The sequence below is a fragment of the Primulina eburnea genome, chromosome 3 (genome assembly GCF_022965805.1).
Source record: "Primulina eburnea isolate SZY01 chromosome 3, ASM2296580v1, whole genome shotgun sequence".
Lineage (NCBI taxonomy): Eukaryota > Viridiplantae > Streptophyta > Magnoliopsida > Lamiales > Gesneriaceae > Primulina > Primulina eburnea.
The window spans coordinates 18410830-18482918 of record NC_133103.1 but is presented as its reverse complement, the minus strand read 5'-3'; the positions used below and the strand labels follow the sequence as shown (position 1 = coordinate 18482918).

The 72089-nt window shown below is 35.7% G+C and overlaps 4 protein-coding genes and 1 long non-coding RNA gene across 7 annotated transcripts; 4 read left to right on the top strand and 1 right to left on the bottom strand.

The window, feature by feature from the left end:
* Positions 1-5730: 5730 nt before the first annotated feature.
* Positions 5731-8121, top strand: LOC140827170 (DNA-directed RNA polymerase V subunit 5A-like). Its single transcript, XM_073189790.1, has 4 exons — positions 5731-6063; positions 6623-6799; positions 7221-7334; positions 7874-8121. Exons 1-4 carry the CDS (start codon positions 5815-5817, stop codon positions 7997-7999), a joined length of 666 nt encoding a protein of 221 aa, XP_073045891.1. The 5' UTR covers positions 5731-5814; the 3' UTR covers positions 8000-8121.
* Positions 8122-8843: 722 nt separating this feature from the next.
* On the bottom strand, positions 8844-10819 carry LOC140827169 (lycopene beta cyclase, chloroplastic/chromoplastic-like). Of its 2 annotated transcripts, none has more exons than XM_073189787.1 (2): positions 10663-10819; positions 8844-10534 (listed from the first exon to the last, which is right to left on the bottom strand). In XM_073189787.1, the coding sequence occupies exon 2, from the start codon at positions 10427-10429 to the stop codon at positions 8915-8917; it is 1515 nt and encodes a 504-aa protein (XP_073045888.1). In that variant the 5' UTR covers positions 10430-10534; positions 10663-10819; the 3' UTR covers positions 8844-8914. The 2 variants fall into 2 exon arrangements, with proteins under 2 accessions (XP_073045888.1, XP_073045889.1); XM_073189788.1 differs by having other exon boundaries at positions 8844-10529.
* A 30884-nt stretch (positions 10820-41703) lies between these two features.
* Positions 41704-44897, top strand: LOC140828383 (uncharacterized). The gene is made up of 3 exons (XR_012117170.1): positions 41704-42106; positions 43007-43063; positions 43637-44897. It is a non-coding gene; the product is annotated as an uncharacterized lncRNA (long non-coding RNA).
* Positions 44898-44941: 44 nt separating this feature from the next.
* Positions 44942-45826, top strand: LOC140826985 (uncharacterized). The gene has a single exon (XM_073189551.1). The coding sequence runs from the start codon at positions 44942-44944 to the stop codon at positions 45824-45826; it is 885 nt and encodes a 294-aa protein (XP_073045652.1).
* Positions 45827-48460: 2634 nt separating this feature from the next.
* LOC140827168 (L-galactono-1,4-lactone dehydrogenase, mitochondrial-like) lies at positions 48461-56103 on the top strand. Of its 2 annotated transcripts, none has more exons than XR_012116921.1 (6): positions 48461-49171; positions 49734-49984; positions 54064-54249; positions 54471-54888; positions 55061-55211; positions 55563-56103. XR_012116921.1 is itself a non-coding variant. In XM_073189786.1 (6 exons), the coding sequence occupies exons 1-6, from the start codon at positions 48530-48532 to the stop codon at positions 55722-55724; spliced, it is 1800 nt and encodes a 599-aa protein (XP_073045887.1). In that variant the 5' UTR covers positions 48464-48529; the 3' UTR covers positions 55725-56103. The 2 variants fall into 2 exon arrangements, 1 of the variants encoding a protein (XP_073045887.1); XM_073189786.1 differs by having other exon boundaries at positions 48464-49171; positions 55071-55211.
* Positions 56104-72089: the final 15986 nt, after the last annotated feature.

The following is a 72089-nucleotide window of genomic DNA, read 5'->3' as shown; positions in this document are numbered from 1 at the left end:
CAATCCACCATCAATGAAGTGGTTGGATCACATGTCTTCTTTACTTTTGTCGGAGAATCTTTTTCTTTTGTAAGGTTCCCAGGGAAAACGTGACTTGTGTGACTCTTCACCACTTGGACTTGTCTCTGCATTATGTTTTCGTCAGATCCGGGCCAAAAACCTTCTTAGAATTCTGGCTCTTTCCACATAAGAGTTATTTTCTTTTCAAATATTTCTTTGGAAAAGTTTGTAATATTTCATGTCATGGTATTTAACAGAAAATATCTCTTTATAAAATTTTGATAAAACTTAAATGCAAACTTGCCTTTAACCATCTCTATGAGACATACACATAACCCTCATGCTCGTTTATTGGAGATGTCGTCTTCAATGAGTGATGAAACAAGAGGTGTTTCATTACGTGAAGAATCCTTGATGAACTTCTGAATGTTCATGTCTGGTGTTCTCAAATTGATAAAGTGATATGATTCATGTGAATCTTTCTATGCTAGTTTTGGTATTGTGCTAAAAATTTAAAGCTCCAAGAATATTTCTTCTTGACAAATAATCATTATTTGTCCAAGTTTCATGATCAGTTTCCTGGATCTATTTTGGTAGTGCTGAAATTTCTGGCAAGCTGAATGATGTAGTATAAACTGAGGCAAAGCTCCAATTTCATACCATGTTTTTACGTCCTTATGATAGAAATTTGGTTTCATCCTAGGATACTTTCCTGCTACAACAACTAGGATTGTGGTTGAGTTTATGCTTATTCTTGTTTTCAATCTATCTAACTTCAGTTGATGTACCTGAAATGGAGAAATTATAAGTTCGTTAGTACCAACCTTAGATTTTTCCTTTTCAGTTTCAGGTCTAAGGTTGATCTTTTCCTCTTTAATCTCCGAGGTGAAATGTTGATTTGAAGGCTCGAGATAAGGATCCAGAGCTTCTATTTTTTTTACCGACTCATTTATAGATTATCCTGACTTAGCACTTGTGCTAAAGTTACTTGAATCCTCTGCTCCATGTATAGAGCCATGTACTTGAAAATCTCCATTTGGGAAATCATTGGCTTCTCAATAGCCTGTATTATCAACTTTTGTAATTCAAACCATAGTTGAGTATAAGTTTGTAAACAACATGTTATTCAACCAGAGAGTTCTCTTATAAAATTGTTGTTGCCTACCCGCAACTTATGCATTTAGGGCAAACTTATGGAACTCCGTTTGAAGCATTTTATGGTGTTACCTCAAATGCCTCTGCATTTTCATGATATCATCGACATTAGCGTTGCTCAGCTCTTGTGAAGAAATCTCCAAAAATATTATCATGAGATTTAATAATATAATATAAAAAATATAATTTTGAAACAAATCTTGTCATCTTAATAATCTAAACTTCTCGGGTTTAGATTTATTTTATTTTTCAAGTATTTTTTTTACCTGTATATTATCAACTTTTAAGGTGAATATCTTAGCAAGTAAAAATAATGACTATTTTCAAAAGTCTTTTTTACTGCATAAAATTCATTTGCATTGATATGTCATCGTATGACATCTGCATCATAAAATAGTCCACTATAATATCAACATGGTTGTTCTCCATCTAATGCGAGCTTTGTAAGAATCCATGCCCACCAATGATCACTAGCATCTATATATAATATCAGATCATATTCATCTTGAGAAATAGTCATTTTTGGAAGACTTTTGCAAATCTCTTTTAATTAGCTAAGTCTTTTTATATGTTCTTATGTCAATATAGATCTTGCATATTTTTCAGTAATAGATAATAGATTAAACATTTTCCAGTGTTTTGCCCGGTGATCTTGAGGGGTTACCTAGTGTGTGTGTGGACGAGAGAGACATTTCGATAGATCAGTCATATACCAGAATCAGTTTCCGATGCATTAGGAGGGAAGGGAGTAGTGAGCTTGCCACACTTTTTTGTCAACGGGAATTACATTGGTAGTATGGAAGAGATTAAACTTAACGAGTCAGGGGAGTTGGCAAAGATTTTAGAAGGCTTTTTGGCAATGGATTCGGGATTCGTGTACAAGATTTGTGGGGATATGAGGTTCGTTACATGCTCGAATTGTTACGGTAGCCGGAAGGTTTACGACAAAGAAGAAGGGGAATTGAGGAGGTGTCTGGAATGCGACGAAAATGGTTTGATTCGATGCTCCATTCTTGCCTTTGAGTTCTATATCTCATGAATGACAATTGACATGAAATACTTGGTGTTCTTGTTCTCTAGGCTATTTCTTGTGTAGACTCTAGTTTGATCTATTCATTTTAAATGTGTATTATTGGAGTTTGAGCAAGTTTAACTACATCCCATTGTTATTAGTGGAAGACGCTTGTGTTAATCATATAAATCAAATGCCAACATGAACACAAAATTTTTATAATGTTATTATTTTTCTAAGTTGATCAAATTATATTTAAAAAAAACAGGAACATTTGTTCAATTTAGTAGAGAAGTTTTCTACATAAAGTGGTAAGGGGTCCAATATAATACTCGAGTTTGACTCTAAAAACTCGAGCTCAACTTGAATGAGTATCAATTTTCAAGCTCGAGCTCGATTTAAACTCTATTTTAATTTTAAATTAATAATGAAAATGTATAATCGAGTTCGACTCGATAAAAATTCGAGCTACTTGAATTCGACTCATGCTCCGTCAAACCGAGTTTGAGTCGAGTTTTAACTGAACCGCTCACTGGCTATTCACGAGTAGCTTGACTCGTTTGTACCTCTAAAGTGATTTAAGGGGAGTTTAGGGAGAGTAATTATTCATGAGTAGCTTGACTCTTTTGTACCTCTAAAGTGGTTTAAATTAAATATAATAAAAAAATATTTATTGATAATTCAATATATAATATAATATAGATATACATTACTATAATATAGATATACATTAACATATCATTTATTATAAATAATATATTATATTTGATTATATAATAATCGGTTTATATATATTTGTGTTTGTTAGGATCGAAGATAGAGTTTAGAAGAAGGTGAATAAATTCTTTAAACAATTTTGTGATTAAAAAGATTTACAAAAGCTTGTTTTTGAAATGTTCACCAATAAACTGAGCACCGAGAGATTATATTGAGTTTGATTATAAACCAAGTGTAAGACACTCAACATAACTCTCTAAAATCTTATTATATATTTTTAAAATCGTTTGAAAAGAATGCAAGTTGAAATAATAAAAATAATTTGGTTGAAGCATTTTATCAAATATTTTGTATGAAACATTTTGGTGTTTTGATAGATCATGTAGAATGTTTTAACAATTCTTATCAAAACAATAATAATAAGTAAATGCGATAAAGTAAAGAGACGCAAATTTGTTTTTGGAAGGTCGAAGGCTAAATCCTTATATGTCTTCCCTTCTTCCATAGCCTAAAGGATTTCACTAGAAGACTTTGATCTATATAAGTCATTTTTACAAACCTGATCCAACCGATGTCAGACTCTCGATTGGAACTAATATCACACTCTCAATGTTCTTGACAACAAGTAAACAACCAAAAAAGTATTTTTAATGTGTTTGTGCAAAGACTCTCACTCAACTATTCAATGAAACACATATCTCTATTGTGTGAGTTAGCTTTCTTCAAATGATGTATAAAAACTTGAATATGGAAGAGTGTTCTACAAACTTGATTGGGTGTGGGCGAGTCTTCTTTGAAAGATCATTTATCTTCTTGTTCCTCACACCTTATTTTCTCGAGTTTGATCTCATCCTATCTCAATTTCTTTTTATAAAATGTACATACCTAAATACCAATCAAAATTGTTGTTTGATCTTCAAATTGTTGTAATTATGGCTTTCAAAAATCATACAAAAAGTTAGAAACAAGAATATGACAGTTTGAGAATGTTCTCGACATTTTCTGACATTGTGATAGTCTTATTCATGTTGCTGACAATTTTATGCGATCAAGCCGATTTACTATTGACTGGGCTGGTTTAACCAAGCTATTCTCAGACTGGTCATCGGATGGCTGGTGTCGGCTAGTTACCTAGCTGGTTGGGCTCAAGCTGGTCCAAGTTGATTCAAGCTTGTTAGTCATGTTTCTTGATTATATATCTTGATTTGTTGATTTCTAGCAGAGTGTTGAACATGAAAATTGTAACTTTTTTCTTAGCTTTCCACATAATTAAGAATCTTTCAATATCGAATTTGTATAATAGATATATGCTCAAAAGACTAGACTGTATGCAAGTTAGAACTTGTTCTTCGTTCCATGCATAGCCAACAACTTCATCACGGGTTTTCGTCATCTTAAGATGTGATCTGAGCTTCAACTTAGGAAAATGATTTGTAGATCATTGTCTTAGATTCGTAATGCATACTGAATCGTTTCATTTAGATAATCGAGATGAGATATAAGATCAAAATACTAGAACTTGATTTTTCAACCTTGTTGCAATTTTAATTCCATCCAGCTGGATCTTGTAACCACTAGTTTGCCTAGATAATATCCGAATCCACACTGGTGGAATGAAATATGATTTATTGAATTTTGATTTGGTTGTTCACCTGTTTTGGAATCACGTCATTTGGATCACCGATGAAAGAGATATGCGAAACAATCAACTGTTCGAGATACAGTTGAGCTGAATTCGAGTTTCAGCTTCTCAAAACTTCCAATATGTGACCTACCAACTACACAACTATGGAGTTCATTCATCAAATTTTTAAAATGACAAAATTTTGTGGAGTGGATAGATTTATACCGACTTTTTTAGACTAAAGATTTTCACTAATTCTTGTAGATTTATTGTACATAACTTTTATATACATTTCTAAACTCTTTTATAGAACTCAATAAATTTTGTAATTTAACACAATGTTTTTTTATTTATTTGAACTAGTAATTTTGTTTTGTAGTGCAATAATATTTATTAAAAAATAATATATATGATTTTAAATCTCTCGAGTTTTTGTGATCAGATGTTGAAAAAAATGAATGATGTTAATTAATTTTAAACAATCGTAAATAAAAATTAGTAATAGAAAAAAATACGTTTCTAAAAAATAGGAAAAACATATGGAAAAGAGGAGAATGAATTAACTAATGTTTGTATAGAGATTATTTTAAAATAAATGAATGTGAATATATGTGAATTTAGACATTTTTCATCCAAATTTTTAGGCAGAAGGGATGACAATTTCTGATATTTTATAGTTATACATTAAGTTTTAATCTTGTACTTAATAGATATTGAATCATTAAAGTCAAATTTACATTTTGAATACTTCTAGTTTTTTATAGAGTTTTTTTTATTTTTTACGACAGTTTTTTATAGAGTTTTTAAAAATCAAGATTGAAAGTCAATTGACTTTAAAAACTCTACAAAAATTTTACTTTTAATACTACTGAAATTTTATAGATTATATAAAAAGTTTATATTGAATACATATAAACTTTTAAACTCCATAAAATTTATTAATAATCTATAATTAATAATTTTTTTTAATGAAATACGTTTGTAACACAATAACAAGTTTTGTTATAATCAAAATAAAGGTCGTTAGCGTTTTCGTAACCGAACAATGTTATTTGATAATTTTACCATTTTTATACTAAGAGTATAATATTTATTTATTATAATATAGTTATATATAAATATAAATTTATTTTTGAAACTAATTTCATTTAAGAATAAAATTGAATTTTTAGTTACAAAATGAATTTGAATCATTGTTTGATTAAAAACCCTAAGCAGCAGCTGCATATCCCCCAATTTAAACAAAATTGTGTTATACGACTTCAAGCATCCTCTCTCACTGTGCCCTAGTTCAGTTTCAGCAGCAATGAATATCGACGGGGAAGAAAAATTGGGGAATTGCCTGAGTAGCTTCGTCGATAATGGCAGCAGCGAGAGCCACAGGTACTATTTGGCGCGCAGAACGCTGCTGGAAATGCTTAGAGACCGTGGCTATGCAGTGCCCAGTTCTGACATTGAGCTCTCTCTACAAGAATTTCGAGATAGGCATGGGGATACGCCTGATGTTGATACATTGAAGATTTCTGCTCTCCACCGGGATGACCCTTCTCTAAAGGTCGCTGCTTTTTCCAGTTTTTGTTTGCTTGCTCCTTTTTTAGTCTTTTTGGTTTTTTTTCCTTCTATTGAGATTCTGGAGCTTTGTGTTCCCACATGTTTGAGGAAGAAAATTGAATCATAATTGAACTACTAGTAGCTTCAATTAAGCTTCTCCAATACATATCTAGTTTCTTCTTGGTTTTATTTAGATAATGATCTGTATATTTAACCGTCGTCCTTTGTACGTGCATCGTGATGCTTGTTTAGGAGGGATTTTGGTTGTTAAGCTACAGTGCACCCAATAAATCACTGAGAACTAAGGTGGTAACTAGTTACAATGGGTTCTCGACGGTGTACAAACCTGTGAATCCCAGGTTATTACTATGAGAACTTGGTGGTCTTTCTTATGCAGATCGTTTTTTTCTGCTCGTCTAGTTTCTTCTGTTGGACCATTGACTGATTCTAAGTTCTACTTTTGCTTAGTGAGTTAATTTTCTCCAAAACTGCTATTGGGAATGCATGAATTATTAGGACGATAGTATTGAATCTACTGAGGTGTTCTGTGTTTTCCATCGCAGACTCTGGTTCTATTCTGTTCTCCAAACATAGTTAAAGTAAATGTCATCCGTGCCATTGTAACTGAGATTGTCAACAGAGACAGATTGAATCGACTGATATTGGTAGTTCAGAGTAAAATAACAAGCCAGGCCTTAAAAGCTGTAGAGCTTATTTCGTGCAAAGTTGAAATTTTCCAGGTAAACTTTGCTGTTGGCATTTTTTCTGCTTCCCCTGATTTTGATTTGATTTATATGGTTTGGGTACGAGTTAATTTTTCTGTTGCAAATGCTTAATCTATTGCCAGCACACAATAAAATTGATTTCTTTTGCAAAGTAGGAAGCTGAATGCTCAATGTATTGTCTTATTTATATTTAGTTACCTGAGCTTCAATGCACTTAACTTGTAAATGTTGTGAACTCATCATCTGTAATGATCTGATAAAGTTCTTTGTGTATCCTGTTCCATTTTCTCTTGCTTACCACATCTTTGGCTTTGGACCATTTTTGTCAATATTTTTTGTGGCGGCAATCCTATTGATTGCACATTAATATCAGCACATCATCTTTTACATTTACATATTCAACTTGCTTTCCTTTGATTTTTGCTATGTTTTTTAGATCTTGGATTTGCTCGTCAACATAACTAAACATGAACTAAAGCCAAAACATCTAGTGCTGACTGATGAAGAGAAAGAAAGTCTGCTAAAGAAGTACAGCATAGAAGAAAAACAGGTTAGTATCTAGAGTACCGGATAATGTTAGGTTGAAACTGATTTGTAATGTATGTGGAGTGGATCGTTTATTTGTTAATATTCTCGCAGTTGCAGGATTATTGCCCTCCATTATTTATGTGGAGTACACACATTCTATGAGGATGTTATGCCACCTCATTTATCATAACAAAACAGGGATATGCAGAAATTTTTTATATGGATTTTATTTTTACCGAGTGAAAATGATAAATCTCTTGTAATCTTGGTTCCTCAACTCTAAGAGCATTTGTAACTGTGAAATGTTCAAATACTCGAATCTCCTTGTGGTAGATGACGTCAATAGCCCTCTCTTGTTTTTTAAATCGATATATGCTTATTGATGCATGGATATCAAGTAGATTGTGAAATTTGTCCAACATATGGCGGATAGTTCGCCACAGAATAATTCTACTAGTTTTGGACCAATATGGCGAGAAGCAATAAATTTTCACAACCTGCTGGTCTTCCTTTTCTAATTATGTATTGGTCCACCGTTAACATTTGTTCCTTTTTTTTCAGCTTCCACGGATGTCACATAATGATGCAATAGCTCGTTATTATGGGCTGGAGAAAGGGCAGGTCGTGAAGGTTACATACAACGGTGAACTTACACAGTTACATGTAACATATCGCTGTGTTTGGTGACCCATTATGCCGATTTTGATCAGATATGGATTTTCCATATTGTGTTCTAGACTGTTGCAGAATTTGGGAAAGTTCATCTTGATGTGTCCTTCAGTTTCCAAATTTAAAATTTTCTTGATAGTTATTGAAAAAGATGGTGTTACCTAAGGCAAGTTTGTACTTGATATGCTTTTTTAAGAGGCAGATCGGTTGGGCAAGTTGGGGTGCTACACATTAATTTTCTAAAGAATGTAAAATTTGTCCACTTCCCAAACAAATTTTGTATTTCATGTTTGAAAACCCCAGGATCTTACATCTCCCCCTTAGCAAAAGATGCATGTAACGGTGGGTGAAGTACACAAGATATCGGATCAACTATTGTTTTTCAACCAAATGTTTCAATCTATTCTTTAATACACCAACGTGAATTATGACTCAAGATTATCATATTGAAAAATTCCAGAAACAGTGGTCGCTATCAGACAGCAAAACTTATCGTCTTCGGCTAAATTTGTGCCGAGTTTATCATTTTTTCGTAGCTGATTGTCTTGATTGCTTTTTGAATGAGAATTGTCACCGTAGATCCACATTCTTGCATAATATCTTAACCGCGATGTTTCATTTACTGATGTATATGATAGTTTTACGTAATAAAAGGTAGGAAAAAAATTATAAAGATTGATTTTTTTTTTTTTTCTTTATACAGAGTCATTGCTCGTCCCTGACAATGCTATATATTTATAACTCACAGATGCAGAAGGCAATTTAACCCACAAAATCTGACAAAACTGAATTCTATAATACAGATTTAGCAATTAGCCCTCTCTTGAAAGTGTAGTTAAAGCACGCACAAATAGAAAAAAAATATCGATAATAGCAGTCGATGCATTTACTAACAAGGTCAACAACAAACATGAAGATTCATATAGCAGGTTTTCAATCTTTATCTTGTATCAAATTGTTGATCATATTTACCAGAGGAACAGTGCCCTTGGCCATTATCTCTAACCTAGACGAATTTGAGGCATGTGCAAAAAGGGATATACCAAAGAGCACGAGCTCTGGAAGAAACAACCGGGACGACAAGAATCCGTGCCAGTAACGTGGTTCCAAGTCAAAAAACGCGCTGAAGAACCTTCTGGTGGCATGCAAATCAAGCTTCAGCAGAATATCCATACCAAAACAAAAGAATTCCCTTTGGCGTCTCCTATCTATCGGCCACAAATCTTTCCAAACCTCCGCAGACAATTCATTACCAAGAGGGTTTTGATCTGAACTGAGATATCGAACGATAGCATTGGCAACAACTGGAGCAGCCGCTAGAGTTCTTGCTACCATGTAGCCAGTTGAAGGGTGCACCATCCCGGCCGTACCACCAATGCCCACGACTCTCTGAGGTAAAACCGGGAGGGGGCCCCCCATTGGAATTACACAATGTTCATCCTCTTCGATGCTAGTCACTTTTATGCCTAAATGGTTTAATCGAGCCACCATACGTTCTTGAATATCCTTCATTGGTACTCCAGGACGAGCAACAAGGGACGTTTCTTCCAAGAATATTCTTTGAGAAGAAAAGGGCATAGCATAGAGAAAGGTAGGAATCTTTCTATTCCTTTCCTTCAACTCTTTGTTATTGTTGAGATGCGAATCTCGCCAATCCATGAAAACCATCTTATTCATATCAAATGGATGTTCTTCCACTTCTGCCAAAATTCCATAAGCTACTTGATAGCCAGGGTTGTACGGTTTGTCATACTGAACGAGGGATCGGGAAAAACCAGTGGCATCTAGAACCACAACAGCCTGAATAGTAACACCATCATTGCAAATCAACAATGATTTGGATTCCTCGTGAATTACTTTCACAACCTTAGCTTGATGAAATTTAACACCATTTAAAATGCATTTCTGCATCATTTTCGATTTCAGCTGTTTCCTATTAACCCTTCCATATGGCCGATCAAGTTCTTTACGCGTCTTGTCATTAATGTACACAACAGCACCAGACCAAGTTGTGTCGAGGCAATCCAACAAATCCATGGCCTCAAATTCATCCACCCAAACACCATAATTATTAGGCCAAATCATTTTGGGAGAAGGATCGATTGAGCAAACCGACAGGCCAGCCTCTGAAACTTGTTGCGCTACCGCGAGTCCTGCTGGACCTCCACCTACAACTGCCAGATCCACCACCAGCCCTCTCGAAGGGTCATACATGGGAAGTTCAAAATCAAGTTTTTCCTTCTTGGTCTCAGGCACAAGCTCCAAAAGGGCACTAGAACTGGCTTTCACACCAAAACTTTTGCCTAAGTATACACTGGATTTCTTGGAAACAAACTTAGGTTCGAGTTTCTGAGGTTTCAAAGATGTATAGGCGCTAAATTTCTCCATGAACCCATGAATTGGTTGAAGAAAATCAAGCTTGTTGTGAGTCTTAAGTAAAGTATCCATATTCGACAACAAGACTGATATTTTTCACGACAACCACGAGGGATTCCGCAGCTCTAGAACAACACAAACACGGGTCTCAATTATTTCCTCAATTATCAACCTAATCTTGTATCGGCACCAATACATGAATCAAAAAATGGGAACACGAACAAGAACTCGTTCATTTTTTTATGAAACCACACGCTACTTTCAATAAATTGGAAAACTAGAGTAAAATATCACAATTCACTTACTCGAATATCCAAAAGATCGAAGGGAAGAACATGGTAGCATACTTCACAGAAACCAGCGTGGTTAGAAGTATGGAGATTGTGGTGGATTCTGCTCAACCACAATGAATGCGGTTTGTGAGATAACCACACGTCCTTCCACGTCTTCTTTTTATTTTATTTTATTTTTTTTTATCAGATTTGATATGCGAAGAAATCAGCTGCTCCTATATTTGATATCTAAACGGTGAAAACAAATCTCGTTACAAATGGTTAAAAATTAAATTCATTAAAGACTATATATTAACAAAACATAATTAACCATTAATAAAATATTTTCATTTATTTTTTTAATTAAAAAATTATCAATATATTATTTTAATCATTTATCTTGTTTGAAACATCGATCGAATATTTTATCAATGAATAATTGTATTTTATTCATCTATTGTACCTAATACATTTAATTTTTAATGATTTATGCAAATGAGGCTTATTTTAGCAAAGCTTAGCACATTTTAAAATTTAAAGTATAACAAGATTTTGTCACATTTGATCTTCAATAGGTTCAACAACGTCATCAGCAGCAGAGTCATCTTTGAACTCCATTTGAATATCCTGGGCAATTGATTACAGCAGATCATCTACATTTGCTAGTGACAGATCTTCTTCAGAATATGTAGATGGATGCATGGCTGGTTCAGAAATTAGTAGGATAATCAATGTTGTAGATGAGGATAGTTTTCATTGGTTGAGAGAAAATAAGGGATTTCTGAAACTGGTTCAATTGTTTGAACCACAACCGACTCTGTTTCAGCTGGAGCCATCAGTTGCTCCTTTGTTGTTTCAGTTTGAAAGTCCTCAGCAGCTGACTCAGTTGGAATTTCTTCCTCGGCTGATTTTGAGCCATTGGCATGTACTGGAATATGTAATTGCTGGTCCATCTCCCAATTCTTTGCTTTCATCTGAAGGGAGATGAGGCCAGAGTCCAGTTGTTGAAAGACAGCTCTGTCTTCATAAGCATTCGGACCAGTTGTATCATAATTAGACTTTAGTTTAGCTGTCACTGCAGCCAACCTTTTGATTCTCATAAGATCAAAGTGATACGATCTTCTTTCCATGGTTTGGGCGACTGTAGTAGCTTTGACAGCCTTCATGACAGCCGATTCCAAGGAGATGAACTTCTTCACAACCTTCTTCTTCCTCAGCTTCTTGGCAAGGGTGACTGTTTGGAAGTTCACCCATTCATCTTAGCGTTCCAGCTTCAGTTCAGCATGCTCATTGATAGAATGCATAATAAGATCAATTTGCGTTTGAATGACATTGCTGGGTCTCGATTCCTCAATCATATTTTCCTTGCCATTTGGATCAGTTAGGGAATGAGGCAAGTCCAGTGCTGAACCTCAGTTGTGCCCACAGCTTCTTTGATCATTATGCCTTTTAAGCATGCTGGAGGTAGTATTGTGGGATTAACAACAGTTATAAAAGAGCGGGGACTGCTGTCAGTTTCAGCTTTTCTCCAAAATCAGTTATGATAGTGGAGGGGTGGGCAGCTGCAGTCGTTTATTTCGGTGGAGCAGCTGGCTGAATCGACTGAATTGGAACAACTTGGAGAGGTTGCTTAGCTTTAGAGGGCAACAGTCTGAACTCCAGGAGTAGCGATTGGCTTGGTCTTCTGCGACCGCAATTGCTTCAACAAAACAGGAGAAGGGGTCTTCTCAGAGTCTGTGGTAGAAAGGACCAGTTTTCTCTTTGACTTGGGGCACTAGCTGGTTTGATTTTCTCGATTTTCTTAACCTTCGCTGCTGACTTGTCAGCCCCTATTTTCTTTAGCTGCACTTTGGAGGCTGTGAAGATCTTGAATTTAACAACTGGGGAGAGAGATACTGGAGGTATTCCTGAACCCGCAACCAACCTGCTCAGTTGAAGTGCAAAGCTGTTTGACTGCTTTTTGGTTTGCACCATGTTTTTCAGAATTGTGAAGAGAATGGATCATCGGTTCATCTTTATCCCCTTGACAATAGCAGTCGTAGCTTGAAATTTTTCTATAGTGAGGGTAGAAAAGGATCCTGACTTTGCTAGAAGGCTCTTAGCAACGATGTCAGCCAGTTGTTGGTATTATGGCTTCAGCTCTTACTTCGGGTCAGATACTTTAATCTTTTCCCAAGTTGCAGACATAGTAGTCTGTATTTCTTCAATGGCAGCAGTAGAGGCTTCTGAGAGACTCGAGAGGCCTTCAGTTGGAAGTTGAAACAGATTTGTGAAGTATGTTTCATCCACAACCAGAATGATGCGACTCACAGTCATATAAATCTTCCCATCATCAGTAACTGAGCTCAATTCATAGATGGAGATGATTTCAGCATGAGTAAATTTCCTAGGTTTCCAACCCTAGAAAGGTACGAAGTCCAGATACTTCGATCTTCTCAAACATGCTGCGAACTGATTATTCAAATGTGCAAAGATCTATTCGAAATCGATTGCAGTAGCGTTGGAGAGATAAGCAGATGTCTGAGATGCCATTTGATTGATTTTTGCTGAAAAGCGAGAAGAATACGAGTGATTTTCTCTGAAAATATGAGAGTTGAAGCTTTAGAAATTGTGAGACATTTTCTGAGAGGCAGTTTCTATTTGTATCTGTGATCGTTCAAATTATGGACACATGGCAGTTCATGAGAATTTTTGATCAAATAATAAAATATTCAACCGGTGGATATTTGAATTTAGTAACTGGTTTAAGTAGTTAGAGAAAAACGAAAATACGTTTGAAATTCAAAATTTAAATAGGTAAATTGTACTTGATCATGTATTTAATTAAGGAAGTTAAAGCGAATTAAAGTTAGTCAACTATTGGAATAAGATCACTTTATTCAGATACAGTTCAAAACTGATTCTGTTCAGTTTATGAACAACTTATAGCTGTCTTATCAGTTGACCTACTAAATTCAACATTTCCCCTAAGTTAAGCATACTACAAAGTTAAATGAACTTAGTCCTTGGAGAATGATTAGTTGGCTAGTGTAAGAGGTCTCTTCGCATTCTCCTGTCAATTTAACAGTCACCATAATGATTGCGACCTTTCACATGGTCTAAGAGAGTCTATTAATAGAAACAAACAAGTTAGAGATGAATCACTTAAAGCTTTCAAGGACGAACATAATAAAATCAAAACAAGAGATGGACAAGGCTAGCAGTTCTTTGGTGCCGGATCTTGCAGAAGAATTCTAGAGATCCATAATGGCAAACCGCGAGAAAAAGTGTGAAGACAATTATTTGGAGAAGACGCTGTCAACCCAGTCCAAGCTCCAGGATCTCCAGTTCTACAGGGAGATAGGTATCCGTTGTAGAGGACCTTGATCCTTTGATTTTAGAAAAATGACCCACGTAAATCTTGAAAAATATCAACAATCACAAGAGTGTATTTCATTTTCCCTAAGCTCATGACTAGTATTAGGAACAAATAAGTCCATATGCATCAGTTCTAAGCATCGGGTGAAAGATTTACTTCATTTGTTTTTAAAATAGGATCTAACTTTTTTCTCAAACTGAAAAGTTGAACAAATTTTGTCTTTTGAAAAATCACATTTGAGCAAACCAGTTATTAGCTTGTGTTTGCTCAGTTATGCAATGGCTTTGAAGTTTAGATGGTTTAATCTCTTGCGCCACAACCAGATTTAAGATTGATTAGAAGATACTAAATAAACTGGCTTATCCGGTGGATTGCTCCAACTCATTTTATATGTGTTTCCACATCTGTTTCCTATCATGATTAAATCACCAGTTGCATTTATAACTGAACATGCATGATTTCTAAATTCAACTGAATAATCATTATGCATAGTGGACTGATGCTGATTAAATTTTTTTTAGTTGTCCACAAATAACACATCATTGATGATGATGTTATCATGGATAAGCTTAACCTTACTCAGGGTTTTACCTTGTGAGGCATCACTAAAACTGATCTTAGGAGCATAATATTTTATCAGTTGAGATATCATTTCAGCGTTTCCAATCATATGTCTTGAACATCCACTATCCAAGTACTAGATGAATCTTTGATCAGTTTACCTGCAACATGCAATCGCAAATAACAGATAAATTTGGTACTCAAATCTATTTGGGTCCAGAACTGATTAATCCTTTGGGAACCCAGATTTGGATCATTAAGACTGATCTAACAGTTTCTGTGTTCCAAGTAACCTTTTCTGATTTGTTTGTGATTTGTGAATCCGGTGCAGTTGATATAACATGAGTTTGTGACCTTTTATCCTTGTTGTTCATCCGGTGTCTATTTTGAACATGCTTGTTATTATAATAATTGTAATAATAGCCTCTGACTGAATTTTCTTTGAAATAACTGGGCTTTTTAGGCGACAACTTTGTTTGATTCGGTTGAACTTTTGGAGACTATACCCAATTCCAAAGTGAATGTATTTCCCTTTGCTTGTATTCAGTTTTGGAATTGTGCCACTACTTGATAATTCATATTGGCTATCAAAACCAAACCAGTTCTATCACCAACTGCTTTCTGTAACCCCTGCATTTCAGTCAATGTAACTGACGACTTGTTCCAAGCATGAATTACTTCAGTCAGTTTATAGTTTTAAGTTCTTAGCTGCTGAATCAGCAAATCGCTTTCATACCTTTTAGCTTTCAGCTCAGAAATCTCCTCTGTAACATTTAAGCTTTCAACTGATTTAATACTATCAGCTATGTCAGTTGAGGGGTCATCTAGCTTTTCTTTAGCTTCCTCAAAGGAGATAGCTAGTTTTTGGTACTCATTTAGCATGTCAGGCAGTGTAAAAATGAGCTCTTCTCTTATAAAATCAGTTGAGCTAAAGTCAAATACCTGATCACTGATGAACTCCAGCTCAACATCATCAACCATGAGGCATTTCACCTCTTATTCATCACTTGAGCTGCTAGAACTTTCAGTTTATGATGCTTCGCTGTCTGAGTCAACCCATTGTGACTTGTTTTCTTCTGCTACCAAAGCTTCATACTTCTTCTTAGATGACTTCTTTTCATCCCAAAACTTTCTTCTGTGCTCGAAGGGATTTTTATCCTTCTCAATTGATCTCCTACTGTTCTTTTTGGGTTTTGGATAGTCAACAATAAAGTGACCAATTTTTCCACAGTTGAAGCAGGCATTCGGTTCTTCCTTGGGTTCATCCCTATGATAGTTTCTTTGATAGGAGCCTTGGTTCTTTCTCATTAACATCCCAAAGTTTCTTACAAACAATGACATTGCATCATTGCTTAACTGTTCTGCTGACTTTTCAGTTGAAACAGATGGTTCCGGTTTCATTGCACTTAAAACAGTGTAACTGGTGGAACAATTGGCTCGTCTTCTTTGGTCTGCATTTCAAACTCGTAAGCTTTCAGATATGCAAATAGATCATGTGATTCCACCCTGTTCAAATCCTTGGATTCCCTCATATCCATGGTCTTAACATCCCATTCCTGGGAAGACCACACATAACTTTCGGCGCAATTTCTTTATTTGATTGCACTCTTTCAAGTGCATTCAGTTCATTTACTATGTTACTGACTCTTTCATCTAAGTCACTCATCGACTCACCGGCTTTCATTTTGATATTGTCAAATTTCTAAACATCAACTGAAAGTTTGTTATCCTTTGTCTGCCCATTTCCTTCGCATAACTGAATCAGCTTTTCCTATATTTCTTTGGATGATTTACATATTTTGATCTTGCTAAATGTGTTTTTATTTATAGTCTTGTACATGATATCTTTGGCTACATTTTCCGAGTTAGCTTTTCTTTTGTCTTCATAGGTCCACTCATCTCGTTGCTTCTCTATTTTGTGTTGTGCTCGATCAGTCAGAGCAAGAGCTGTATCTATTTTCATGATTTTCATCGTCCATCTGTGATGACATACCACATATCATCATCTTGAACAACTATATGAGTCTGCATTCTTATCTTTCAATTATCGAATTCTTCTCTCGAGAACATGAGAATTTTATTGAAAGAAGACATGATGATCTGTATCAGTTTGAGTGTTTGAAGTATTCAATGACAAGATTAACCACTCTGATACCACTTGTTAGGATTGATTAGGGAAACTAAGGTGTTTAGAAGGGGGTTGAATAAACACTTGATTTTTGGATTATTTTCTGAAATGTGAATAAGTTATTTAAGGAACTGATCCTAGAATCTTGTTTGTCGATATATATCAGTCAACTGAAATTAATGCAGAATAAGACTGAAATATAGATTGAATAATTAGTATAAATTGAAATGATAACTGAAATAGGCACAGAGAAGTTTTCTGGATGTTCGAGGACTTCAACTGCTCCTACGTCATCCCTTCTATCATTATGATATGATTTCACTTAAAATATTTTGATATATTACAAAAAATTGTAAGATTCCACTTCAGTTGGTCTTACATATTGTCAAGCTGAAACTCTTAGTCTAACAATTATAAAACTGAAAGATGCTCTAATCTGTATCTCGAATGCTACTTATAAATACAATGATTATAGAGCTTAAAAATGCGATCTCTAAACTTGAGAATATGCTCGAGGATTGTATAACAATTGATTGGTTTGATTGCTTCTTGTGTTCATTTGTACTTAGTCACCACTTCTTGAACTGATTCGATCAGTTATATATAATTTTTGATCTCAACGGTCGTATTGAATGCATTTAATGACCATTTAATGACAAATATTTGTTGCATCATCGTAGTATCTTTATTTGACAGTATATGAGATATTCAGACTGTTCTGCTCTGATACAACTGTTATGCTTTCGTACGAATTTTCAGTAAGTCTTCTGATCTTTTAACTGATGATGTGACCGACTGATTAGAAGTCAACTGATCAGCCGATCAGTTTAGCTGGGCATTATCAGTTGTAACTGATATCCTATCAATTATGAAAACTTCTGTTGATAAGGTTTTTCAGTTCAGCTCAAAGCGAAGTCTTCAGTTGTGTCTGTTCGATCAGTTAGATTCTTGAGTTTCTTTAAGGATTAATTTGTCAAACTCTAAAATCTATAATTTTCCAACATGTTAATTTGGTTGATTAATTTCTAGAATTAGCAGTTACTAATTCAAAAAATTTTCTTCTCAAATAGACTGCCACATGTCAGAATTAATTCAAAAAATCACCGTACATATATTCAGTCTAGACCCTTTACATTCTTTACCCTTGCCATTTTTCTTCAAATCATTCAGTAATTTCTAATCTTTTTGCTCTAAATCACATTTGTCATTTCATTCTCTCAAATATTTACAAATTTTACAAAACTCTAGAATGACAGCAAGTGCGACACCTGCTTAAATCATGAATGCTCTTCAGTCGACTTCGACTACATCTACGCCATGGAGGATGCTTCAATTACAAGAGTTTTCAAGCCGATTGGGTCTCAAATCCTTTCCTGGGCTCTTTGCTAGACATCTATGTTCCTAAGTTGCTGAGCATCTTTGAGAAAAGGACAATGATGTCTTTTCTGTTAGAGGAAATGAAATCATCGTGGAAGAAGGCTTTTTTTTATGTGAATTTATTTCTGTTGCCCTCTGATGGATTAATTAATTCTCTTCTATTGAGGCCATCAACATCGAAGAGATGCAAATTCTTTTTTCTGTTTCTAGGAAAGCAATCAAGACCTCTACTCCAAAGAAAAAGATGAAGTCAGAGTACCACATCTTGTGTGATATTGTGCCAAAGTATTTGTTGGCCAAGTCATGATCATTTGTTGCAATAACCTTGAGAAATTTCAAGTTATGAATGCACTAGTCAATAAACTCTGCCTACTGACTTTCCGTTCCCAACTCGCCAAAGAAGCCCAGTAGTTCCCTACTCCAAATTAAAGATCTCCATATGTAGGAAAGATTCGTGTTTCAATTCGGCTTCCATTATATCCGTATATTTTCAGTACGTTGATTTGAGCACCCGTGAAAGTAGAAAACTCAAGTGAGTTATCATGCACCATATTTGATTGGTGACCAGTGCTTTGTTAAAGACTTCTATCTTCCTAAATCTCATGCCTTCAAGGCATTTTGGTTTGCATAGCATGTCCCAGTTTTTCTAGTGCATATTTTTCCTTACTTTTTCTTCTCCCACCAAAATTCAGCATGCATTACAGATTGCCTTAGGGATTTAGGAAAATGACATAGCATATGTGACGTTTACTATTAAAATACTACTAGACTTTTTTTTTGTAAGATATTTTCGAAATTATATTCAACACATGCATGCAATAAAAGTGGTCAATCGTGAATTTTAAAAACCTACTCAACCACTAAATAAAAATAACAGCTGTTAATAAAAACCTAAATATCAGATCATCCACGTATCAAAAGGTGTAAAATGTATAAAACCCATGTTTCACTCCTGAATCATAAACATATAGTGTGAAAAAATGTAAAGTTTTCGGGTTACCGTGCGCACTCCCAGATCCGCCTACTTAGTCTTAGTTGTCTCCAGTCTCTACCTCATCATGCTCACCTGCATCGAGCACATTTAGTGAGTCTAAAGACTCAACACACCTGAACCGTTATAACAAATACGTATACATAAACGAGACATTGAAAAGTAATGTAATTAAAATAAATTTCATGATCTTAAAAGTATGAATTGAAACATATCGTAACGTAAACATATTCAAAACATATCTCATCATGTAATCATATACGTGTCAATTTTCCTTTATTAAATTCAGATCATTAGTTGTGATTATTCCACATAAAATAAATTTGAAGATATTTAATTGAATCGTATGATGAAGAGATTCAACGTAGGTGTTTAAAAAATTCAACCCTTCGTATACACTTCATAACTAAAAAAAGTAGATGCTTGAGCTTGCTCTAATCGATGGATCCATCTACGTATAACCTCGGTACCCGGCGGCGGGGACATCAGCGACAGTTTTACCCATCCACTGAGCCTTGGACTTACATGTTTGTGTTCGGTTCATGTTCGTATTAGTCACAACCAACTCACCTCCTTCAAACATGTCATCATATTCATCACTTATAAAATTCATGCATATACGTATATTTTCGTAAAACCAAGCATGCAACGTATTTTCCGTATTTTCATAAAATTCAAGTTCATAATAAACATATACATTTTAAACATGCAAATTTTCGTGATCAGGACACAGATAGGACTGCTAAATCGGCTCGGGTGCAAAATGATCATTTTGCCCCTGTAAACCCTAATTGACCATTTTACCCTTGGACCTCAAAATTTTGACCCGAAGCCAACCAAAATTATTAAAACACCTCAAAACATATTTATAATAATTTCCTAGACGTAAACTTGAGCTCGTTCAGCAAACTTCACGATTTATTTTAAAACTTGGACCAGTGTCCCGGTTTTAACCGAATCAACCCGTGACTAAACCATAGTTCAAAGACTCCTAATCAAATCCCGTATGATCCAATTTAACCATCATTAATACCAAAATGAGACAATATCGCTAAAACTAATATTCCTCATATACTGGACTAGCGCCTAGGCGCTGGCCGTATAGCGCTGCAGTGCTGGGTAAGAGCCTAGGCGCCTTGTACCAGTGCCGTGGTGCTACAATTTCCAAAGCGTTACGCGCCACGGTGCCATAGTGGCAGCGCCGCGGCGCCAACCCTGCGGGAAAATCCCAAGGTCAAATTTTGAAGTCAAAGTCTACCTTATTCCCAACCAGCCCGGTCCAGACTCGAACCAACCTCTCCTAGCCCACCTTTGGATCCTCATGGACGGACCTAGCCAAGGACTCTAGCCACATGCACGCTATTGAGAATGTTTTACCCGAATGCCACAAAACCGAGCCCTAATCATGTCTACCCCTTTCGATATACCCTTAGCCCGCAACCAGTCGTGCTTGAGCCACTCCAAGCCACGTCTCAGACCCACCAGGGCCTGAACCACTGCCTGGAACAAATCTTGTACCACTGCACCTCCCACAACACTCGACCGAACCATCACAAGCCCTAGAACAAGGAAAAACCCGATCACACCATTACCCAAACAAGTCTTGGTCTGATCTTAATCTTCGAAGACCACCTGCTAGCCACGACTTGACTCTTAAGGCTCTCTATCCAAGCAGCCCCTTATGTAGCATGTCAAAAACGTGAGTTATAAATGATGAAAATTCAGTATATTCATGTAAAATCACGTAGAATACAAGTATAAATCGTTCGTATACATAGGTCTATATCATATCATGCAAATACCATCAAAATATCTACTATGGTATGATTGACGAGAAAAACAAAGGTTTAGAGTGTGACTTTGCGTATTTACGCTCGATAAATTTGATATACTCGTGTAGAATGAGCACCGCAGGGATGGAAAAGAGTTCCTTTGAGAGTGGCTGCAGGAATTTCGAAAATGCTGCTGGAAGTGGAGAGGAATGGCAGCGAATTGTTGGAAAAGAGTTCCTTTGAGAGTGGCTGCAGGAATTTCGAAAATGCTGCTGGAAGTGGAGAGGAATGGCGGCGAATTGTAGTTAGGGTTTGGGTGGGTAGGTTTAATTATAATAATTAGTATAATGGACCCTTAGTTAAAAATAATGAGGTTAAGTAGGATTTTAGGCCAATTATATATTAATATTGTCTCATTAAGACCAAAAATACTCCCGTAAAATATTTCGTTTAGGTATGTTTTTTTGAAAATATTACCCGAACCTTCAAAAAGTCCTCCGACTTACTAAAAATTGCATACTAATTCAAAATATGACTCGATGAGTAAAATACCTTACAGAGGCTCATTTTCACAAATCTCCCTTATTTACACAATATATTAAATAATTAAAAATAATTATTTAATAAAAATATTTTTCCTTAACTGTCCTCGATCTCCGTTCCTCATTCGAGCTTGAAATATTGTTAAAGCCCTATAATGAAATCTAACGAACCATGAAATAAATACATATCTATGTCATGATCATGCATTTAATGCACTAAAATAATTAAGCACATATTTTAGAAAACCTTAGATTATATGCAGTCAGGTTACATAGTTTGAATTCTTTAGACCTTATTGTTGGAACTTCTCAAGTTCGCAATCTTGATTTTGATGATAACAAAACTTGTTAATTGTGTTACTAATGATCTACCTTAGTGTGCAGCATCTAGGATCACTCACGAGATGTTTACATCGCAAAACTGAAGACCCAACTGATCGCACAAAATGAATCAGTCTAACTGGTTACGTCAATTGAGCAGTCCAGCTGATTGTCCAGTTGATAGGTGATTCAGCAGGAAAACCTCAGAAGCCTGACCAGCCGAAGGAGTGTTCAACTGATGAAGAAACCCAACTGATCAGTCCAACTTAACGAAGTGTGAAATCAGTTCCACTGACGAGTCAACTGATTTCACCAGCCCAACTGAAAGATCAGTTCAACTAACCAGTTCGAAGCATCAGTTATAATACTTCAGTTATGAATGAAGACAAACTCTTTCAAGTGGATTCCAGCTGTACGTGAAGGTACAAAGCCATTATACAGTCAAAGGACAATAATGGACGTTGCATCAGAGCATTAAAGACAAAACTCTTCAGAAGGGTAGTCGAAAAGTCGAGACACAAAGTTTAAGAAGCCGATTCAAATGCAACAGATATAATAATTGAGTCTCATTGTACGATAACTTTTCCCGCCTATAAAAGGAAGAAATCAGTGAAGACTCAATAAGAATATACAAGAAGACAACCCAAGAAAAAGAGAGAGGGGCACGCTTCAAAGTTATATCAGTTTGAGAGAAGAATTCAGCCCAGTCGAGGGATCTCTTCACTGTTCTCACACACACAAACACTCTCATCACCCAAAAACAGTCTTGCACAAAGACGTTAAACTTGTGTATGTAGTCTTTGACACATAGACGTTAAAGAAGTGTTGGCTGGAAGGTGCTGCCTTCAGTCGTAGCTAGGAGTTCTGTTTAGACAGTGGGTAAGTCCTAGCTGAGTGGGTTTGTACAAGTAGTTGTATAAATCAAAGTCTTCTAGTGGATCCTATCCGTGGAGATATAAGAGGTGACGTAAGAGCAGTTGAAGTCTCCAAACATCCATAAACATATATTGTGTATTTAACTGATTAACTTCTGCTTTCAAACTGTTTTGATCAGTTGGAGTATTCGTCACTTCAGTTGTCACCGTAACTGAAATGGAGAATGCAAAAACTAATCTAGTCTCCTTCAGTTAGTCAGTTTACATAAGATAAAATGTTTTCTAATATAACAGTATTATTCACGAAGGATTACTTCGAGTTTCTTCCGCTTGGTTTTAACCAAACTCGATTTAATTCATCGGTGTTAATATTCTTAGAACACGAGCTATTGAAGCTCATTGGATATTGTCGAGTGCGAGATGTCTTCGAAGGCACTAGCACAAATGATCCTTCACTTATAATCCTCCCCCTTTATATTGAATTCGTCCTCTAAATTTTAGATGTACCGAATAACTCCGGGTAGCAACCCCTCTTAGTCTCCCAAGTATTCTCCTCCTCGGAATGATTCAGCCACTTAACTTTGACCATCTAGATCACCTTATTCTAGAGCCTCGTCTCCTATCTATCCAATATCCGAGTAGGTCTGTCTTCTAAAGACAAGTTCGACGTCAACTGATGGGGCTCATAGTTCAGCACATGCGAAGGATTCGACATGTACTTCCGTAGCATTGAGACGTGGAACACGTTATGAACTCTCGGCAGATTCAGCGGTAATGAGACTCTGTAAGCTAGTGTCCCAACTCCCTCTAGGATCTTGAATGGTCCTATGAATCTAGTACCGAGTTTGCTCTTCTTCCAAAATTCATCACACCCTTCATCGGTGCGATCTTCACGAATACATGATCGCCTACTGTAAACTCTAGATCCCTACGCAGTTTATCAGCATAACTCTTCTGTCAGCTTTGAGTGGTCTTCATCCTGTCTCGGATCTTATCCACTAGCTATCCAGTTTGTCTGACAATGTCTAGACCAAACTCTGCTCTTTCCCCTACCTCATCCCAATAGACTGGTGACCTACACTTTCTCCCATAGAGTGTCTCGTATGGAGCCATACCCTGATAACTTTTGTCGTATATGAACTCTGTGAGAGGTAACTTCGAATCACAGCTGCCCTGGAAGTCGATCACACAAGCTCTGAGTAGGTCCTCCAAGATCTGAATCACCCTCTATGTCTGACCATCAGTCTGAGTATGGAAGGTTGTACTGAATAGTAGCTTGATACCCAATGCCTGATGCTGACTCTTCCAGAATGCATATGCGAATCTTGGTTCCCTGTGTGACACGATGGACACTGGAATATCATGCAGTCTGACTATCTATCTGATATACAGCTCTGCGTACTGAGTCATGGTAAAAGTCTTCTTGATTGGTAGAAAATGTGCTGACTTGGTAAGCCGATCAACTATCTCCCAAATGACATTATACCCTCCAATGGTCCTCGGTAACTCTGTCACAAAATCCATATTGATGTTCTCCCATTTCCATTCAGGAATAAGTAGCAGTCTCAGCTTTACTTCAGGTCTCTGATGGCCTTAACCTGCTGACATGTCAAACACTCAGACACGAAAAGCAAAATATCTCGCTTCATGTCCGGCCACCAATACAAAGACTGCAGATCTGTATACATCTTCTTACTCCCTGGATGAATGGAGTACGGGGTGCTTTGGACCTCCCTCATAATATCTTCTCTCAGGGAATCACCGCTAGGAACCCACAGTCAATCACGATGTCTGACTTTGCCATGCTCAACTGAATACAACCTCAGGTCCTTAGACTCGTCCCTCTGCCTCCACTTCTGTAACTACTCATCAGAAGTCCGCCCTGCTAAGATCATGTCCCTCAGTGTCGATTGTACTATCAGGGTAGAAATATTAGGAGTATCGCCTTTGGCAAAAATAACAAGCTCAAACCTCTGAAACTCTTCCTGCAATGGTCTCTGTACCGTCAACTGAGCAATCACTGCATGCTTCTTGCTCAAGGCATCCCGGACAACATTAGCCTTATCCGGATGATAGTTAATGTCACAATCATAGTCCTTCATTAACTCCAACCATCTCCGCTGCCTCATATTCAGCCCTTTCTATGTGAAGAAGTACTTCAGGATTTTGTGATCAGTGAAAATCTTGCACTTCTCCCCATATAGATAGTGCCTCCAAATCTTCAGGGTGAATACTACTGCCTCTAGCTCGAGGTCATGAGTCGGATAATTCTTCTCATGAACCTTCAACTGTCTGGACACGTAGGCTATAACTGTCATGCTGCATTAGAACTAAGCCCAAATTGATCTTCGAAGCATCCGTGTACAGTACATACTCTCCTTGCCCTGATGGCATAGCTAGGACTGGCGCTGAAGTCAATGCTTGCTTCAGTCTATGAAAGTTCTTTTTCGTCAAGGCGGTTAATGGCACTGCAATGGAAGAAAATCCCTGGATGAACTTCATGTAATACCCAGCTAGACCCAAGAAACTGCGGATCTCTGTCACACTCTTAGGCACTAGTCAATCTCGGACTGCCTCAACATTGTTGGGATCCACCTCGAATCCATTCATAGAAATGACAAGGCCCAAGAATGCCACTCTGTCTAGCCAGAACTCACACTTGCTGAAATTAGCATACAACCGTCTGTCCTGCAAAGTGCATAGCGTGGTCCTCAATTGGTGAATGTGCTCCTCTCTGCTCTTCGAATAGATCAGCATGTCATCTATGAAAACTATGACGAACTGATCCAAATACGGCTGAAACACGCGATTCATGAGATCCATAAAGATCGCTAATGCGTTCGTCAGTCCGAAGAGCATCACCATAAACTCATAGTTCCAATAACATGTCCTGAAAGCCGTATTGTGCACATCAGATTCTCTCACCTTCAGCTGGCGATATCCTGATCGGAAATCTATATTTGAAAACAGAAGCATCTACTACTTTTAACTTTAAAATCCTACTTTTTTTTATTGTAAAATTCGAAACTTTCAGTTTAAAATACTCCACATTTCTAAAATCCAAAAAGTAATTTAACATTTAAAATCTCAAGTGCGTCAAATCCCTAAATCGTCAATTAACAAAAATCTTACGTCAATCATTAGCATGATCAAAACTAAACTTCAAAATAAAACATAAAAATATCTAAATAAATTGTGGGGACCCGGACGCTAATTCATTCCTTAATCGTCTTTAGGAACAATTCAAACAATTATAATAAACAGGGACTAAATTTTTTTTTTTAAATTACGCAGCGGAAACATAATTTAATTAAGTTCAAATTACATATTAAACATAAACATACAAATCTGATGTTATCTACAATAATCCAACTAGGTTTAACTACATGTCAGTGCTGAATCCTAAGTTGCTTCTGAACCCGGATCTCCACGCTATCTAGTCCAGCCTCGTCTCTTCTTGACCCCGCTCCTAGCCCACCTGTTGCCATGCACACATACAAACAAGACAACAACCGGACAACTCTGGTGAGATATAAATATCCCAGTATAAATCATGTATACATACCATCATATAAACAATATAACAGCATAAGACAACAGTCATATCCTATATCAAAATCATGATATGAATCAATAACAAGAATAAGTCATATTCTAAACATGTACCCTAATCCGGAACATAATTCAATATCAAGAATAAATTCTATTCTAAGCATGTACCAATATCAGGAACATAATTCAACATCCATCAATATCAATTGATATAACTGTCACTCCAACTCGTGACTCTACGTTTTAGACTAGACTCAATCCTAGTCTAGGGATCCCGGTTTCCAGACATTGGCATTCCATATCGACCAACAGTAATAGAAAAGACTCCAGTTCTATCCACGTCGATATAATATCGATCACCAGTAATAGAAGAAGCTCTGTTTCTATCCACATCAGTATAGTATCGATCACCAATAATAGAAGAAACTCCGTTTCTATCCACATCAATATAACATCGATCAACAGTAATAGAAGAAGTTATAATTCTATCCACATCGATAGCAAAATATCCAGTGACAGACTATGGCACTTCCGCCAATACAATATCTCATGACATCGTGCAATGTGCCTGTGGTGATCCCACCACTATCAGGCACTTCTGTCATAAGACTACTCGTCTAACATCTGTCATCTATATTTCAAGAGAACAAGTATATCAATCAATTCATTGCAAATGTCAATGCAATAAAATCAAGTATGTGATTTAGGGAAACTCGAGCCAAACCTTACTCGAGTTGTGCAATCCCAACTCAACATTAATTTATACATTTATCTTCTCGCTCAGAAGAAGAAGAAGAAGAATTCCCGACTCTATCTCGGTCCATTCTCGATCTGATAATGACAATTGAATAGGTATAATATCAATACACAACTCAATTCAATACCTGTTCTAATTAATATTCAAATCACAATCACTATCTTGGCAAGATTGCAGTAGTGTCATCACACAATCCATAGAAATGTACTCCCATTTCTATTTAGAAATCCATACTCAAGATCATTAATCTACAAGTTTCTATCTTTATGTCTTCATCCGTCAGCGATTTAGACATTTCAATACAAATTCTGACATAACTGATTTCATCTGTTTATATCAAAACTGTCTATTCGAATTATCACACATTTCATGTTACCAGAATAATACTAAATCTACTACTGTGTGCATCTGACCATACCTGTCATTTCAAATTCGAGTATCTGACACAAACAAATCAGTTAATAATATAAATTAAAGAAAGATACCTACCTGGTATTCTGTTCTGACTATCAAAATCAAGTTCTAAACAGTCTGATCGAACTTCTAAATCGCTGAATTTTCAAAACCAGTTCTGACTCGACTGAACTGTATATAAACTCAACGGTTCATATCAATCGGTATCCAACACGGACTCAGAATGATAATAATATCGGATCAAATTCAGAATATCAATACGCAATACTGATTTAATAACTGCATAGAACGCATTTCTGGCTTTTCGAAAATTCCGCCATATTCAATGTCGTTTTCAGCCACTGATCACGGTCTTCCGGTGCTACAATCAATCAGTATATCATCTTCAGATATCACAGACTCTGAATACAATATGTTACAATCCCGATTCATATCCGAACAATTCGGTATACAACACTCTCAGTACCCAGAATATTCAATACAAATATCAACTGTTCGATTCAATCAATCATATACTGCGAATATATCAAAATATCATAGATAGACTGAGCATATATCATGAGAATATCTCTGAATATCTGATTTATCAACCCATAATTGGAACTGAAGTACTTTCCAGAGAAACACATAATCAGATGTAACTCTAACTCTTCAGGTACTAAACCTTTCAACTGATATCTCAATTCTCTCAATTCAATCAGTATCAGTCTATAAGAAATTCTAAAATGAAACCAATACCTAGAATCAAATCAAGGCTGAAATCACTCTCCCAGATACAGGACCACCCTGAAATCTCATCTGAAAGACTGTAGCAAACTTCCTGCTACTAGTGAATCTATTCATGATAGGCTCATCTTCAGTAATCAACGTATATACGAGGAATTACTCCATTACTTTCGATAATCATCGAATTATATATAATACGGATATCAAGGAATTCAAAATCAAGAATCCTTACTGTATAACATTCATTCTTTGGCCATTTCAGGTCCGAATCTTACCGTCTCCTGGCAAGAATCTAAAATAGCTCTGTACTTGTTCGATATATATCAATATCAATTGAGATACGATCTAATTCATATCGACGATATCACGATATAATCAAAATCACTACCGAATCTGTTCAATATCAATCAACTGATGTTTCGACGGTATACCAATACAGTCTCGATAACCCCGTCAGTCCAAACATCACAGATATAATACCAGAACTCATAATCAATGTCGATACCAGTCATAATTCAATAACAACACAATTATGATAATTCTCAGTCAAATCGATCCAAAAATCATAACAATTCCATAATCAGTCTGTTTCTCAATCTGACTTCGATTCTATGATGTCTAACATGAGAAGAACATCATATATGAATCCTATTCAATTCTGACAATAGTCTAATTTCAAAACATGTCAAAACGTAGCAAAACTTACGTCAAGTTGTAGCCTACGTTGATAGGAACTCGGTACTGTACTCAGATTCAAAATCAGACGGTTGGATTTCTCGCAAAAGGCGTAAGGATTTTCGTGAATCTTCCTCGGCCCTTTCTTCAATTCTGAGGCAAATGGCTTGTATATACATATATATATACACGTTGCATGTAAATCAACGTGTCAACTTTTCCTCCATTTTGCTCGGCGCTCGGGCGGTAATAAATTTCCGCCCGAGCGCGAGGTATTCTGCCCTCACCATGTATCGTTGGCGCTCGGGCAGTCAAAAACTACCGCCCGGGCGCCACATCCTCTGCCCGGAACACACCTTGTTGAGCTTTGGCGCTCGGGCGGTTACTTTCTACCGCTCGGGCGCCAATTGTTCTTCCCAAAACTCGTATCATTCATATTCTTTGCCCAATCTGGTCTTGGACTGGCCGGGCTATAATCACTTCAATTAATCAATAAATCATTTCAGATTAATTTCAAATTACGTAATTATACCCAAATCATTTTATATTACGGTAATCAAATTCTCGGGCATTACATAAATCATTCTCAAAATCTTTGTTTCAAAACTTTAACGGTCTAGCTAATGCGAAAAAAATATCCCTCGGGAGTGTACTGCCGAACTCAATCCACTCAATTGTCAGTGTCTCCCTCATTATCATCCTCACCTGCAACCATCCAAACCTAGTGAGTCTAATGACTCAGCACGTTCTAACCATATGTAACAAATAATATATATACATGCACATGCAGCTTTAAAATAATCTTTTAATAAAATAAGCTGGTTTAAAAGCTCGTAATAATATATCATATCACAAATCATTAAATCGTAAATTTTTCCATCATTATATATCATTTTGGATGAAGTTTGATCATTGAAAGTGACTAGCTGTAATCATATCATTTGGTCAAATAATTAGTATTAGCTCACATTGTGCATGTGGACGGGCACTAAGCACCGTCGTAAATGAAAATACGATCGTCGAGTTCCCTCTGAGGCCTTCTCCTGTAAATGGGCACCCTTTGGGGCGGGAAGGTCTTTTCCCGTCTCCGGGCTTCATCTGAGGCCTTCTCCCATAGACAGGCTCCATCTGGTGCCTTTTCCCTCATGATATTCCTGATAATGTCATATCATATTATGTTTGTCACAGTCAATTCACATCCTTCAAAATATTTTCTTTCCTTTTTATTTATAAAATATCGTGTCTTTTCCAATTTTGAAAATAACATAAATATAAAATCTTATATTTTCAGGAAAAATCTTATATTAACAGGAAAAATCTTATAGCTTTAGCATAAATATAAAATTCCATATTTTCATCATAAACATTTTAAAATATCATTTCACGATCTTAAAAGCATGAACGTAAAAATATCGTAACGTAAACTTATTCAAAACATATCTCATAATGTAATCATATATATGTTCTTTTTCCTTTATTAAATTCAGATCATTAATTGCGACTTTCGTATCAACTCTAGCCGATGGATTCATCTACGTATAACCACGGTACCTAACGGCGAGGATATCAGAGATAGTTTTACCCATCCACTGAGCCTTGTCCTTACATGTTCGTGTTCGTCTTAGTCACAATCAATTCACCTTCTTCAAACATGTCATCGTATTCATCACTTATAAAATTCATGCATATACGTATATTTTCTTAAAACCAAACATACAAAGTATTTTACGTATTTCCATAAAATTCAAGTTCATAATAAACATATACATTTTAAACATGCAAATTTTCTTGATTAGGGCACTTCAAGGACTGCTAATTCTACTCGGGTGCAAAATGACCATTTTGCCCCTGGAAACCTAATTGACTATTTTACCATGTTGCCCCTAGAAAACCTAATTGACCATTTTACCCCTTGACCTCAAACTTTTGACCCGAAGCCAACCAAAATTATTAAAACACCTCAAAACATATTTATAATCATTTCTTAGGCGTAAATTCGAGCCCATTCAGTAACTTTCATGATTCGTTTTAAAACTTTGACCAAGGACCTCGAATCAACACAAAAATTAATTAAAATCAAACCATAGTTCAAAGACTCCAAATCAAACTCCGTATGACCCTATTTAACCATCACTAATCTCGGTCATAACGACATATCAATAACCAAACGAGAAATAGCGCTAAAACTAATACCCCTCATATACTGGACTAGCGCCTAGGCGCTGGCGGTGTAGCGCTGCGGCGCTGGGTAAGTGCCTATGTGGGGACCCGGACGCTGATCTGTCTTATTAATCATCTTTGGGATTTAATTATCAATTAAGATAAAACAGGGTCTAAAAATTTTTCTTTTTAACATAAAGTGCGGAAGGTAATGGCATTTATCTATTATACAAATCAGTATAATAATTATACAAGTCTTGTACAACACACTTCTAATTCAAACTAGTCTAAGGTTCAACTACTAAATTCAAGTGATAAACCAAGTCTACTATAAGTCCGGAATCACCACGCTAACTCGTCTTCTCTCATCGTCATCTCGACCCTGATCCAGCCCCACCTGTTGTCATGCACACATACAAAACAAGACAACAGCCGGATAACTCCGGTGAGAATAAATCCCAGTATAAAGCATGGTAAGCATGTATATAAACAAACTAATTTATAAAGCATGCTATCATGTATAAAAACAATCTATTTCATAATCTATGAAATTAATCGAATAAGCATGCAACTCAAATCTGAAAAACATGCATATAAACAATCTGAATCATAAAACATGCTAACCCAACTGAAAGCAGTAATGATGGGTCCCATGATCTAGGAGCCACATCCATATAAGTATGCAGTTCTAATCAAATCATGTCTAGACTTGACTCGATCTATAACTCTAGGGATCCCGGTGTGAATAAGACGTCACTGTCTGTCACCTACCCTCCCAATCGAGGTGCTGTACGTCTTATTCCTAGACTTCGGCCTGATCTGTATCCGCGTCTACAATAGGGGCGGTGATCTTCCCCTAAGCTGTGATATCGCCGAACGTCTAGTAGTCTGCCTGATCTCCAGACTGTCCTATATTAATGCATGAATACACAATCTGTAAACAAGCATAATCATTCTAATGCAATGCTACATGGTCTGTAAACAAAGCATAGCACGATTTGTACACAAATCTATAAACAAATCTATAAGCAATCATAATCATATCAAGAGATAAACAATAGGTCTAGTTTGTGATTTAATTGGGAAACTCAAATAGGATCTGATTTGAGTTATATCTTCCCAAATATCACATGAATTATACCTTTGTCGTCCCGGTCTGACGAAGATGATGATCCGTATTCAACTTTGTCCATATCAATCTGAAAAGACAATATCGAATACGCTGTATCAGTACATAACTCAATTCACAATCTGTTCTGATCAATACTCAAATCAGTATACAATCTGATCAATGTCTGAACAAGATACAATCTGAGTCATATCAGTAATATCACAATCTAATCGAACACATATCTGAATCTGATCAATCTAACTCAATTGATGTTTCGACGGCATAACAATACAATCTGAATAACCCCGTCAATCTGAACATCACAAATATAATACTGAAACTCATAATCGGTGTCAATACAATCATACTCTGAGTACTAACACAATTCTAATATAAAATCTCAGTCACTATCTTCCAAAAATCATAACAATTACAGACATAGTCTGTTCTTTCATCTGACTTCAATTATAAGATATCTACGGTAGTAGAAACACCATATCTGAATCACATGCAATTCTAGCAACATCATATTTTCAAAACATCTCAAAACGTAACAAAACTTACGTCCTTGTGTAGCTCTTAACACGAGGAGCACGATACTGCTTCCGGATTCGAATTCTGATAGACGGATCTTCCACAATCGCAACTCAAAAAGGCGTAAGGATTTTTCTCTCAAAATCTCGGCCCTTTTCTGAATTTCTGCAGAAATAACGTGTCAAACATCTATATATATATTGCATGCGAAGTCTGAAACGTGGCATCATTTTTCATGTTGCACGTCGCACCGCGGGTGCGGTCATACATGCACCGCGGGTGCGGTCCCGTTTCGTCGATTCTATCCAGATTTCCCGAAGCTTGACCGCGGGTGCGCTGCCTACAAGACCGCGGGTGCGGTGTCACAGCGCGGGTGCGCTCCGTCTAATACCGCGGGTGCGGTGTGGCTACGGGATTTGCACTCCATTTTCTGCACATGCACCGCGGGTGCGGTGATGTCTAGCACCGCGGGTGCGGTGCTGCATTCTCAAGAATTTCTTATTTTTCCATCCTGGCAACACTTTATAATCTTGTCTTATCATTTCTCATAATTTCTGGGCATTACATTTCTCCCCCTCTTAGATTTGAGTTCGTCCCTGAACTCATAAGACATCAATTCAGATATACGAGAAGAAATGTATACTAGAGTTTAAATCAAAACTCAAATTCCTGATCCCCATCTGGAATACGAATTCATGAAGTATCCTGTCACAATACTTCTCACAATCCTTCTGACTGAATTCATCTCATCATATTGGTTATACAACATCCGTATATACCAACCTGTAAGTTATAACAAAACAATACTACCTGTAGCTGTTATCACATTTGCTTATCCCAATCCAGGACATATTCAGTCTTTATCTTCAAATCCCAATCGTCATCATCCGCCATTGGTGTCTTAAATCTATTCATGCTGAACTATCTGGATAACTAGTGCTATCATCCAGCACTAAAGTTCTACCAATATCTGCCAATATCTGATTATTACACCTTGACTATCTGTCAATGTTTCTGACTACCTGCCAATCTGTAATAAATCTGCACGAGAGAGCTTATGATATAGTCTATCACAAGTACAACTCCATCAAAATCACAATCTGATATCATCTAATTCAATATTCTAATCCATCTGATCATTTCTTTGACATCGATCTATGTTATCTAGTTCTGTTTGTACGTAATATGGTACAAACTGATAGATATAGATTGAACAATCTGTCAATCTTAATCATATCATATCAAAATCTAAAGAAAATAGCTGTAATGTCATTACGAAAACCATAGAAATGTACTCTCATTTCTATTCAGAAATATACATATTCTGTAACAAATCTTCTGATTTCTCCTGTTAGCAATTCAGACCTATCAGTACAATTCCTGCTAACATTCCTGTACAATTTTCTGCCATCATTGCTCTAATCTGCTTATCTCACAACTATCTGTTATCCGAATGAAAACTGAATCCATCACTGTGCATGTCTGACACCATTTGTGATATCTGATTCGCACTATTCGGTATAAACAATCAGTTAATAATATAAAATAAAGAAGAAATACCTACCTGGTATTCGGTTCTGATTATAACTATCAATTCTGTTATACAATTCTGAAACATTCGGATATCACAAAATAATCAATCTTATACAAACTCACATATCAGTTACTCTAATCGAAACTCTGTTCTGATTATCGAAATACAATTCTGAGCATTCTGATCACATTTCTGAACTGTTGCAACTCTCAACTGTTTACAATATTCTGTATCAAACATACATACAAACCACAGTAATATCAATCAGATTCGAGATAAAGATAACCTATACAGATCTAGTGAGTTTAAGAAAACTCATAAAACGACGATTGCTGGCAATACTGATAATTATGACTACTGATCAATCTTCATAGTGCCCAAATCATCTGCCATATCTCCTCTGCAATTAGAGTATGCTCCCAAACAATATAAGTTGTCTCAACTACTGATTTAGAGCAATCACAATACGCAAGCAGATATAACATAATAAGGAAATAAGAGAATAAGAAAATCTGTAAAACTCAGCAATTCTGACTTTCTGACATTTCTGCTAATTCTGATATATCTGTTACCTGTGTCGTTTACAGTCACTGATTTCTGTCTCAACGGTGCAAATAAATCGGTATACAAACTGCAGATATCATATATTCTGAATACAATCTGTTTCAATTATAATTCATACCTGACTAATTTCTGTATACAATAATCACGGTTCTCTGAATATTCAATAAATCTTCAAATATTCCGTTTAATCAATCAGATGCTGTTAACATATCAAAATCTCATAGATATAACAAGCATAGAATCATCAGAACATCTCTGAATATACTGAAACATGCCAAAGAGCCACACAAAATCGGATGTAACTCCTGGTCGATATTCTTCTACTGATTTTTCAATTCATTCTGTAACATTCTGTACACTCAATAGCATTCTGTTCTGAATTCTAAAACAACAATCAAGATCTGATCTGAATTCAATTCTGAAATCTATCTTTCTGATATAAAGCAAATCTAAAATTTTATCTAGGCAAACATCTACCAACTCGTATATCACTGGCAAATCTGCCAATGTTAAGCTCGATTTCAGTACATCTACTGAGTACATAAGGATACCATCTGTTCCTTTCTGTAACAATCGAGTCATATACGACAATATCCAAGGAATTCTAAATCTAGAATCCTTATTGCAAAATCTCCACTCAGTAGCTGTATCTGGTCTAACTCTTGTAATCTCCTGAAAGGAGTCTATAATGGTTCTGTACTTGTTTAGCATACTATTATCAATAATGCAATCAAATCTGTAACACAAGTACATCCTAATCTAACTCGATCTCATTCTTATCTTACTGTAGTTTATGATATTTCACAGAAATCTCTGATATCTATCTTTCTTTTCCCCAAAATACATGAATCAATACTACAGTACAACCAGACTCAACAGGTACAGCATATATCAATGCAATTCTTTCAAAGATACTCATAATGAATGCATTAGTATACATCAATACATATGCAATATAATCATAAAAGAATAGTACCTATGACGTGTTCTGAGTCTGTTCTTCTGTCATTACCACCAATGACTCAGCTCCCTAACCTCTTCGGAAGCCTCTTTGGGGACAAACTTTAGCAAAATGCCCCAGCTGTTTACAGATATTGCATCTACCCAGCACTCCTTTGCATTGCTCTGAGGAATGTCTCCCTCCGCAATTCCTACAATAGTCATCGATATGGCTTGGATTGGAACTACTTGAGCTAGAGGAACCACTTCCCGACTTCTTAAATGGCTTCTTTTGAACTTTCAGCAAATCTTGCTTTCCACTCGTACTGGCTCGATCGAATCGAAGAGGGGATTGCTGGGTTTGGGATGGCTTCATGCACAACCTCCCTAGCTGTCTAGTCAGACTCGCCTCAGCTCTCTTTGCTCTACTCAGGATGTCAGCAAAATGGTAAGGTCGTTGCAAATTCATAAATGCAACTACCTCCGAATTCAGTCCTCTGATGAACTGATTCACTACAGCTTCATCATTTCCAGCTATTTGAGGAGCAAAACGCAGTAAAATCGAGAATTTAGCAGCATATTGATCAATATTCAGCTGCCCTTGGCTCAAATTCTCAAACTCTAATTTCTTGTCCTCTCGGTACGATACTGGGAAAAATCTTCGATAAAATTCATTTCTGAATATTTCCCACGAAATCACTGTACCTCTCTGTTCCCACATTCTTCTACTGGTAATCCACCAACTCCTGGCGGCTTCTCGTAACTGATAAGGCACCATTTTAACCCTCTGTTCATCTGTACAATCAAGTAAATCAAACAAAATTTCTATATCATCAAACCAGTTCTGACAGTCTTCAGATGTCTCGGTACCACTCAGGGTCGGCGGCTGTAATAACTCAAATTCTTTCATTTTTTCTTCTAGCTGAGCTTCTGATGCATCTAGCTGTTCAGACGAAGTGCTACCCCTTTCTGGAAATCTCCGAGGCGGTATATCTGAATATCAAACAGATTAGTACCCAATCTATACAGTCTTTCTCAGCCCTCCTCTGATCATATACCTCTGATCCAGACTCGGTTCTGATTCAGGCTTAACCATTACATGCTGCAATCAACTCAGATAACAAACAACATGTAATAGGGAAAGCGATAAATCATGCTAGCACACATCATGCAAGTCAACATTAATATAATTCTCATGCTAGCAATCACATGCAAGGAAAGAAAATTCAATCTACCCCGCTCATTCTCTTCTATCTCAATCTAAAGAATCTATCAACTCTGACTATCTCAATCTAAAGGAACCTCGCTCTGATACCACCTGTTGTGGGGACCCGGACGCTGATCTGTCTTATTAATCATCTTTGGGATTTAATTATCAATTAAGATAAAACAGGGTCTAAAAATTTTTCTTTTTAACATAAAGTGCGGAAGGTAATGGCATTTATCTATTATACAAATCAGTATAATAATTATACAAGTCTTGTACAACACACTTCTAATTCAAACTAGTCTAAGGTTCAACTACTAAATTCAAGTGATAAACCAAGTCTACTATAAGTCCGGAATCACCACGCTAACTCGTCTTCTCTCATCGTCATCTCGACCCTGATGCAGCCCCACCTGTTGTCATGCACGCATACAAAACAAGACAACAGCCGGATAACTCCGGTGAGAATAAATCCCAGTATAAAGCATGGTAAGCATGTATATAAACAAACTAATTTATAAAGCATGCTATCATGTATAAAAACAATCTATTTCATAATCTATGAAATTAATCGAATAAGCATGCAACTCAAATCTGAAAAACATGCATATAAACAATCTGAATCATAAAACATGCTAACCCAACTGAAAGCAGTAATGATGGGTCCCATGATCTAGGAGCCACATCCATATAAGTATGCAGTTCTAATCAAATCATGTCTAGACTTGACTCGATCTATAACTCTAGGGATCCCGGTGTGAATAAGACGTCACTGTCTGTCACCTACCCTCCCAATCGAGGTGCTGTACGTCTTATTCCTAGACTTAGGCCTGATCTGTATCCGCGTCTACAATAGGGGCGGTGATCTTCCCCTAAGCTGTGATATCGCCGAACGTCTAGTAGTCTGCCTGATCTCCAGACTGTCCTATCTTAATGCATGAATACACAATCTGTAAACAAGCATAATCATTCTAATGCAATGCTACATGGTCTGTAAACAAAGCATAGCACGATTTGTACACAAATCTATAAACAAATCTATAAGCAATCATAATCATATCAAGAGATAAACAATAGGTCTAGTATGTGATTTAATTGGGAAACTCAAATAGGATCTGATTTGAGTTATATCTTCCCAAATATCACATGAATTATACCTTTGTCGTCCCGGTCTGACGAAGATGATGATCCGTATTCAACTTTGTCCATATCAATCTGAAAAGACAATATCGAATACGCTGTATCAGTACATAACTCAATTCACAATCTGTTCTGATCAATACTCAAATCAGTATACAATCTGATCAATGTCTGAACAAGATACAATCTGAGTCATATCAGTAATATCACAATCTAATCGAACACATATCTGAATCTGATCAATCTAACTCAATTGATGTTTCGACGGCATAACAATACAATCTGAATAACCCCGTCAATCTGAACATCACAAATATAATACTGAAACTCATAATCGGTGTCAATACAATCATACTCTGAGTACTAACACAATTCTAATATAAAATCTCAGTCACTATCTTCCAAAAATCATAACAATTACAGACATAGTCTGTTCTTTCATCTGACTTCAATTATAAGATATCTACGGTAGTAGAAACACCATATCTGAATCACATGCAATTCTAGCAACATCATATTTTCAAAACATCTAAAAACGTAACAAAACATACGTCCTTGTGTAGCTCTTAACACGAGGAGCACGATACTGCTTCCGGATTCGAATTCTGATAGACGGATCTTCCACAATCGCAACTCAAAAAGGCGTAAGGATTTTTCTCTCAAAATCTCGGCCCTTTTCTGAATTTCTGCAGAAATAACGTGTCAAACATCTATATATATATTGCATGCGAAGTCTGAAACGTGGCATCATTTTTCATGTTGCACGTCGCACCGCGGGTGCGGTCATACATGCACCGCGGGTGCGGTCCCGTTTCGTCGATTCTATCCAGATTTCCCGAAGCTTGACCGCGGGTGCGCTGCCTACAAGACCGCGGGTGCGGTGTCACAGCGCGGGTGCGCTCCGTCTAATACCGCGGGTGCGGTGTGGCTACGGGATTTGCACTCCATTTTCTGCACATGCACTGCGGGTGCGGTGATGTCTAGCACCGCGGGTGCGGTGCTGCATTCTCAAGAATTTCTTATTTTTCCATCCTGGCAACACTTTATAATCTTGTCTTATCATTTCTCATAATTTCTGGGCATTACAGCCTAGGCACCTTGTACCAGCACCGCGGTGCCACAGTGGCAACACCGCATCGCCAACCCTACGGGAAAATCCCAAAGTCGACTTTCGAAGTCAAACTCTACCCTACACCCAACAACCCAGTCTAGACTCGAACCAACCTCTCCTAGCCCACCTTTGGATCCTCGTGGACGGACCTAGCCTAGGACCCTAGCCCCATGCACGCTAATTAACATGTTTTACCTGAATGCCACAAAATCGAGCCCTAACCATGTCTACCCCTTTCGATCTACCCTTAGCCCGCAACCAGTCACGCTTGAGCCACTCCAGGCCACGTCTCAAACCCACCAAGGCCTGAACCACTACCTGGAAATGACCTTTCACCGTTGCACCTCCCACAACACTCGACCGAACCAATCCAAGCCCTAGTACAAGGAAAAGATCGCACCATAACCCAAACAAGTCTTGGTCTGATCTTAACCTTCAAAGACCACCTGCTAGCCACGACTTGAGTCCTACGACTCTCTATCCAGGCAACTTCTTATGCAACATGTCAAAAATGTGAGTGATAAAGGATGAAAATTCAGTATATTCATGTAAAATCACGTAGAATCCAAGTATAAATCATTCATATAAATAGGTCTATATCATATCATGCAAATACCATCAAAATACCTATATGATGTGATTGACGAGAAAAAACAAAGATTTAGGGCGTGCCTTTGGGTATTTACGCTCGAAAAATTCGATATCCTCACGTAGAACGGGCACCGGAGGGACGGGGAAGAGTTCCTTTGAAAAACCTTGAGAAAAACCAAGGAGAGTGGCTGCTGGAATTTCGAAAATACTGCTGGAAGTGGAGAGGAGGGGTGGCCGAATTGTAATTAGGCTTTGGAAGGTTAATTATAATAATTAGTATAATGGGCCATTAATTTAAAATAATGAGGTAAGATTTTAGGCCTACTATACATTAAAATTGTTACATTAAGTCAATGCTCCTGTAAAATATTTCGTTTAAGTATGTTTTTTTGAAATATTTTTCGACCCTCAAAAAGTTATCCGACTTGCTAAAAATTGCATACCGGTTCAAAATATGACTCGATGAATAAAAATACCTAACAAAGGCCCATTTTCAAAAAACTCCCTTATTTACACAATATATTAAATAATTAAAAATAATTATTTAATAAAAAATTTCTTTAATTGTCACCGGTCTTCGTTCATCATTCGAGCTTGAAATACTGCTAAAAGTCCTATAACATGAAATCTAACGAATCATGAAATAAAACATATATTCATGTCATTATCATGCATTTAATGCATTAAAATAATTAAATAAGTATTTTAGAAAACCCTAGATTGCATACAGTCAGGTTACGTAGTTCGAATTTTCTAGATCTTACAACATATGTTGGTATCGCTTGGAGAATTGATTTTATCATGACTTCCTTCCCACCTCCAGATTATTTTCGTATCGCTTAATCTTCTTATCAACCCTCTCAATCAGATAGTCAAAGTTTACTCTTTTATTTCTCATGGAGAATTTGGGAGTTCTAAGTACACTTGATGTCCCTGAACCATTGGAATAGTGAGTTCCATCATAATAAGGTCAACCATCACTTTATTTATATCCAGGTTAAATTTAAAGGCCGATTTCTCAAAATTTATTAGTTGTCTTAAAGATGATTTATATTTGTATTCGGGCTAAATAATAATACCGATTTCTCAAAATTTATTAGTTGTCCAAAAGATGATTCATGAAGCTTGAAACATCTCTATATCTCTTTTACAGTATGTTTGGTTCTTTCAAAATATGAATTTAGATTTGGAAATTCAAGTATTTGAAATTTCATTTGGTGTTTGGTTTAAAATTTTAAAAAGTATTTACAAATCCATTTCTTGTTTAGAGAAAAAAAAAAGATTTGAATTTGGAATTTTAAAATTTTATCAAGCCACCCTTAGAAATATTGAAATATGGAATCAAAAGTTTCTTGAATTTTCCAAAAAAAACGAGAGAGAGGCTTGGTGGTGGAGCAAAGAAGCATATTAACAAAACCAGCGAAAGTGCAGTGAAGTTTGCGTGAATCATGCTGACTTCCTTAAATCAATTTCATTTGGATAAAAAAGTAATTGTATGTTTTTAAAATCAAATCCACCAAATCTTATCAAATTTGATGGGATTTGGATAACTAATCGAAATACCATGAAATCGCTAAAATTCTAAACAAATCCGAATTCTTTTTTTGAATCACCTTGTCAAACAGTAAAAATATGATTTTGAAATCCAAATCCTATGAAATCCTCCCAAATTTTGGTTGCCAAACACACTGTTACAATCCTCCATTGTAGCTTGCAAAAATGCAAGGTTATCATTTGGAAAAATAAGTGTGATATCGAAGAACTAGAAAGGGAAATTTCGAAGTCATGGATAAGCCCCCTATACTGAAACCTGGACAACAGCTCTGGTAGACCACGCACACATAGAAAAAGCAGAATAGAGAGAGAGAATCTTTGGCGAATACCACGTTGCGGTTTTAGGTTGGTTTTTTTTAAAAAATATTATAAAATATAAAAATCATTACAAAAATATTACAAATTGAGAATGTTTACAAATCTATAACAATCCGTGTAATACTGCTGCGGATTCAAACATTTTTAAAAAAAAATTAAAAAATTTTAAAAAAAAAGAAACACGCAGTGTACACGGATTCTGAGAATCCGTGGGACACTGCCACGGATTCAGAATCCGTGGCAGTGTCCCAAGGATTCTCAGAATCCGTGTACACTGCGTGTACCCACCCCTTTAAATAGAAAGGCTTCTCTTCGTGTATTCTCATTCCATTGTTTAATATACCGAAAATATTGGTTCTTCGTGTTGCGAGAAATATACCGAAATTATTTGTTCGTAAGATTCATTTTCGCAATTTATTTCTGCATCCGATTCTTATGTGCAAAATCTATTTTTTTCACTTCGATCTTGTATTAATATTATTTGTTGATTTTATCATCCTTTTCATTTGAAGATATATGTTTAATTTCGTTGTTAATATTATAATTATATATTAAGAATAATATTTTCTTTTGTGTAGTTTTTTTGATAATACTTGTCATTATTTTCAGATATTAGTACCGTCCGTTGATGTTATTACAAGTTCCGTATAATTACGTACGAGAAGGTAATTTAAGTACTTTTTTTTAATATTTTGTTTATATTATTTATATTATAATTTTGTTCACTAACATTATATGATTAAGTATAATTTAGTGAAATATTATATTTATAATATTAAAAGCGATATTAAAAAATAGTTGGAATTTTAAAAAAATAATAAATATGATATTGTGATTTTTGAAATATTTGAATGTTAGTATTTTTAATATAATTAATTTATTTAATTTAATATAAGAATGAGTTAATATTATTGTACTTAATAGTACTGAAATTATAAATTATTTTGTTACGTTTTTTAAATAAATTTTTAAAAATTTATATATGAAATTGTGTTTAGTTACTCTATATCTTTGGTCACTTTAATATAATTTATATAATATTATAAATATGTTTATGCTAGTGCAAAGTAATATAAGAAATTGATAATTGTAATTAAAATATTTTTATCCAATTATATATTTTGATATAACTTACTTAAAATTTGTGTGTTTATATACAAAACAATTTTTAAAAATATGTAATAAAATTGCACCGAGTATTTGGCGAATTCATCAGTCCTTCAGCACTTGTTCGGCATTCTTCTTGCGGAGCTGTTTTTTTTTTTTTTTTTTCACTCCGTGTTATTTTTGTTAGTTATAAAGAATCCGTGATTCTCCTCCCTTTATAAATTGCGTCGATCGTGTTATTATTGGAATTCCTAATTTGATTTTATAGTTTCTGTTGATTATCAGAATTTTTGAGAATTACGCCGAGTTTCACCAATTCATAATTTGATTTGGGAGAATTGTGCTGAGTATCAGAATTTGGGAGAATTGCGCCGATTCTAAGTCGAATATCTGTTTTTCTTTCTATATTGAATTGTTGTATGTATATTATATCTGATAATTTTTTTAATTTATTGCAGATATTAAACTCCGGTAGCTGATTTAATTACAAATTCCGTACAACGACATTTGAAAAGGTATTTTAAATAATATCTTATATTTTAATTGTATTATTTATGTTGTATTAATGTAATTATTATTATTTTCGTTTGTATTATACTATTTTATATAATTTTGTTACTAGTGACTTTTTATAATTATTTCAAAGTTGCACGTCTCGACAGTACATGTATATATTAAATTAATAATAATAATAATAATAATAATAATAATAATAATAATAATAATAATAATAATAATAATAATAACATCATATTTTTTTTCAATGATATATTTTGAATTTATTTACTTTAAAGTCTTATTTTAGTAATTAAATTAAGTTTTAAGGTACCAAAAATTTTATATGTAGTAAAACAATTTTGAAAAATATAAATTTATCTTGTAAATTGTTCATTTGTTTCTGTTTATTATGTTTTTTTTTAAATTTTTTTATACACTTAATTGTTAAAATTGTTAATATAAGAAATTAATATATTTGAAAATTCTAATTACACATGTTTAAAAATCTACATTTTTAATATGACTCATAACAATTTTTTGTATTAAATTTTGTTATGATTGTATACATTATGTCATAGTTTTTGGTGCAGACATGGATACTGTGAGAGCCTTACTGTATGTAGGTGGCTATGTCATTATTGAAGATGGTAGGGTTGGATATAGTATCCCCGCGACAAGGCCCATTAAAATCTCTCGGTCTACTACATTTTCTCAATTTGTGAATTATGTGCATCGCAAGCTGGCTATCGACCCATCAACATTCTGCATGAAGTTGTCAACGAAATATTGTTATAGCTCGTCGGGTCGTTACATTGAAGAGCATGTCTATATCACAGATGATGATAGTCTACAATTTATGTTTGAGTTGCCGACACTGGATTGCATGTACTTGTATGTTGATTCATCGCCAGTGTTACAGAACGTAAGTGATTACGATTTTGATGTAGTCATGCCAGTAATAACGCAAGGTTTGGGAACAGTAGGTTTGAATGAAGCAGGACCTTCTATGTATCACGTCGATGAATAGTCAGCTCATACATACTCTGGGATCGACACTGGTCCTTGGGATCACCATATCACAGCTCACACTGAAGAAGACTATGCATGGGGGATGAATATAAGACGAGAATGGGATTTTACTTCAGGAGGTTGGGATCATAATATCACGGGTCCATCAGGAGTTGAAGTCGCATGGGGTTCTACTAGAACAGGCCAATTGAATTTAAATTCATGGGCTGGTGAGGATAATACCACAAATGTTAGACATTTTGATAGTTCTACTGTGGATGCAAATATTCGAACCCCAATTACAGAACACATGCCTGAGCAAGATGATATATTTGGGGATAGTTTGCATCATGTCATGAATAGCGATGATGATTTGTATGCTACATCAAGTGACGAAGAAGATGAGCATCATGTTGACAATGCAAATGAAGGGACACCGGCGCGTGTGTTAATGTCTGGAGCAACAATGACAGAGAACATTCCTATTGCACCAGAGCAACATTTACGTGAAATTCCTCAATTTTTCAATGAAGTCTATCAAGAACAAATTCCAGATTAATTTTGTATTCCTTCTGCATCACGAACAAACTTTTACAATCCTGAAAGGCCAGAGCTCGGTGTAAAAATGGTTTTTAAGAGCAAAGGTGAGTTAATAGCTTCTGTGAAGGATTTTTCTGTTCGGGTTTTGAGACGTGAATATATCGTTGTCCAAAGTTCTTCGACAATTTGGAAGGTCAAATGCAAGAAGTGGTCCGAAGGTGGCAATTGTGGGTGGGGACTTCGAGCATCGTTCAAAAAAAGTTTAAGCTACTTCATGATCACAAAATATTGTGGTGATCACACATGCATGTCAAGTCGGTATAGATAACCACAACCTTGACGTAAACATGATAGCAAATATACTTTTGGGAATCGTACGTTGTGATCCTGCATACGAAATCAAATATGTGCGAGAAAGTATTAAAGAAAAATATGGTTATGATATATCGTATGCTAAGGCATGGCGGAGTTTGAAACGCGCGGTGGAGTTAGTCTATGGCACATGGGAAAGCTCTGTAACTTTGCTTCCTAAATATATGGGAGCTTTGTCGAAGTACAATCCAGGAACTGTTGTAGAATGGAAGCATCTTCGACCGTATGACCATCCACATAAAGTTTTGAACTTTGTGTTTTGGGCATTCAGACCATGTATAGATGGTTTTCGACATTGTCGCAACGTAATCAGTGTAGACGGTACCCATATGTACACCCAATATAAGCACAAACTACTCATAACCGTAACATTGGATGCCAATAACCAGGTTTTGCCGCTAGCATTTGCGCTTGTTGATGAAGAAAATTATGAGTCTTGGCATTGGTTCCTCGGTAATGTTGCACGACATGTTACCAGAGGGTGTAGTGGTGTGTGCCTTATATCTGATAGACATGCGGGTATAACAAGTGCAGTTCAAGATCTCCCCGACTTCAAGCCTCCTCTTGGTGTTCATCGTTTCTGTTTGAGGCATGTTTGCTCTAATTTCAAAAGCAGGTTCAAAAACATTCATTTGAAAGACTTATGTTGGGAAGCAGGGATACAACACCAAGTAGCAAAATTTAATGCGACAATGGAGGCAATTAATACAAATAATGCAGCAGCTTTCACGTATTTGTCGAACATTCCAAAAGAAAAATGGTCATTAGCTCATGATGGTGGATGGCGACGAGGGATAATGACTGCGAACATGTCTGAGTGTATTAATGGTGTGTTGAAAGGGGCACGAAGTCTTCCATAGAAGCCCATGCGTGCAAGACATAGGCGGACACGGAGGTGAATCCCAGAATTAAGCAATCTCCAAAGACATTTGTCAGATCGGCGTGGCGTAATTATTGCATCCATGTTTTCAGCGTTGATATTAGTTGATATGTGTCTGTCCCGTAAATACAACACATTATCCGTATTTTCAGCCATCTTGCAAAAACAACAAAATGCATTAGTTAACAAATATTATATTTTTAATCAACAAAATTTAACTACATTTTTAAAATTAAATGAAAAATAGTTGAAATTTCAGGCTTGAGAAAATAAAACGTATTTTTTGATGACAAATTGGTAATAAGAATAATTATTGTAGATTGAATAATTCCTTCTAAAAAACAATAATACTTCATAATACGTAACATTTAATTATAATAAATACATTCGTAACAATATACTTATAATAAATGCATTATTAATAAGAATAAGGCCTAATCCAAGAGATTTACTACATGTTATTAAATAATATACACGTGTCATTTTTTATAAATTTATTATTAATTTTAGTAAATTTTTAGCTAGTTATTGCCACTAATTATAATTTTTGCCACTAGATATAACAAAATTTCAAAAATAATTTAACCTACGTAAATACAATATACAAAATTAAAAATTTTAACCTACGTAAGTAATTATTAATAATAATAATTAACAATTCACGTAAAATTATTCTAATTTACGTAAAAAAAACTCACGTAAATAAGTATTAATAATAATTATTATTCTAATTCACTTAATTGTTAATTATTAATAATAATTAACAATTAAGTGTCATTTTTTATAAATTTACTATTAATTTTAGTAAATTTTTAGCTAGTTAATGCCACTACTTATAATTTTTGCCACTAGATATAACAAAATTTCAAAAAAAATTTAACCTACGTAAATACAATATACCAAAATTAAAAATTTTAACCTACGCAAAATAATTATTAATAATAATAATTAACAATTCACGTAAAATTATTCTAATTCACGTAAATACTTATTATTCTAATTCACGTAAATAATTATTAATAATAATTAACAATTAATTAACAATAACAAATAAACTATTAACATTTACATATGATTAAGAATTCACGTAAAAAATTAGTCCAATAATTAATAAAATTCACGTAACTATAATTATTTTAAATATAATTATTGTGATTATTCTAAGATTATATCACGTAATATAATTATTATAATAAAATTTAACGTAAATTAAATTTAATTATTGTAATTAGTGTGATTATTGTAGATATAAAATTATGTCACATAAATATAATTATTGTCATTAAATTAAGTACAATTATTAATTATTTTTATATCACGTAAATTAAATATAATTATTGTAATTATTGTATATATAAGATTATATCACATAAATATATCGTAACTAAATTAAGTGTAATTGTTATTCCAAAATTTCAGAATCACAGTATTATAATTGCAATAATAAAATTAATATTATACTTATTGTTATTATTTAAAACTGATATAACGATCGCATAATAATAAATATTATTAACAACAAAAAACATCATTATCTCTAATTATTCTGAAAAATACCGAAAACTTACGTTAATAAGTAGAAAAATCTGAACACAGGTGCGGTACTCCAAAGAAAGAAGAAACTAGCTCCTTCGACTTGCTCGACTTCGGTGCAAAAAAGAGGAAGGCAACCCGCATATAAATACTAAAAATTTTGGTCACGGGTTAATAATCACGGGTGTACAAAAGTCACGGGTGTGTACACGGATTCTGAGAATCCGTGGGACACTGCCACGGATTTAGACACTGCCACGGATTCTAAATCCGTGGCAGTGTCCCACGGATTCTCAGAATTCGTGTGTTTCTTTTCTTTTTTTTTTTTAAATTTTTTTTAAAAAAATGTTTGAATCCGCGGCAGTATTACACAGATTATTATAGATTTGTAAACATTCTCAATTTGTAATATTTTTGTAATGATTTTTATATTTTATAATATTTTTAAAAAAAACCCGTTTTAGGTTCCCGACAATCTCCTGATTTATCGCAAATGAGTAAGACACCGATGTGATGTACTTTATAATTCATCCAATCCAATTTATTTGAAATAAAGCATAGTTAGGAAAAAAAAGGATAGCATGTATAATTTATCTATTTTTATTTTGTTGAAGAAATGAAATCATAAAAATAAATGCATATTCAAAGTTTAAAAATATCCAAAAAAAATAAATTCACATATCTAGACATATTAGTGAGAGCACGTGCTGTTTTCTAAACAAAAAATCAACATATTTATATATCCAATAAAAGCCTATATTCATTTTAAAAAAAATGTAATATTAGGTTGTATAGTTGTCTAATCGTATTCTCGGGTTTTTTTTTAAAAATATTATAAATAAAAAAACTAATTGTAAAAATGTTGCAAAATTAAAAATTAATTGTAAAAATGTTGCAAAATTTATATTAGACGGTCTCATATGTCGTATTTTATGAGACAAATTTTTTTATTTGCATCATCTATGAAAAAATATTTTCAAAGATAAAAACTTATAAGATCGTCTCACAAAAAAATTACTAATCATCGAAAAAATGGAAGGAAATTTTGTGAAAAAAAAGAGAATTTAGCCCACAATTTCATCAATTTTCACGTTTCCACTCACTCAACTTTCCATCAACATCTCCTTGCAAAGTCGGTGCAATTTATAAAATGCTTTGGCTCCGTGCCGATTCGCTCCGCCTCTCCCTCCATTCCCTCCGCCGTATACACCGCCGCCCCATTCAATATCCCTCTGCCGCTGCTCACACATTCGGTCCTCGACCATTTTGCTCTGTCCCCACGCCACCATCCTCCACCACTGATTCCGAACTGCGCAAATACATCGGCTACACGATCCTCCTTCTCGGGTGCGGCGCCGCCACCTACTACGCTTTCCCATTCCCAGAAAACTCCAAGCACAAGAAAGCCCAACTCTTCCGCTACGCTCCCCTTCCCCCTGACCTCCACAGTGTGTCCAACTGGAGTGGGACACATGAGGTCCAGACGCACACTTTTCTCCAGCCCGAGTCATTGGCAGAGCTCGAATCAATTGTCAAAGATTGCAATGAGAAAAAGAAGAAGATTCGGCCTGTTGGATCGGGTCTTTCGCCAAATGGGATTGGGTTAACCCGTGCTGGGATGGTGAACTTAGCTTTGATGGACCGTGTTTTGGATGTGGATAAGAAAACCATGAGGGTTAGAGTGCAGCCTGGAATAAGGGTTCAGCAGCTTGTGGATGGAATTAAAGAGCATGGGCTTACTTTGCAGAATTTTGCGTCGATCAGGGAGCAGCAAATTGGTGGGATTGTTCAGGTTGATTGTTTTGACTTCCCTCTGCTCAAATTTCCTGTAGTAAATGTTATTATTTTGTTTCCAATGTTGTTTGCTAATTCTTCATTGGGCCTTTTTTTATAGATTTTTGTGGATTATGTTTTTACTTTTACTTTTGATTTTGTTAATATTTAGGATGTAGTCGCACAAAATGTTGTAGCTCAGCTTTCGTATTGTCTGTATTCTGTTTGTTAGGTTCTAATTTATTCCAAAAATGAAGCTGAAGAAATATTTATTTATTTACTTATTAATGCTTGCTCAGGGTTTTTTGTTTGGTGGTTGTGCTTGTTTTATTTCATATTTCATTTAAATTTCATCCTCCCCCTGTCCAAACCAAATCGTTGACTATATTTTTAATTCCATTCTTGATGGATAAAGACGGTAAAGTATTAGTGATTTGAAAAACTATCGCTTTGTAGGATCCTTTAATCTTTTCACGGCTTCTTGGTGAATGTCTGTTGCCAATGCTCATGTCTGATGATGTTGCTTTGAGTTACTTCTTAGCTTTCTATGTCCCTTTATGATGTGTAATTCTAATCTTCAGGTTGGCGCACATGGAACAGGTGCTACACTGCCTCCCATTGATGAGCAGGTTATTAGCATGAAACTGGTTACTCCTGCGAAGGGTACAATCGAGGTTTCAAAAGAAAAAGACCCAGAACTCTTTTATCTTGTTCGATGTGGTTTAGGAGGGCTTGGTGTGGTTGCTGAAGTCACGCTGCAATGTGTGGAGAGGCAGGAGCTTCTTGAGCACACCTATGTATCAAATATGAAGGACGTAAAAAAAAACCACAAGTAATTCCCTTTCTCAACTTGGCTATGCATATATCTATTCCTATGACCTATTGACTCTTTAAATAAATTTTTTTTATTTCTTGAATAACTGCATTTTTAAATTTTATTGATATCAGATGAAAAGACCTATTGAGTCTTTAATTAAATTTTTTTTATTTCACTTCAGTCATTCCTTGAATAACTGCATTTTTAAATTTTATTGATATCAGATGAAAAGTAATCCTTGCCAGGGTTTCTGAAGTTTTCCATCATGTAATCCAGTGTTTAACCATGTCCTGAAATCTGCTGCAATATATGAAAGGCAGTCGCGTCAAATTTTATGGACATATATTTGTGTGCGAGTCCTGGATATGGTCGTCCTTGGATGTATTTTTTTAGGCGTCGGTTTGAGATGAAGTTTAAACGCCACACATTTCTTTCTGATTAGGGATGTAAATGAGCCGAGCCGAGCCGAACAGTATCAGGCTCGGGCTCGGCTCGTTCAACTATTTTCTCGGCTCGGGCTCGGCTCGGGCTCGTTACGAGCTTTTGGTTTCAAGCTCGGGCTCGGCTCGTACGGAAGTTATGAAGCTCGGGCTCGGTCCGAGCTCGGCTCGAACATTTAGCGACGGTTTTTAAGCGACACACCGTCGCTGATTAAATCGGCGACGGTTTTTAAGCGACAAACCGTCGCAGATTAAATCAGCGACGGTTTTTTAGAGACAAACCGTCGCTAAATGTTCAGTATAGTTTAGTTTCTTTTGTTAATCTGCGCGGTTCATCTTATTACTTCAGCATGAAATTATTTTTCTTTTTTTTTTACTTCGTCAACATTGATATACCGAAGTAAAATATAATAAAAAAAATATAGTGAAGCCCGTGTTTTTAAACATCCGAAGTAAATTATATTATTTTACTTCGCTTGTGTTATTACTGAAGTTATTGGTAATATATTACTTCTTAATTTATTATTGCCGAAGTAAAGCCTCCCGAAATAAAATCCGATTTTTCTACTAGTGATTATTGCCATAACATTCACATTTTTAATATAACTAGGTAAAGATACGTGCGACGCACGTGAAAATACATTTCTATTATCAATAATTGTTCTTAAAGAAATGAGATCAGAAGAGATTAATTTACAAAAAATTATATATTAATGATTTCATGCTATATTAGTCGATAGAAATGAGTGATGCTATGTGCAACCAAATTTGTACAATAATTCTTACAATTCAAAAAAATCAATAGAAATTTCATTTATCAAAATCTCATGATAAATTAAATATAAAATCTCATTAGATAATAACAAAATCTCACGATATAATTGTTGTAAATATCGCAGTACTATATATTAGTTGTACTTTTAGCATTATCCGTAGGAAATTCAATGTAAATAATTTATACTATATGTATTATAAAATGATTGCAAAAGATATTTGTTTAAAAAATTTTATGTGTTATAAATCTAAGGTTATTCTTGATTGGAGGATTTCAAATCCATGGATTTCAATACATTCAAATGTATTTTTGTTATTTAGAGATGGAACATCATAAACTTCAAATCCACTCATTTCATGTTTATATAGTAGTATTTCATGTTAGTTATGATATTGTTCAAGTCCACCAAATAATAATGTTATTTGAAATTTATTCTACTTTATATAAATAATAATATGTAAATAAGTAATGTGTAGATTCAAGATTTGATATATTGTTTCATTGTTAACAATACAATTATAATTCTAATCCATAAATTTGAAATCAATTTATCCAAGCACAATCTAAATAAATTAATAATTGTTGAAAAACATATTAGTAATAAATATTATAATTTTGTATAAATTAGACATTGGAGAAAATATAATATAAAATTGATATCACAATAGGTATTAAAATTAAATTTGAGAGAAGAAAAAAGTATAATACATAACGTTGACCACTTATTTTATCACGTGTTATTGATTTATGAAAAATAAAAATATAATATACATAATATATTCTAAACCTTAAATTAAATTATTGCGTCAAATTTTTTCTTCTTTTATATTTTCAATTTATATTGCTTTCACGATTTTTTTTGTCATCAATTTTTTCTTCTCTTTGAAAAACAATATTCTCGCCATCTTCATTAGCAAATCTTATGAGAAGAAATTTATATTCTTCTCTATTTGATGACTCTACAAATCTCCACACAATTAAGTGTTTTGTAGAAAAAAAATTTGTTTCATCAAGCAAATAAAATTAAAGAATTTTGTTATTTCAGTATTCTACAAATTATATTTATTTTTTGTAAATATTTTAACTTAATCTACAAGCAAATAAAATCAATGAATTTTGGTTATTCTATGTTCTAGACAATATTATATTTATCAAAAAGTGTTCAACTCTTTAATGATATAACATATTTATGCAATATGTTATTTAAATACAAAAATTCAAAATTAAGATAACATAATTTTTTTTATATTTCATACTATATTATTGGAAGTATTAAATTTGTATATATTAATTTTTTTCTGAGAAACTTTTTTGCATATATAACTCATTCAAAAGATTATAGATTTACAAAATAAAACAAATCATATTCAATTTAATATTTTGTGAAAAATATATGTTCACTTCATCTACAAGCAAATAAAAAAAAATAACTTTGACCTTAATTCACACTTTTATAATATGTATAGATTTTTAATTTTTAATTTATCATTATTTATCATACATAATTATTTTAATATTATAACTCATTAATTATCTCAAATTCGAGCTCACGATCTACCTAAACGAGCCAAGCTCGAACCCGAGCTCGTGAACCACTTAACCGAGCCGAGCTCGAGCTCGAGCTCACGAGCCAGCTAAACGAGCCGAGCTCAATTTTCAGCTCACGAACCTATTATCGAACATGTTCACGAGCTAACGAGCCGAACATCATTAATCTCAAGCTCGGCTCAACAAAATTGTCGAGCCCCAAATAAGGCTCGGGCTCGGCTCGATGAGCTTAACGAACGAGCTTTTTAACGAGCCGAGATCCGAAAAACTCGCGAACAGCTCGGCTCATTTACATCCCTATTTCTGATGGTTAATTTCTTGCATTGTCTTCACTATAGCAGATTTATGAGCATGGTTTTAAATTTAATTTGTTGAAATTTGTGATGTCTTTGATTTTCCAATGCAATTTCGTAATATCCTAGAGGAACTAATGACACCAAGTTTGGCACTTATATAAACCCCATGTGGTATTGAATAATGTATATGATCAATATTGTTCGTACTTTGTTTTAATTAGAAAAGCTACTTTTAGGATCGATGGATCAAACCTAATTTTTTTTTATTCATGTCATTCAATAAAACAACCTGAATTCTTTAGGTAGCAAATATTTAGTTGAAATTATGCATCATTGTCTTAGTAAAATACATCCAAATTTAATTAATAACTAGATACTTTGCACACGCACCGCGTGTGTACAGTTTTTTTATAAATATCTATGGACAAAAACTGAAATTTGATAAATTATCGAGAGACTAATTGCTATTTGAATTGTTGTAATTTAAGAAAAAACAAAAATGTTTTTTGAAATAAAAAAAAATGTAAATTTGATATCAAATGAGGGCAAAATTAGTAAAACAAAAAACAGACCAACTTTTTGTCTCTATTAGGAAGATTCTTAATAATAGTAATAGATATATTATAAACCCACAATTTTTCAATGGTTTTTGAAAATCGAACTATGGTTTTGTTTATTTTTAAAAATTTACAACCCCGAACTATACAGTAATATCAATATTTAAAATCTCAATAACAAGTAGTGATGGTGATGGCAACTGTGCATGAACACATGTTATTTATTTCTACTGGGCCTCATCCCAATGTATTATCACTTACCAGAAGTGGATGACATTGTAATGAAATGACTTTTTTTCAATTATCTTCTGATCAATTCTGAGGCTAATGTTTGCTTTATTAGACAATTTAGTTAATAGACACCGACATATATTATGTGATCATTGCCCAATTTGTTCGCTGGAATTAATGCTAACTGGAAATGCATGAATCCTGGATTTTTAAGAACATTATATTTTGTCCAATTTTCCTTTTGCAGAAAACTTCTTTCAGAAAACAAACATGTCAAGTTCTTATATATTCCATATACCGACACTGTTGTGGTTGTAACATGTAATCCTCTTTCAAAATGGAAAGGTCCGCCGAAGCAGAAACCTAAGTATACTCAGGAAGAAGCAGTACAGCATGTGAGAGACCTCTATCGTGAGATGCTGAAGAACTACTCGTAAACTCTTTACCCATTATACTTGCATTATATTTTATTATTCAATCCTTTACTTTGGTGAAACCAACATAGGAAGCAAATGTAATTTCACATCTTCCTTTTTCCTGTGCCTTGTCCGCTCGATAATTTCTGCCACATATAGGAGAAATAGTGAAAGATAAAGGTGAAAATGCTGATCATTTCTTGCTTCCGTAATCTTTGCTATTTTGTTTTTTTTACAGAAAAGTAGTTGTGACCAAGAATATAGAGGAAAATGAAATGGACATTAACGAGCTTTCATTTACTGAACTGAGAGATAAGCTACTTGCCTTGGATCCTCTCAATAAAGAACATGTCATGAAGATCAATCAAGCAGAGGCTGAATATTGGACAAAGTCAGAGGGGTATAGAGTAGGATGGAGTGATGAAATTTTAGGCTTTGATTGTGGTGGCCAACAGTGGGTTTCTGAAATCTGTTTCCCTGTTGGAACCCTTAAAAAACCAAACATGAGAGATCTGGAATACATAGAAGAATTGCTGCAACTTATTGGGAAAGAAAATATACCCGCCCCTGCACCGATTGAGCAGAGATGGACGGCAGGCAGCAAAAGCCTCATGAGTCCGGCTTATAGCTCATCGGGGGACGACATATTCTCATGGGTACCTCTCAATCATATCCAAGTCTGCTCACTTTGTTGCTTGAAATGCTTTTTTTTTTCTGCATGAAAACTTTAATATTTATGTTTTTTAAAATAATTTAAGCCTTCCTGTATATTTTCTTATGAATTTCATTAATCGTTATTGATTATGTCATTATAAATTGTAATTTTAGATTCTTACAGGTTGGTATAATTATGTATCTTCCCACTATGGACGCTCGTCAGAGGAAAGAAATCACTGAAGGATTTTTCCACTACAGGAAGTTGACTCAGGCAACTCTGTGGGATAAGTATTCTGCCTATGAGCATTGGGCTAAGATTGAGGTACACAAAATAAATACACACACAGACGCGCACACACAAAGAGAAAAAACTATAACTAAAACTAAAACTAAAATCTTTGAGTTTTCAATCTGGTCCCAAATTTATTCGAGCAATATGAACCATTATGGAAATCCAATGCCAGTGCTGTTTTTTATTCCTTAAAGAACTAATTTTTGTGGGAGTGCAGTAATTGTTCCTATTATCTTGTGTGGTTGTCTGTGGGCACAACAATCAAAATATATCGCTTTTGCATCTTTACTATCTATAAATTTGAGTTGTACTTGTTCCAATATCATACCATTTACAACAAGAAGCTCTCGGTTTCACATTCTAGATGTTACTTGGTTGCAGGTGCCGAAAGACAAAGATGAGCTTGCAGTAATTCAGGCAAGGCTGAGGAAGAAATACCCCGTTGATGCATATAATAAAACAAGAAGAGAGCTCGATCCTAACCGTATCCTTTCGAACAACATGCTGGAGAAATTGTTTCCTTTGACAGAGACGGCCCTGTGAGGAGGACTAACAGTCAGTCAGTCGATTCCATACTTGTTCTGTTTCTCTTGGCCAAAGATTGATAATATGGTTTTCCCTTTTGATAGATTATTGGAAAAGCAGGTGTAAATTAGAGTCGGTATGCATGTTACACTGTTTGAATGAGGATGCAGCATTAATCTTCTCATACCCACCCCACCACTCGATGTACTTGGGATGCATTTCCTCGTTTTCTTTAGCTGCCGAAATAGACATTATATGAACTGGATTAAAGGGGTCAATCATCCTAAAATTAGAATTAATTTTTGTCGTGAATATTCACTTGCGGCATGCTGTTTTCCCATTTTTATTGTAACGTCTCTGGTTCGTATTGGTTACTAAGATACAGAACTATCAATAAGTTGTGTACCTCAACCATTTATTCTTCATTGTGGTTCTCTCTATTGAGTTAATAAAAACTTGTGCGTTATTTATGTCTTGGAGATGACTAGGTGAAAAGCTTTAGTGTTTTTTTAAAATGAAAAATTAAATTTCATATTATTAATCAGAGCGAACAAATGAACAATTAAAATACATGAAGAGATTAATATTGATTTAGTTTTTATGTCAAATGTAGTAGTATATTAGTAATAAAATCTATGAGATACTTGTGTGCCATGATATATAATATTTTGGAACCCTATAATGTTATTAATAAATTATTTTGCAATACTAAAGAATCTTAATATAAAATCAGTTTATACAATGAAATTAATAGCTCAAATGTTTCTTACATAAATATGTACTTTGCATGTAGCCAATTAAGCCTCCCAACGTGTACATTTGTTTCACATATTGGAAAAAAGGAAAGTTGAGGCACTAGAGTATTTGTGGATGAGATCGTCCATATAATATACAAAAATAAACTCCAGATATTTGATATCTTTCTCTTTAAATAAGATGTCAATTCCAGCGATGGTTTTATTAGATATCTTAGAGCATCTACATTGGTTGTTAAAGGGAGTGTTATAACACCCTTTAACAACCACTCTCCAATGTGAGTGGGCGTCACACGAGAGAGAGGGTTGGGTGTTCATCTGTATGAACGCCCGTGTGTCAGTTTTTTTTTTTAAAATTGCAACTTTAGCGACGGTTTTTTTACAAAACCGTCGCTATTAGCGACGGCTTTACCGAAACTGTCGCCGATTTACTGTCACGCGGGCCCCACGTGTTTTCAATTATTTTAATCATATTTTATATCTAAAAACGGTCAAAAAATTTGGACATTTAGCGACGGTTTTGAAATAACCGTCGCTATTTGCGACGGAGTTTCAAAAATCGTCGCTACACGTTGTTACTTTTAGTTTAAAGTATCATTCGTTGGTGAATATAGCCGTTGGAATATAGCCGTTGCAAATTTCAATATAAATACACCTTGTACTATACAATTCTTCATTCTACAAACATACCATTTGGCAAACAGATACACTTGAATTTGTTTCCTCCAAAATGTCTCAATATTCCAGTAGTTCAACCTCTAGCTCGACAAGTGAAAACGAAGTCCAAGTTGAAGTTGATGACGAAGATTATGATCCGGGGAAAGAGCTAATGTCATTGATGCTTCAACAAAGTCGACAAATAGTTGAATCATGTCAAATTAATAACGTGATGCGGCGAAGAAGAAGGTTCATCCAAAGAAATCGTGAAGCCGGGCATGCGAGGCTCTTCAATGATTATTTCTCCACAAACCCGGTGTATCCAGATCAAATATTTCGAAGACGATTTCGCATGCGAAGAGAGTTATTCTTTCGAATAGTGAATGCACTTGAGGAGCGTTCACCGTATTTTCAGCAAAGGGACGATGCTGCGAGACGAAAAGGCTTGTCACCACTACAAAAATGCACAGCTCCAATTCGTCAATTGGCGTATGGAGTCCCGGCCGACCATCTTGACGAGTACCTACGCATGGGTGAATCAACTGCCATCAAGTGTCTTTTCAAGTTCTGCGGATATGTGGTCGAACTATTTAGTGATCGATATTTGAGAAGGCCAAATGCTGATGATGTTCAACGTCTTCTTCAAATGCATGATGAAAGGCACGGGTTCCCTGGAATGTTGGGCAGTCTTGATTGCATGCACTGGGAATGGAAAAATTGCCCAGTTGCTTGGAAAGGCCAGTTTACAAGAGGCCATGGGTCACCGACAATCGTGCTTGAAGCAGTCGCGTCTCAAGACTTGTGGATATGGCATGCATTCTTTGGTGTCGCCGGTTCACGTAATGATCTTAACGTGTTGTACGAATCTCCCATATTCAATAACGTCTTGCAAGGAAATGCACCAGAGATTAATTTCATGGTCAACGAGACTCAATATACGAAGGGGTATTATTTAACAGATGGAATATATCCGGAATGGGCCACTTTTGTTAAGGCTTTTCCTTGCCCGGAGGATCCAAAGAGGAGGCTTTTTAAGGAAAGACAAGAGTCTGCAAGAAAAGATGTTGAACGAGCATTTGGGGTGCTCCAAGCTCGATGGGCAATTGTCAGAGGTCCAGCTCGTTATTGGTACAGAAAAAAGTTAAAATATATTATGTTAGCATGCATTATTTTACATAACATGATTGTCGAAGATGAGGGGGTTCACGTGACAAATTGGTACAACGATGAAGGTGACGAACCCGCACAACCCGTCCAGGGCTCAAACCGAGGATTTCGTGAATATCTCCAAACAAATTCCGAAATACGTGACACTCATGTGCATCACCAACTTCGTGCCGACTTAGTTGAACATATTTGGTCAAAATACAACAACAATCCTTGAATTAGTATTTTGCATCTTCTGTTAAATTTAATTTATTTTCTTTTATTTTTATGCAAGTGTTATTTATTATTATATGTTGTACCGTTTTATTTTAGGTTTATAATAAATTTTTAATTTTAAGTAAATGACACTCATAAAGTTAAATTATTTTACGTATTCAGTATATAAAAACAAATTATTATTAATATAAATAATAATAATCTAAATTTCTTAAGAAATTTGAAATTGAATTTATTTAATGTAAAATAAGAGTAAGATGAATGAATGGACAGCGGGACCCACAAATAATGAGTGTGAATGTTAAAATGAATGTGGGAGAATAGATGTGTTAATGTAATGTGTATGTGGCATGTGGACCCCACGATTTTTGATGAGGTGGTGGGTGTTATAACACCCACCAATGCGGATGCCCTTACAACTAGAATTCCTAATTTCCAAGATTAATGATGAAAGTTTATCCACGATTGTATAAGTATCGATTCGACCCCTTGAAATGTTTTTTATTTCAGTTTTCTCTTTGATTCCCATGTGTGAGTTTCGAGGAATAATTTAGTTTTCGATGAACTAACCCGTCGCTTGCAAGCAACAAAAAAATAATGAATAAATGAAAATTATAGAATTTTAGATTTCAAATTTTAATTTTAGGGCTCTAGGGCTATACAGGCTTGAAAGTACTGTTATCAATTAGAATAATTTATGGTTGGCTTTAGTTGGACTAAAAAATGAAAAATTCAAGGCTCTGTTTATAAAATATAAAAAAAAACCCAATTGGTAATATATATATCCATGATTACTGCGCGTATGAAAAATGATTCCTCTTTGTTATTTGTAAACATATCCTATTTGGGATACGAGGGAATCTCAAACTAAATACTTGGTGAAAGATTTTAAATTAATTGAAAAGGTCATAAAAAAATAAATGGTGATCAAAATATATTTTCTTCCCGAGTTCGATATTTGTTTAGATAATTTTACCGTTGTTGTCCTGAGTACACATCTACCGACGTGGAGCAAGTATCTTGTCGAATTTGTTGATTGTTATATGATTAAAAAAATTTGGGATACAACGATATGATTATGATGTTTTGTATTAAAATGAACACTCGAGATCAAATCAAGCTTCTATTGCGTTTCTATGCAAACATTCAATCACTCTATATATTTCATCCGATCGACCTTGAATCTATCCTCTGAAACAAAACCATGAAACGTTTCTTCCACTTGTAAGCGATTCCAACCAGGATACTTCGTCAAATTCTTGTCTTTCATATCGTTCCTAACTTATTTAACCTCATCTCATCTTCCCACATTGGCTTGTATACGTTACATACGAGCGTATGATAGCCAGCATCTTGATTTTCCAACTCGAAAAGTTTTTCACTAGGGTATTCAGAAACTTTGTAATCCTCATGAACTCTAGCAGAAGCAAGAACTGCCGCCCATATTCTACCATCCGGAAAATTCGAAGCTTCAGAAGAATAGACAAAGCCTCTTTAATCTTACAGATCGACCTAAATCAGGCTCGATACCATATTCCCTCTTCATGGAAATAAAGATTCCACAGCTTCGAGCAAGAAGCCCGAGTGCTACAAGCTGATAATATACCCAAGAAAGTTATATGATTTGGTTCGATTCCCTCATCCTTCATCTGATGGAAAAGTTCCAATGATTCATCTCCTCATCCATGCATCCCACGGCCCTCTATCATCGATGACCACTTTGCAAGTGTTAGAGTGGTGCTCAACAAGTCAACTGATGGCTTAGGCTTTATTGATTCTTATGTAAATACAAATTTTATTTTAATAATAATTTACAATTTTATCTAATTATGACATTTACTTTATCTGTATATTAATGCAAGCTGCATAGATAAAACTCATGAATATACAACAAGTACATAAGGTATGTCTCTCAACATAAGATTATAAAACTTATTAGGAAGTGTACTAAATGTTCAAAATTATTTTCTAGTCGATTCAATAGCCTAAAATTAGAACAAAGATCGCTTGATGTTGAGACTAACATATGTGATGTAAATGTCATTTCATTAGTAAGATCATGAAGATGTTTGTTAATACATATGAGTGATCATTTGATGATTCACTGAATAATCTTCCATCGGACTTTCCATGTGGTTATCGCTTATCGAGTGGAATATCTGCAGTTATGGTTATACATCATTGATCCTTTATGTGGATCAACGTGGAGGCTCTACGTACTATAGTTAATGGTGCAAGGGATCTCTGGCCAGAGTAAGACATGTGTGTTTTGAAAAATTGTTTCCTCAATTGCATATATCATGTCACTATTTATAACGACCTTGGACCGTAGGTTGGCTCAACATGAGACTCATCCTATGCCAGCGCACCACTGTTGGTAATGGGCCGTAGTCAATGACCATAAACCATAGCCCATGATCATGCACCCTAGCCCAGGACCATGCACTGTCACTAAAGAATATCTCACCCCTGAAAAGTGGTTTCTTTCACCTCTCCCAATACTTGAACCCAGGACCTCCAAGCTTAAGTACCTAGATTCTTAAAGTGTTGGTACCAATAGATTTTTTTGTAACGACCATGGGTCGTAGACTGGCCCAACATGAGTGTCAGCTCATGCTCATGCACCACTACTGGTAATGGGCCGTATGTTGGTCCAGCATGGGCTGGTCACCCATAGAATATTACATCCCTGGAAAGTGGTTTATTTTGCCTCTCTCAACACTTGAACCTAGAAACTCCAAACTTTGTTGATGTAGATGTGTTTTTATTCATATAAGTAAGATTTGGAATACATTTTATACCAATTTAACTATTGTTTAGATTATTGGATCGTCCAAAGTATAGACAGATCATGTCAAAATTTTTATAAACCATCAAATTAATGCCCATAGGTTGGATTGTTCCATGATATACGTATATCTATCAAACTCCATTTTAATTATGAGTGTAATTATCATTAGTCATATCAAGCATAGAAGAAGGGTATTACAGAAGTACTTACCACTTTGAACTTTCCACTTCCCAACAAAGTTCATTGGTTGGATTATGGAGTGTGTCATGACTACATCTTATTCTATCACGCTCAATGGTCTATATTATGGCCACTTTGCAGGGAAAAGAGGACTTCGACAAGGTGTTCCACTCTCACCATTCCTATTTACTTTATGTCTTGAAGTGCTTTCACGCTCACTTAAATGTATGTCTCGTTCTCAATTATTTGGGTATCACCCGAAATGTCGTAATTTACACATCAGTCACCTTGCTTGTGTGGGCTGGTTTGAGGGTCAACCTATTGAAATCCAGTATATTCATGGCTAGCATTGAAGAGAATGTGAAACTACATATTATAGAGATCACTGGGTTCACTCCTGGGACTGTATCTTTTAGATACCTTGGCATTCCTTTAGCGACTAGACATTTGAGATCTTCTGATTATAGTGCCCTTGTTGATGCTATTGCAACTAAGATCAACTCATGTCCGAGACTAACTCTTTCATATGCTGGGAAAATTGAGCTCATTAGATCTGTGATTCAAGGAGTGGATTGCTTTTGGTTATCCATATTGACACTCCCAACAGGCATTATAGATAAGATCTATTCACTATATCGTAAATTAATTTGGCCACAAAGTATCCACATATTGCTTTTAAGATATTATGCAAGCCTGTGGAAGATGGTGGCTTTGGGTTGAAGAATCTGAAAGAGAATAAAGCGTTGTTAACGAAAACATTGTGGAAAAATCACTTGAAAATGGATAGTGAAGGGAATAATTGATTCCTAATTTAATTAAGATTGAGTTTTTCGATTTTGCACTTCTAGACTAAATTTGATAGATTTGTTTTCCTAGAGATAGTGAATTCTATTATTGGGAATTATTTACTTGAGTTGACAAATTATCTATAAGATATGAGGTATTGGTTTTAAAATAGAGTTTGATTCCTATTAAACTCTAGCTTCCTTATTTCTAGATGAGAAGTATCCTTGAAGATCTCGGTCAAAGAATTGCTCTATAAAAAGTGGGACAAAGGTTGAAAAAGGTGGCGACAAGGAGAGGAAAGGGACGTACGACTGCCAGAGTTTTGCTGGATGATTAATTCGGAATCTACAAAAGGAGTTAGAGGGATTGAGAAGGAAATGTGACCTTGTTGCGGATAAATAGCTGTCAAACATCCTTGATCAACACTGTTCCAGAGAGTTTGCTCAAAGGGGTTTTTCGTCTTAATGTTTGAACAATATGTTTCAGTTATTTTTGCATCTAGTATTCACTTTGTTTTTTTTTTTTTTTGATGCACTTTGATTCCTTGAAATATCAAGGAATTTAGTTTCGCTTATTTTCACTAGTATTGTTTTTGGTGTAAACGATTTGCATATTTTTCTAGTGAAATTTTTCGCCATGAGCCATCGCACAAGTATTAGTACTTGTGCATAATTTAATCTGCGTGTCAATCCATTAAAGTTCTATTTGGTTGATAAACAATTAATTTCCGCTGTCGTGTTGTGGGCAGTGTTGTCAACACCGTGCACAACACTGAATTCTGACAAACAAACTTTAATACATTTATTTCTTGTACGTTTATGCGCAACATTCCTAACAAGTGGTATTAGAGCCGACACTTGATACACTAAGTGATTGATTCTGACATTCTGCTATTCGTACAGGAACTATACTAATAACCTGATTGATTCACTAGCATCAAGCACTGCGTTCAGACCACCAGTTCTAGATGGTTCAAACTATGCCCTCTGGAAAGTCAAGATGAGGATGTTCATAAAATCTATTGAAGAAAGGGCATGGCAATGTGTGTTAGACGGATGGACCCCACCTAGGATAGTTGATAATGATGGTGATAGCAGAAGTAAACCAGAAAGTACTTGGCCAAATGATGAAGTCCAAACTTCGAACTTCAATTCGAAGGCACTTAATGCTATTTTCACAACTATTGATATCAATATGTTTAGTCTTATAACTAACTGCATATCTGCCAAGGAAGCTTGGGACATTCTTCAAAAGCACTGCGAAGGGTCAGAAAGTGTTCGTAGAACCAAACTCGGAATGTTAACCTCAAAATTCGAGAACTTAAGGATGGAGGAAAACGAGACTATTGTAGAATATGATCGAAGACTGCGTGACATTGCAAATGAGGCCTTTAGTCTCGGTGATCCTATGTCAAACGAAAGATTGGTTAGCAAGGTACTGAGATCCCTTCCTGAACGATTTAATATCAAAATATGTGCCATTGATGAATCCAAGGACACCTCTACACTCAATCTGGAGGACCTAATAAGTTCTCTCAGAACTTTCGAGATGAATCTAGACCCGCAGAAAAGAAATACTGGAAAAGCTGTTGCCTTGCAATCTACTGATGACTCGGTGAATAGCTTAATTCAAGAGGCAGAGGTTTCTGATCTTGGTGAGGAATCAATCTCCTTGATCACAAAGAAGTTTGGTGACTACTTAAAAAGAATGAGAGACAAGAAGAAAACTGGATCAACACAAAGACCACAATCTATTCCTTTTGAAAGAAATTTTTCAACAGCACCGACTCAAGTAAATTCCAGATTCAAAACCAATTCATCAGGTCGACCAGAAGCAACTAAACTTGATTCAGTCCAATGTCGAGAATGCTCTAAATTTGGACATTATGCAAATGAGTGTGCAAATCGTCTTCGCAGAAATAAAAATATGGCAGTCTCTTTGAGTGACGATGATACAGATGAAGAATGTAACTTGAAGGAAGGAGATGATTGCACCTCCCTCTCTGCCATGCAGAAAGATATTTGTAAACTACAGGTCAATCTTTTTGGTGTTGCCACTGGTGTTGCAACACCTGGCCGCAACACAATGACAAAATCATTGTGCCTCAATACAAAATCAATGGAGAACATTGATGGTAAAGAACTCCTGGAATCTGACCAAGAAGAACTCACTATTGAGATCATGCAGATGATGTACGAAGAACTATATGGTGATTGGCTCAAAAGGAATGAGACAAATTCAATACTTTCAAAAGAAAACACTTACTTAAAGAGTAGTTTGACTCGTCTTGAAGTTTTGCTGAGTAAGAAGGATTTAGAACTATGTCGAGTTAAAGACGAGCTTGATAAGGCATCAAAAACTCTCGCTAAATTCAATACAAGCTCATCTAAACTTGACACAATGCTAAACATGGGAAAGGACGGAAGGACTGGTCTTGGCTATATCGAAAGTACTTATGAACACGGTGAGTCGTCCAAAGCTGGTTCAAAGACTACAATATTTGTGAAGGATGAAGAAGACTCCAATGATACATCAATTCTAAATCCACCCATGAAAATTGAACCAAACTCAAAGCTGAAAACACCCAGTTCAACTAGCTCACCTCCAAAGTGTCTTCGCTCACCCAAGAAGCCTCAAGTCGAGACAACAGTATCAGTCCCTGAACCTAAACAAAGAAAGCGTTGTTTCATCTGTCACTATTGCCGTAAGACTGGGCACATCAAACCCTTCTGCTACAAACTGAGAAATGATTACCTGAATTGGCACTCAAAGCAGGTGTTGCACAAAGTGCTGTCCAACACCAAGCACAACACTGCTGCCAAGAAATCCTTCACAAGGAAAATATGGTTACCCAAAATTGTGATCAAATGCAATGTCATTTATACATCTTAAAAAATAACATTGCAGGTGCATGATACTTTGACAGTGGGTGCTCACGCCACATGACTGGATCTAAAGAACACCTCACGGATTACATTGAAGTAAAAAGTGAGCGTGTTACCTATGGTGGTGGTGCAAAAGGAAGAATAGTAGGCAAAGAAACACTGAATGTTGATGGTCTTCCTAAGCTTCAAATGTTCTGCACGTTGAAGGACTTAATTCAAACCTAATTAGCATAAGTCAACTTTGTGATGATGATCTCCATGTTAAGTTCAACAAAAATAAGTGTGAAGTTCTTAATGACGATAATATTTGTGTAATGTCAGGTACTCGATCTGCTGACAATTGCTATCTGGTAGGAGAAGGTGATGATTGCAGAAGTGCCAAGGTGAGTGATTTGAACCTATGACATCAAAAATTGGGACATGTGAGCTTCAAGACTTTGAAGAATCTGTGTAAGTATGATGCTGTAAGAGGTATACCAAATTTAAGTTCAGGAAACTCTTATGTATGTGGACTGTGTCAGAAAGGTAAACAAACCCGTGTTGCACATCCAGTGTTGCAACACTTTGGGACAACACGGTGTCTTGAACTATTGCACATGGATCTAATGGGTCCAATGGATGTTGAAAGCTTGGGTGGTAAGAAATACTCACTTGTCTGTGTTGATGATTTTTCTCGTTTCACTTGGGTAAGCTTTATAAGAGAAAAATCAGATGTTTTTTTATATATTCAAAAAATTGCATGCTAGAATAACAAATTTGCATGATGAAAGGTTAGTTAAAATTCGGACTGATCATGGCAAGGAGTTTGAAAATTCTCTTTTTACTTCTTTGTGCGAAAAGAAAGGAATCTTTCATGAATTTTCTGCCCCTAAAACTCCGCAACAAAATGGAATAGCCGAAAGAAAGAATCGAACTCTTCAAGAAATGGCACGAGTCATGCTAAGCTCAAAGAATGTGTCAAAAAGGTTTTGGGCCGAAGCCTTGAACACGGCCTGTCACATTTCCAATCGTGTGTTTTTGAGGAGTAGTTCAACCATGACCTCCTATGAAATCATCATGGGGAGAAAACCAACCTCAGATACTTTCATGTTTTCGGATGTGTTTGCCACGTTCTAAATGACCGAGAACATCTTGCAAAATTTGACTCCAAAAATGACAAGTGCTTATTTCTCGGATATTCAATGAACAGTCGGGCTTATCGCGTATTTAACTTAAGAAAACGAACAACCATTGAATCTATTAATGTCGTTTTTGATGATCTTGCAGATCTAACAGGAAAATCGAAGGAGGATAATACTGAAGGACTACTAGAAATAGCAGAGCCAATGACCAGTACCGGTGTTGAGACAGGTGTTGAGATCAGTGAAACAACACCAGGTACAACACTGACCCCTACCAGAACTGAAGTTGTGGAAAATGAAGAGATTGATGATGATGATGAAATAATCAACAGTGGGAAAGATATTCCCAGCAAAATCCAGAAGAATCATCCATCATCAAATCATTGGTGAAGTACATGAAGATGTGAAAACAAAGAAAAAAGAGAAGGTTGACTACCGAAAGATGATTGGGCTGGTATGCATGACTTCCTCATTCTCTCAGGTAAGTCACACTTGTTTCATGTCTCAAACTGAACCCAAGAATATTTCTGATAGGATCGGTTAACTCAAGGTGAAAGTGTTTAGAAGGGGGGGTTGAATAAACACTTGCTAAATTAAAACTTCTTCGAAAGGTTGGGTTCAGTTTTGTTACAAACTGACTCAAGTATCTCGTCGGTCGATAACAATCAGTTAAACTGAATAAAACAGTTGCGGAAAACTAACTGACTGAAAGATAGAATGGATAACTGAAAGTAAATAACACAGGAAATGTTTCTGGATGTTCGGAGACTTGAATAACTCCTACGTCACCCCTTCTATCACAAAGATAGGATATTCACTAAAAGACTTTGATCAAATACAATAACGTGTACTGACCCACTTCAGTTTGGACTTATATATTGCCAAAACTGAAACTCTTAGTTAACAACTCTTTTACAGATCACAACTGATCTTAGCACAACTTGTACAATTTATCGAAGATTACAAAGTGCTTTTTCTAGCTCAAAACGTAGCCTGAATGCTACTGATAAAACTGATAAGCTTGAGCTTTGATTTGACGAAGTTGAGAGAATATTTTCGCAGAGTAACAGCAAGTAAAATGAGTAGTTCAGAATCGGTAGTTCTTCAGCTGCTCTCTTTGACTATTTATAGGCTTCTGTCAACGGTAACATTTATTTGAATAACAGCCATTGTTTGCCACGTCGATATTCTCTGACAGATCGTACACTGCAACTTTCTGAAATGCGGCGTTCCACTACTACTGTTGCAGTTAGACTGTACTATATGTCGGTTGTCGCAATCAATTGATGATGTGTTCAGTTAGGAACACACTTTACTGATCAATGGTTGAGGCGCTTAAATAATAGCTGAACGATCAGTTACGTAACCAGTTAGTAACTTCACTGCGTAAATCAGTTGCTTGATTCAGTTACTTGGTTCAGTTGGTTAATTTGTCAAACTCCGGAATAAGATTTCCAACAATTTCCCCCTTTATGGTGTTTGACAAAACTTAGTAACATAGGAAATAGTAACTGACTCCATTGTAAATAACATAAACTGAATAGATTCTCATAACTGAATCATACAATAAACAAGAGATTTAGGCTTCTCTCTGTTTCTTCAGTAGTTCTTTCAGTTCATCCCTGATTAGCTCTTTCAGTTCTTCCCCCTTTTTGTCAAACAGGGCTACTGGAACTGATAATCTCTGCACGTGATTTGATAGAACGGAGATGGAGGTAGAAAAATTTTCGATTGAAGTCTGGACGAGCAGCTGTAGCGCATCCATTTTTCTGGACATAAGTGTCTGAACTGCATCAATTTTACTGTTAGAAGATTTCTGAGAAGTAGTAATACAAGCAGCCATTCCTTTGAATTTTTGAACTTCGAGGACTGCTGCACATAATAAACGAATGTCCGCCTGTATTTTAGTCAATTGCTCTTTATTGAATTCATGAGACTGATCTTGTTTCAAGGTGTGGGACAGCTGAGTGTTTTGCATATTCGTCATTGCTGTCACCAAATTGTTCATGTTATTCTGCATATTTTGGATCTCTTTAAGAACTAGATCCATGTCTGAGACTTCTGGAGGATGAGAGAAATCTGATCCTTTTGTAGCTTGATCAAAAATGATCAACGATTTATCAGTCTTGTCCATCTCATGAGAAATATTGACATCAGTTGTAGCAATCTCTGCCTGCACTGAATGAGGTGAAGAGAGAATTTGAAGAGTAGGCGATCCAGTGGTCTCTACAACTGGTACCTCTTTAGATTGATCAGTTTCGGTAACTGGTACTTCAGTTGGAGATAACTTCTCAGCAGATACATCTAGCTGAGCTAATGTAGAATCTTTTGAAATAGAGTGATCAACGGAGTGATCAACTGAATCAGTTCTAAGAGCATCCTTCGGAGATTCTTGCATTACTGTCTGGATTATTTCATCGATGGTGGCAAAAGAGAGATCAGCCTCAGAGTATAGTTGTTTTTCAGCAGCTGGTGAAGTCTGGACTGGCAGTTCAGTTGAAAGAAAAACCTGTTCAGTGTTTATAGTTTGCTGCTGTGGTTCCTCAGTCACCATCTCTGTATTGCTTTCATCATCAGCAGACGTGCCTTTGTGAAACACCAATTCCTGATCTAATTCCCAAAATTTGATTTGAGATTGGATTCCGATTAGATCAGTATCCAGCTGAGTGATCACGGCTCTATCGGAATAAGCAGTTGGATCAGTGGGAGTGTAGTTCTTTTTCAGAGATTCCAAAATCTGCGCCAACTTCTTGGCCCTTACTTGATCAAAGAAATAATTCCTGCGATGCAGAGCCTGGACAATTGTAGCTGCCTTGACAGTTTTGAGAACGATGTCTTCCAACTTAATAAATTTGTCCAGTTGGGACTTTTTCTTCAGTTGTTTAGCAAAAACTTCTGTCCTGAAGGCTGTCCAGCTATCATATGCCACAAGTTGTGTAGCAGCAAAATCATTGACTTGTTCCCATACAAGATCAATGTGAGTTTGAATGGAGTTGGTGGGTCTGGGTTCTTCAATCAGCTTCTCTTTTCCCTTGTCTGAACTTAATATATGAGGAATATCAAGTCCAGTATTCGTTGTTTCAACTCTTTCAATAATTGAAATACCCTTTGGCCTAGCCTGGGCTAATACAGCAGGGGTCTTGACCTTAGTCTGAGGAGCTTTGATCAAGACTGATTTTTCAGTTTGGCCCGGAATAACCACTTTTAAGGGCACTGCTTCAATGGGCTTTTGAGTACTTGAAGAAGGAGGCTTTTCAGCAAGAACATTGACCTCAAATTTTGCTGGTTTGGACTTACGAGTCCTTGGTTTCTTTGATATTGTAGGTGAAGGAGTTTCCTCGGACTCAGATTCAGTTATTATCAGTTTTCTCTTAACTGATTTCGATTGAGCCAAAGACTTGGCCTTCTTAACTGATTTTGGAGCAGTCTGTTGATCTCCTATCTCCTTCTTTACTTCAATAAAGTTAGCAGGGGAGATATCCAATTTGATTTTGATGGGCTGGGAGTTTTTGGCATTAAAGACCTTGAACTTTGCCGTTGTCTCAGAATCATCACCCACCAAACCTTTGACTTTCATCAAATAACTGATCTGCACAGCAAATCCTTTAGACTTTTTCGGTGAGACAAACATATTCTTCAAAATTGTAAACAGAAAATGTTTCCAGTTAAACTCCCGTTCCGTCATGATGATCGTCATGGCTTGAAATTTCTCAAGGGTCAAAGCAGCGAAAGAACCTGCTTTAGCGAGAAGACCCTTTGCAACAATATCTGCTAACAACTGTACCTCTTGCTTTAGTTCCTTCTTTGGGTCTGATACTTTGATCTTCTGCCCATCAGTTGAGAGTTTAGTTTGCATCTCCTCTACGTCTGATGCTTTTACCTCTGATAGAAGAGTCATGCCATCAGATGGCAGTAGAAAGGCTTCTCCGAATAAATCCTCGGATATTATCAGTTGTTGGTTGTTGATTGTTGAAACAATTTCTCCAGCATCATTGATTTGCACAGAAGAATAGAATTCTTGAATCTCCTTTACGTATATTTCCTGAGAATATTGGCCCAAGAATTTCTTCAACCCAGCTGTGTCTAGTTTTTGAAATACTTTCTTTACTTCAGTGTCCCCAAAGGATAGAATGGATCCAAAATTTATCGCCATTGCATTCATTATGTATGCTGGTGTTTGATTCGCCATTTCTGAAGATGCGTAGATTCCTGAAACGAAGAGAGAATAAGTTATGTGATAAACTCTGAGAACTTAGAATAGCTGAAAGCGTAAGGACGATGAACTGAATTTAAGCGGGTAAAGTAATGAAATGTGTGACTGTTTGAATTATCGGACACGTGTCAGTCCATGAAAAATTAAAAAAAAAACGTGTGTATGTGTGTACTAAGCAAGTGGATAATTCAAATGATTTGGAAAGTGTCACGCTGTAACCTCTGATTGGTTGTCAGAGAGCATTTAATGCTGGTAAATCAGTCACGTTGGTACATCTGAATAAAATATGATTAAATGAATAACGTATGTGAGAAGATTAGAAAAATTCTCAACTGAACTGTCAGTTAATAAAAATTGAGCGAGTTCAGTCGAGACTTTGCTAACAACTGACTTCTCAGTTATCATTTTAAATCAGATTATTCCCCCTTAAAACATGCAGAAACTGAAGGTTTAAGCATTAAAACAGAAGATAATCTTATTGCTTATGAGATTAATCGTCGGCTGACGTCATCAATTCATCTTGCGTCATCCTGTGCTATAAATACAAGTAAATCAGTTAGATTTAAACATATATCATTTAAGCAACAAACACAAATGGCAAGAGCTGGAAGTTCAAGAGTTCCTTACGATGCTACGACTTTCATGGAAGCAGCTGAGGCCAAAATGAGATCTGCTATAGAAGATGATAAGTGCAAGTTTTGCACTTAATTTATATTAGAATCCATTTTGAATTATGCTTGTTTCGAACAGAATTATGCGTTTTTTTGGTTTGTGTTTGTTGTCATTTCAGGAATGGTGAAAATAGCGATCACGAAGCCAAGGGAACCAAGAAAACAATGAATTGCCATAACCTCGGACAGTAGCCATCGCGCCCCAGCGCGACATCTCGCGCGTCCGCGCGTGCATCCATGCAAGTGTGCACCCCGAGAGACACGCGCCATCGCGCGTAATATCGCGCCATCGCGCACGTTGGAAGGCAAAGAATCGACAGAAGGTCGCGCGCCATCGCGCCATACCTCGCGCTACCGCACGTACCGAGACGCATGTTATCGACAGAAGCCATCGCGCCCCAGCGCCACACCCCGCGCCTCCGCGCGCGCGCTCACCTTCTCACCCGGCAGAACATAGCGCGCCCCAGCGCCAACTCTCGCGCAACCGCGCGCGCCGCGAGTTCTGAAACGTATAAAGGGCCGCGCGAATTAGGTCATGAAGGGAAATTGGCCGCCGCAGAGAGAAAACACACGATCATCAGCCGTCACAGGAGAAAAAGACGAAGAAACGGAGCGCCTACAGGAGATAGAGATTCAGAGTGCGAAGAACCATCGCAAATATGAAGAACGACGGATCTGGGGACAGAGACGACACTTCGATTTGTTATCTTTTCCTTTGTTTCTTTATTTTATTGCGTAGAAATGTCCAGAATCACAAACATGTCTTGTTTTCTCTTGGATTTCGTGATGAACTAAACTCTCATTCTGGAGAATGACGTAACTCTGTTGAAACGATGATTTGACACCGTTATTTATTGATTGAATTCTGCTTTCGTTTAATTGTGTTCTCTGCGTTTATTGCACTGCAATTTACTGGCCATAAATTGTTTGTTGTTTGATTA

Bases quoted from the DNA above. Each gene is read 5' to 3' on its own strand.
- LOC140827168 (XM_073189786.1), top strand. From the start codon at position 48,530: ATGCTTTGGCTCCGTGCCGATTCGCTCCGCCTCTCCCTCCATTCCCTC. The intron at 49,172-49,733 runs GTTGATTGTTTT...TCTAATCTTCAG, and splicing joins AAATTGGTGGGATTGTTCAG to GTTGGCGCACATGGAACAGG. The intron at 54,889-55,070 runs GTACCTCTCAAT...AGATTCTTACAG, and splicing joins GGGACGACATATTCTCATGG to GTTGGTATAATTATGTATCT.
- LOC140827170 (XM_073189790.1), top strand. From the start codon at position 5,815: ATGAATATCGACGGGGAAGAAAAATTGGGGAATTGCCTGAGTAGCTTC. The intron at 6,800-7,220 runs GTAAACTTTGCT...TATGTTTTTTAG, and splicing joins GCAAAGTTGAAATTTTCCAG to ATCTTGGATTTGCTCGTCAA. The intron at 7,335-7,873 runs GTTAGTATCTAG...CTTTTTTTTCAG, and splicing joins ACAGCATAGAAGAAAAACAG to CTTCCACGGATGTCACATAA.
- LOC140826985 (XM_073189551.1), top strand. From the start codon at position 44,942: ATGATAGCAAATATACTTTTGGGAATCGTACGTTGTGATCCTGCATAC.
- LOC140827169 (XM_073189787.1), bottom strand. From the start codon at position 10,429: ATGGATACTTTACTTAAGACTCACAACAAGCTTGATTTTCTTCAACCA.